The sequence below is a fragment of the Ranitomeya variabilis genome, chromosome 3, assembly GCF_051348905.1.
Source record: "Ranitomeya variabilis isolate aRanVar5 chromosome 3, aRanVar5.hap1, whole genome shotgun sequence".
Classification (NCBI taxonomy): domain Eukaryota; kingdom Metazoa; phylum Chordata; class Amphibia; order Anura; family Dendrobatidae; genus Ranitomeya; species Ranitomeya variabilis.
Genome location: NC_135234.1, coordinates 782,726,190 through 782,798,278, shown reverse-complemented (window position 1 = coordinate 782,798,278; position 72,089 = coordinate 782,726,190). Strand labels below are relative to the sequence as shown.

The following is a 72,089-nucleotide window of genomic DNA, read 5'->3' as shown; positions in this document are numbered from 1 at the left end:
CTGTGGCCATAGCTAAAGCTGGTGTATCTCCCCTGCTGTCACGCTGGTGGGCACCTCAACGCGCGTTTCGGCACTAAGGCTTCGTCAGGAGGCGTGGCTAACATGAGGGAAGTGAGTTCCCTATATAGTGCCGTCTATTAGAGTGTATATGGAACTGGTGTGTAATTAGGGCGTTAGTATGGCTATTGGCCATAGGGTCAGCATATTCAAAGCCATACATTTCCTTAGGATTTACTGGTTGCAAGGACCTTTTTAGGTCTCCACCAATAGGAGATCTCAAAAAGATCACATGATCAGGTCACATGTACCGGATAATAGTAGGTGAGTGCATGAAGGACCTTTGAAGGCTGAACCAATGGCCGTTCTGGATATGATCACATGTTGGCTATTTACAAAAAATAAATAAAATAAATTGTAGTATAGTAATGCACCAATCGGCGCGCCTCCTCGTGATACCCCGCTCTCAAAACGGCCGACCCCGATAACCAGCACCCCGCAGGATTGGAGAGAGGAAAAATATCATCTCCCCAATCCCTAGGGCAGCCGATCACCGGGCCGGACGCCGGATCGGGGCAGCACACGTGTTTGGCACGTCTTGGAGCAATAAAGTAATTAAAACAGCCCTAACAATGCAAAGAACAACATTAGATAGACCAATAACATCATAATAATGATTTACTGGTTGCAAGGACCTTTTGAGGTCTCCACCAATAGGAGATCTCAAAAAGATCACATGATCAGGTCACATGTACCGGATAATAGTAGGTAAGTGCATGAAGGACCTACTATAGGCGCTTCGTTCAGCACTATAGTAGCTTGGCAAAACCCTTGATGGACCTCACCAGGAAGAGGATACCCCACATAGTCGACTGGACTGACGGCTGTGAGGGGGCCTTCCAGGCGTCGAAAACAGCACTGTGCAACGCTCCTACAGTATGTTGAAAGCAGTCAACAGCAGTCGACCGTTCTTGGTGCAGACCGACACCAGCGAGTTTGGCCTTGGTGCTGTGCCCAGCCAGGTTGACTCGGGGGACCAAGAGCACCCCGTGTTGTACCTGAGCCGGAAGCTTCTGCCGAAGGAAATGGCCTATTCCACCATCGAGAAGGAGTGCCTGGCCAGTCTGGGCTCTGCACTGTTGCATCCCTACTTGTACGGTCGCACTTTCACTGTGGTGACCGACCACGACCCTCTGCGCTGGCTACAAGCCATGTGTGGAACCATCAGAAGGTTGCTACGCTGGAGCCTTGTCCTCCAGCAGTATGATTTTACAATCAAACACAAAACGGGCAGGGAGCATGGCAATGCAGATAGGTTGTCCCGCCAGGGTAAACCTGCTGAGGTGCACATGGAGGAGAACCAAGAGGTTCTGCCTCCGTAGTGCAGTCCAAAAGGGGAGGTGTCACGATAATGTAAAAATGTCTTAGGCTGCTGCCACACTAGCAGTATTTGGTCAGTATTTTACATCAGTATTTGTAAGCTTTATATCTTTAAGCTTTATCGTTTAGTCTGCAGTGTGATTCCTAGAAGTGTGTCCTAAAATTGTGTAGATAATAGTAGAATTATCTTTTAGTCTGCAGTGTGATTCCTAGAAGTGTGTCCTAAAATTGTGTAGATAATAGTAGAATTAAAACCTGAAAGATGTATACAGACTGTGCCCTGCTACCTGCCACCATCGCACTCTAACAAGCATCTCTATTTTTCCGACAGGTATGTTCATCCACCCAGCTCTCCTGCTGTCTGTCTATGAAGTGCACATAGTATATCACCCAGCTTTGTACACAGACTTTCCTCTGCTCCTAGCATTCTCATGGTATGTTCATCCACCCAGCTCTCCTGCTGTCTGTCTATGAAGTGCACATAGTATATCACCCAGCTTTGTACAGACTTTCCTCTGCTCCTAGCATTCTCATGGTATGTTCATCCACCCAGCTCTCCTGCTGTCTGTCTATGAAGTGCACATAGTATATCACCCAGCTTTGTACACACTTTCCTCTGCTCCTAGCATTCTCATGGTATGTTCATCCACCCAGCTCTCCTGCTGTCTGTCTATGAAGTGCACATAGTACATCACCCAGCTTTGCAAACAGACTTTCCTCTGCTCCTAACATTCTCATGGTATGTTCATCCACCCAGCTCTCCTGCTGTCTGTCTATGAAGTGCACATAGTACATCACCCAGCTTTGCAAACAGACTTTCCTCTGCTCCTAACATTCTCATGGTATGTTCATCCACCCAGCTCTCCTGCTGTCTGTCTATGAAGTGCACATAGTACATCACCCAGCTTTGCACACAGACTTTCCTCTGCTCCTAGCATTCTCATGGTATGCCTTTCAGCTAACCCCAGCTTACAGTGTTATTTATGACCTTGTTTACTCAGGCTTGATTGTATGCATCTGGTCCACCCTTAATTCTCTGACCAAGATGAGCAGAGACCACTCCTCTCTGCTCCACACCTGAACACACTTAGTTTTACATATATTGCATAGCTAAAGTCTGCATGACTTTAGTCTGCAGTGTGATTCCTAGAAGTGTGTCCTAAGTATGTAGATAACAGTAGAATTAAAACCTGAATTGAACCTGAAGGGAACTGAAGGTAACTGGATACAGTCACTGCAAACAATGTTTCAGTTTGTTTTCACTTTCATCCCTATAATCCTTCACTTTCTGCTAACTCCCCTAATCCCCACACCAAGTAAGGAACTGTTCATCTCCTCTTCAATCCTCCCCATCCATCTCACCTCCTCCTCAGAACTGTTCCTTAACATACAATCCTCTGCCTCCAAACACAGACAGCCCCCTCATGCCCTCTCCTGCTCCCAGCTGCTAATACTTTCTCTGCTCCTTCTCACTGCTGGTGATATCTCTCCAAATCCTGGTCCTCCTCACCATATTCCCACAGTCATTTCTACCTCCCATCCACGCTCCATCACAAACTTCCATAACCTCTCTAACCTTATACCCATTCGCCCAGCCCCCGCTTCAACAGTCCCACTAACAGGAGCTCTGTGGAACGCTCGCTCTGTCTGCAACAAGCTTTCCTACATCCATGATCTTTTTGTTACTACCAAACTTTCATTCCTCACCATCACCGAAACCTGGCTCACCCCTTCTGACACAGCCTCCCCTGCTGCACTCTCTTACGGTGGCTTCCACCTTTCTCACACACCCCGCCCCAGCAGCAAACATGGCGGAGGAGTTGGTTTTCTCCTGGCAGATAACTGCTCCTTCACCCCAATCCCACTGCCACCCTGTTACCCTCCCTTCCTTTGAGGTGCACTCTATGCGCATCTACTCCCCCTCCAACCTCCAACTGGCTGTCATTTACCACCCCCCAGGGCCAGCCACCACCTTCTTTGACCACTTCACCACCTGGCTACTTCATTTCTTTTCTGAGGACATCCCCACTATCATCATGGGCGACTTCAACATCCCCATTGACACTTCCCTCTCAGCTGCCACTAAACTTCTATCTCTCACTTCCTCCTTCGGCCTCACTCAATGGTCTTCTGTAGCCACTCACAAAGATGGTCACACACTGGACCTCATCTTCACCCGCCTCTGCTCCCTACCTAACCTCTCTAACTCACCTCTTCCTTTCTCTGACCACAACCTTCTCACATTCTCTTCCCTCTCCACTCCATGTCTACAATCCCCACCCCACAAACTTTCACACCCTCGCAGAAATCTTAAACATCTTGACCTACATTCATTCTCTGAATCCCTCCTCCCTCTCACAGACATAAGTTCCTTACACAATGCGGATGACGCTGCCACTCTATATAACATCACAATAGCTGTAGCTTTGGAATCTGCTGCCCCACTTACACATACCAAAGCTCGCAAAATCAACAGACAACCCTGGCACACCAGCCTGACCAAAGAACTGAGGCGAGCTTCCAGGGCTGCTGAGCACAGATGGAAAAGATCCCACTCCAACGAGCACTTCATCGCATTCAAACAGTCCCTCACTACTTTCAAGACCGCACTCGCCACAGCTAAACAAACCTACTTCTCATCTCTCATATCCTCCCTGTCTCACAACCCTAAACAGTTATTCAACACCTTCAATTCTCTCCTCCGTCCCCCAGCACCTCCTCCCTCCCCACTTATCTCAGCTGAAGACTTTGCCTCATTTTTCAAGCAGAAGATTGATAGCATCAGAGACAGTTTTGGTCAACAACCCCCAGAGCCCTTCCTCCCGACTTTCCAGCCCTCCACCTTCAAAACCAACTTCTCCACCATTACAGAAGATCAACTCTCCACTCTACTCTCAAAATCGCATCTCACCATCTGTGCACTTGACCCGCTCCCATCCCACTTCATCCCAAACCTCACCAGTCTTCATCCCAACCCTAACCCATCTCTTCAACCTATCACTAACAACTGTTTTACCCTCAAGCTTTAAACATGCCGCCATCACACCTATCCTCAAAAAGCCCTCTCTTGACCCATCCTCTGTATCTAGCTATCGTTATCGCCCTATATCACTTCTCCCTTATGCCTCCAAACTACTGGAACAACACGTCTACCTTGAATTGTCCTCCCATCTCTCTTCTTGCTCCCTCTTTGACCGCTTACAATCTGGCTTCCGGTCACACCATTCCACTGAAACTGCCTTAACTAAGGTCACCAATGACCTCTTAACCACCTAGAGCAAGCAACACTACTCTGTCCTCCTCGACCTGTCGGCTGCCTTTGACACAGTGGACCATTCCCTAGTATTACAGACCCTCTCATCCCTTGGCATCACAGACTTGGCCCTATCCTGGATCTCATCATACCTAACAGACCGGACATTCAGCGTCTCCCACTCACACACCACCTCCTCACCTCGCCCCCTATCTGTCGGAGTCCCACAAGGTTCAGTCCTTGGGCCCCTGCTCTTCTCCATTTACACCTTTGGCCTGGGACAGCTCATAGTATCTCATGGCTTTCAGTATCACCTCTATGCTGACGACACACAGATCTACATCTCTGGACCAGATATCACCACCTTACTAACCAGAATCCCTCAATGTCTGTCCACTATCTCATCCTTCTTCTCCGGTAGATTTCTGAAACTTAACATGAACAAAACAGAATTCATCATCTTTCCCCCATCTCATGCGAACCCCCCAACGAACCTATCCATTACAGTAAACGGCTGCCCACTCTCCCCAGTCCCACAAGCTCGCTGCCTCAGGGTAACCCTTGACGCTGATCTCTCCTTCAAACCACATATCCAAGCCCTTTCCACTTCCTGCCGACTTCAACTCAAAAATATTTCACAAATCCGTACATTCCTCAACCAAGAATCTGCAAAAACCCTAGTCCATGCCCTCATCATCTCTCGCCTCGACTACTGCAACCTCTTGCTCTGTGGCCTCCCCTCTAACACTCTTGCACCCCTCCAATCTATTCTAAACTCTGCTGCCCGACTAATCAACCTGTCCCCCCGCTATTGCCCGGCCTCTCCCCTCTGTCACTCCTTTCACTGGCTCCCCATTGCCCAGAGACTCCACTACAAAACCCTAACCATGACGTACAAGGCCATCCACAACCTGTCTCCTCCTTACATCTGTGACCTCATCTCTCGGTACTTTCCTGCACGCAACCTCCGATCCTCACAAGATCTCCTTCTCTACTCCCCTCTTATCTCCTCTTCCCACAATCGTATACAAGATTTCTCTCGCGTATCACCCCTACTCTGGAACCCTCTACCACAACACATCAGACTCTCGCTTACCATCGAAACCTTCAAAAAGAGCCTGAAGACCCACCTCTTCCGACAAGCCTACAACCTGCAGTAACCACCAATCGACCAAACTGCTGCACGACCAGCTCTATCCTCACCTGCTGTATCCTCACCCATCCCTTGTAGATTGTGAGCTCTCGCGGGCAGGGTCCTCTCTCCTCCTGTACCAGTTATGACTTGTTTAAGATTATTGTACTTGTTGTTATTATGTATACCCCTCCTCACATGTAAAGCGCCATGGAATAAATGGCGCTATAACAATAAATAATAATAATTTTATGTGCAGACAATTACTAAATAAACAGGGATTAAAGGAAGAGAAGAGTTACAGTACTTAAGTCATTTCATAGCAGACCATGCGGTGCGGGGGAAGGGGAACATATATCCCAATGCATCAGGCAGATTTGCAGAACCTCTCTCTCAGCTGACTCCCTGGGCCATAAGCTACAGCAAAATGAAGTCTCACTAGCTTATACTTGTGCCCAAAACCAAGGCACTTCCTCTGTGTTGACCTCACTGGGTGTCTGAATACTCCCCTTTTGTGAAGATATGAAAAAAACATCTCTACACATATCCCAGGGTATGCACCTCGTAGAAGACAAAGTTATCATTATGCTCAGCACCACATGGGGGTTTAAGTATAAACACGCAGTGGATTCATGACCGGCTTCAGTTCCTTGACTTTTGTCGGGTTTTAAACCAAGAGATTTCAGTGAGTTACAGATCTCTCGGTGGACATCCGGAATATGTAACTTTTAGGTCTCTATTAGTGATGAGTGAATATACTCGTTGCTTGAGTTTTCTCGAGCACGCTCGGGGGTCCTCTGAGCATTTTTAGCGCTCGGAGATGTAGTTTTTATTGCCGCAGCTGAATGATTTACATCTGTTAGCCAGGCTGAGTACATGTCGGGGTTGCCTGGTTGCTAGGGAATCCCCACATGTAATCAAGCTGGATAACAGATGTAAATCATTCAGCTGCTGCAATGAAACTAAATCTCTGAGCACTAAAAAAATACTCGGAAGACACCCGAGCGTGCTCTGGAAATTTCGAGTAACGAGTATATTCGCTCATCCCTGATCTCTATCCCTACTCGGTACCATTATACGTAACATTTCAAGAACAAAGGAGTCCCCATGCGGCTTGAAGCTGCTCTACCAGTTGTAGCTGCTATCAGGCGGGAGGGGGGACGAGGGGCTTAGAATTACACAGAGCCGACAGGCAGCGTGAAGAGGGGGTCAGAGAGCCCACAGGCAGTGTGAAGAGGGGGGGTCAGAGAGCCCACAGGCAGTGTGAAGAGGGGGGGTCAGAGAGCCCACAGGCAGTGTGAAGAGGGGGGGTCAGAGAGCCCACAGGCAGTGTGAAGAGGGGGGTCAGAGAGCCCACAGGCAGTGTGAAGAGGGGGTCAGAGAGCCCACAGGCAGTGTGAAGAGGGGGGGTCAGAGAGCCCACAGGCAGTGTGAAGAGGGGGGGTCAGAGAGCCCACAGGCAGTGTGAAGAGGGGGGGTCAGAGAGCCCACAGGCAGTGTGAAGAGGGGGGTCAGAGAGCCCACAGGCAGTGTGAAGAGGGGGTCAGAGAGCCCACAGGCAGTGTGAAGAGGGGGGGTCAGAGAGCCCACAGGCAGTGTGAAGAGGGGGGGGTCAGAGAGCCCACAGGCAGTGTGAAGAGGGGGGGTCAGAGAGCCCACAGGCAGTGTGAAGAGGGGGGTCAGAGAGCCCACAGGCAGTGTGAAGAGGGGGTCAGAGAGCCCACAGGCAGTGTGAAGAGGGGGGGTCAGAGAGCCCACAGGCAGTGTGAAGAGGGGGGGTCAGAGAGCCCACAGGCAGTGTGAAGAGGGGGGGTCAGAGAGCCCACAGGCAGTGTGAAGAGGGGGGTCAGAGAGCCCACAGGCAGTGTGAAGAGGGGGGGTCAGAGAGCCCACAGGCAGTGTGAAGAGGGGGGTCAGAGAGCCCACAGGCAGTGTGAAGAGGGGGTCAGAGAGCCCACAGGCAGTGTGAAGAGGGGGGGTCAGAGAGCCCACAGGCAGTGTGAAGAGGGGGGGGTCAGAGAGCCCACAGGCAGTGTGAAGAGGGGGTCAGAGAGCCCACAGGCAGTGTGAAGAGGGGGGGTCAGAGAGCCCACAGGCAGTGTGAAGAGGGGGGGTCAGAGAGCCCACAGGCAGTGTGAAGAGGGGGGGTCAGAGAGCCCACAGGCAGTGTGAAGAGGGGGGTCAGAGAGCCCACAGGCAGTGTGAAGAGGGGGTCAGAGAGCCCACAGGCAGTGTGAAGAGGGGGGGTCAGAGAGCCCACAGGCAGTGTGAAGAGGGGGGGGTCAGAGAGCCCACAGGCAGTGTGAAGAGGGGGGGTCAGAGAGCCCACAGGCAGTGTGAAGAGGGGGGTCAGAGAGCCCACAGGCAGTGTGAAGAGGGGGTCAGAGAGCCCACAGGCAGTGTGAAGAGGGGGGGTCAGAGAGCCCACAGGCAGTGTGAAGAGGGGGGGTCAGAGAGCCCACAGGCAGTGTGAAGAGGGGGGGTCAGAGAGCCCACAGGCAGTGTGAAGAGGGGGGTCAGAGAGCCCACAGGCAGTGTGAAGAGGGGGGGTCAGAGAGCCCACAGGCAGTGTGAAGAGGGGGGTCAGAGAGCCCACAGGAAGTGTGAGGAGGGGGGTCAGAGAGCCCACAGGTAGTGTGAAGAGGGGGTCAGAGAGCCCACAGGTAGTGTGAAGAGGGGGGTCAGAGAGCCCACAGGCAGCGTGAAGAGGGGGTCAGAGAGCCCACAGGCAGTGTGAAGAGGGGGGTCAGGGAGCCCACAGGCAGTGTGAAGAGGGGGGTCAGAGAGCCCACAGGCAGTGTGAAGAGGGGGGTCAGGGAGCCCACAGGCAGTGTGAAGAGGGGGGTCAGAGAGCCCACAGGCAGCGTGAAGAGGGGGTCAGAGAGCCCACAGGCAGTGTGAAGAGGGGGGTCAGGGAGCCCACAGGCAGTGTGAAGAGGGGGGTCAGAGAGCCCACAGGCAGCGTGAAGAGGGGGTCAGAGAGCCCACAGGCAATGTGAAGAGGGGGGGTCAGAGAGCCCACAGGCAGTGTGAAGAGGGGGGTCAGAGAGCCCACAGGCAGTGTGAGGAGGGGGGTCAGAGAGCCCACAGGCAGTGTGAAGAGGGGGGTCAGAGAGCCCACAGGCAGTGTGAGGAGGGGGGTCAGGGAGCCCACAGGCAGTGTGAAGAGGGGGGTCAGAGAGCCCACAGGTAGTGTGAAGAGGGGGGTCAGATAGCCCACAGGCAGTGTGAAGAGGGGGGGTCAGAGAGCCCACAGGCAGTGTGAAGAGGGGGTCAGAGAGCCCACAGGTAGTGTGAAGAGGGGGTCAGGGAGCCCACAGGTAGTGTGAGGAGGGGGGTCAGAGAGCCCACAGGCAGTGTGAGGAGGGGGGTCAGAGAGCCCACAGGTAGTGTGAAGAGGGGGGTCAGAGAGCCCACAGGTAGTGTGAAGAGGGGGGTCAGAGAGCCCACAGGTAGTGTGAGGAGGGGGGTCAGAGAGCCCACAGGCAGTGTGAGGAGGGGGGTCAGAGAGCCCACAGGCAGTGTGAAGAGGGGGTCAGAGAGCCCACAGGCAGTGTGAAGAGGGGGGGTCAGAGAGCCCACAGGCAGTGTGAAGAGGGGGTCAGAGAGCCCACAGGTAGTGTGAAGAGGGGGTCAGAGAGCCCACAGGTAGTGTGAGGAGGGGGGTCAGAGAGCCCACAGGTAGTGTGAGGAGGGGGGTCAGGGAGCCCACAGGCAGTGTGAGGAGGGGGGTCAGGGAGCCCACAGGCAGTGTGAAGAGGGGGTCAGAGAGCCCACAGGTAGTGTGAGGAGGGGGGTCAGAGAGCCCACAGGCAGTGTGAAGAGGGGGTCAGAGAGCCCACAGGCAGTGTGAAGAGGGGGGGTCAGAGAGCCCACAGGCAGTGTGAAGAGGGGGTCAGAGAGCCCACAGGTAGTGTGAAGAGGGGGTCAGAGAGCCCACAGGTAGTGTGAGGAGGGGGGTCAGAGAGCCCACAGGTAGTGTGAGGAGGGGGGTCAGGGAGCCCACAGGCAGTGTGAGGAGGGGGGTCAGAGAGCCCACAGGCAGTGTGAGGAGGGGGGTCAGGGAGCCCACAGGCAGTGTGAGGAGGGGGGTCAGAGAGCCCACAGGCAGTGTGAAGAGGGGGTCAGAGAGCCCACAGGTAGTGTGAGGAGGGGGGTCAGAGAGCCCACAGGCAGTGTGAAGAGGGGGGGTCAGAGAGCCCACAGGCAGTGTGAAGAGGGGGTCAGAGAGCCCACAGGTAGTGTGAAGAGGGGGTCAGAGAGCCCACAGGTAGTGTGAGGAGGGGGGTCAGAGAGCCCACAGGTAGTGTGAGGAGGGGGGTCAGGGAGCCCACAGGCAGTGTGAGGAGGGGGGTCAGAGAGCCCACAGGCAGTGTGAGGAGGGGGTCAGAGAGCCCACAGGCAGTGTGAAGAGGGGGTCAGAGAGCCCACAGGCAGTGTGAGGAGGGGGGTCAGAGAGCCCACAGGCAGTGTGAAGAGGGGGGGTCAGAGAGCCCACAGGCAGTGTGAGGAGGGGGGTCAGGGAGCCCACAGGCAGTGTGAGGAGGGGGGTCAGAGAGCCCACAGGTAGTGTGAGGAGGGGGTCAGGGAGCCCACAGGCAGTGTGAGGAGGGGGGTCAGAGAGCCCACAGGCAGTGTGAGGAGGGGGTCAGAGAGCCCACAGGCAGTGTGAAGAGGGGGTCAGAGAGCCCACAGGCAGTGTGAGGAGGGGGGTCAGAGAGCCCACAGGCAGTGTGAAGAGGGGGGGTCAGAGAGCCCACAGGCAGTGTGAGGAGGGGGGTCAGGGAGCCCACAGCCTGTGTGAGGAGGGGGGTCAGAGAGCCCACAGGTAGTGTGAAGAGGGGGGTCAGAGAGCCCACAGCCTGTGTGAGGAGGGGGGTCAGAGAGCCCACAGCCTGTGTGAGGAGGGGGGTCAGGGAGCCCACAGCCTGTGTGAGGAGGGGGGTCAGAGAGCCCACAGGTAGTGTGAGGAGGGGGGTCAGAGAGCCCACAGCCTGTGTGAGGAGGGGGGTCAGAGAGCCCACAGGTAGTGTGAGGAGGGGGGTCAGAGAGCCCACAGCCTGTGTGAGGAGGGGGGTCAGAGAGCCCACAGCCTGTGTGAGGAGGGGGGTCAGAGAGCCCACAGGCAGTGTGAAGAGGGGGTCATAGAGCCCACAGGCAGTGTGAGGAGGGGGGTCATAGAGCCCACAGGCAGTGTGAAGAGGGGGTCATAGAGCCCACAGGCAGTGTGAGGAGGGGGGTCATAGAGCCCACAGGCAGTGTGAAGAGGGGGGGTCAGGGAGCCCACAGGCAGTGTGAAGAGGGGGGGTCAGGGAGCCCACAGGCAGTGTGAAGAGGGGGGGTCAGAGAGCCCACAGCCTGTGTCTGCCATATCATATATGTGTCTGCCATAGGGCTTTGCTTTCGTAGCAGTGACTGCAGAGGGGGTGGAATGTGCCGAGTGTCTGTGCCATGGAGCCCGTACACCGGGGGTCTCGGCCGGGGGTCTCAGCCTGCGCTCCTTCTGTGTGTCGGTGATTATCCCGAGTGCTGCCCTCCGGGCTCTACACTCGCACTATGGCGGCAGTGTTATATAGCGGCGGTGACTCTGGGGCCTGTGCTGTCTGCAGGGTGATAGCAGCGGCCCGCAGGCATTAACCCCCCGGTGCCCGCTCTGACGCCCGTTTCTGCGCCGGGTTTATAGTTGCGGGTGTTGTTCGGAGTCTCCACATCCGGGCACTCGCTGCAGTGTATGTGGTGATTACTCTGAGGATTATTGTTTGTTGTTAAAACTATAAAAACAGAAAAGAAAAGAAAAGAAAAGAAACGAAACAGCCTCAGCCTCGATCACAGACGGACACCTGACATCCGGCCCCCAGTTTACTGACATCCGGCGGGATCTCTACATAGCGCAGCGGTTTGACCTTCCCAACATGGCGGCAGCCGACAGATAACCGGAAATGCGTCACAGCTGCCGGAAGTGCGGCGGAGACATCAGGGCGGCGACCGTAGAAATAACGGGACCGAGAAAAGCAGAAATGTCGAGGTGAGAAACAGACAGTGGGATTATTACCGGCCCCGTATACAGTGCAGAGGGCTCCGTGCTGAGCTTTATATACCGCCATGTGTACACTGTATATACACACACACACTGTGCCGTGTGTATATATATGTACTGTGTGTATATACTGTGCCGTGTGTATATATATGTACTGTGTGTATATACTGTGCCGTGTGTATATATACTGTGCCGTGTGTATATACTGTGTCCTGTGTGTGTATATACTGTGCCGTGTGTGTATATACTGTGCCGTGTGTGTGTGTGTGTATACTGTGCCGTGTGTGTATATACTGTGCCGTGTGTGTGTGTATATACTGTGCCGTGTGTGTGTGTATATACTGTGCCGTGTGTGTGTGTATATACTGTGCCGTGTGTGTGTGTATATACTGTGCCGTGTGTGTGTATATACTGTGTCCTGTGTGTGTATATACTGTGCCGTGTGTATATATACTGTGCCGTGTGTATATACTGTGTCCTGTGTGTGTATATACTGTGCCGTGTGTGTATATACTGTGCCGTGTGTGTGTGTGTATACTGTGCCGTGTGTGTATATACTGTGCCGTGTGTGTGTGTATATACTGTGCCGTGTGTGTGTGTATATACTGTGCCGTGTGTGTGTGTATATACTGTGCCGTGTGTGTGTGTATATACTGTGCCGTGTGTGTGTGTATATACTGTGCCGTGTGTGTGTATATACTGTGTCCTGTGTGTGTATATACTGTGCCGTGTGTATATATACTGTGCCGTGTGTATATACTGTGTCCTGTGTGTGTATATACTGTGCCGTGTGTGTATATACTGTGCCGTGTGTGTGTGTGTATACTGTGCCGTGTGTGTATATACTGTGCCGTGTGTGTGTGTATATACTGTGCCGTGTGTGTGTGTGTATATACTGTGCCGTGTGTGTGTATATACTGTGCCGTGTGTGTGTGTGTGTATACTGTGCCGTGTGTGTATATACTGTGCCGTGTGTGTGTGTATATACTGTGCCGTGTGTGTGTGTATATACTGTGCCGTGTGTGTGTGTATATACTGTGCCGTGTGTGTGTGTATATACTGTGCCGTGTGTGTGTATATACTGTGTCCTGTGTGTGTATATACTGTGCCGTGTGTGTGTATATACTGTGCCGTGTGTATATATACTGTGCCGTGTGTATATACTGTGTCCTGTGTGTGTATATACTGTGCCGTGTGTGTATATACTGTGCCGTGTGTGTGTGTGTATACTGTGCCGTGTGTGTATATACTGTGCCGTGTGTGTGTGTATATACTGTGCCGTGTGTGTGTGTGTATATACTGTGCCGTGTGTGTGTATATACTGTGCCGTGTGTGTGTATATACTGTGCCGTGTGTGTGTGTATATACTGTGCCGTGTGTGTGTGTATATACTGTGCCGTGTGTGTGTATATACTGTGCCGTGTGTGTGTATATATGTACTGTGTGTATATACTGTGCCGTGTGTGTGTATATACTGTGTCCTGTGTGTGTATATACTGTGCCGTGTGTGTGTATATACTGTGTCCTGTGTGTGTATATACTGTGCCGTGTGTGTATATACTGTGCCGTGTGTGTGTGTATATACTGTGCCGTGTGTGTGTATATACTGTGCCGTGTGTGTGTATATATGTACTGTGTGTATATACTGTGCCGTGTGTGTGTATATACTGTGTCCTGTGTGTGTATATACTGTGCCGTGTGTGTGTATATACTGTGCCGTGTGTGTGTGTATATACTGTGCCACGTGTGTGTGTGTATATACTGTGCCGCGTGTGTATATACTGTGCCGCGTGTGTATATACTGTGCCGTGTGTGTATATACTGTGCCGTGTGTGTATATACTGTGCCGCGTGTGTGTGTGTATACTGTGCCGTGTGTGTATATACTGTGCCGCGTGTGTGTATATACTGTGCCGTGTGTGTGTATATACTGTGTCCTGTGTGTGTATATACTGTGCCGTGTGTGTATATACTGTGCCGTGTGTGTGTATATACTGTGCCGCGTGTGTGTGTATATACTGTGCCGCGTGTGTGTGTGTGTATACTGTGCCGCGTGTGTGTGTATACTGTGCCGTGTGTGTATATACTGTGCCGTGTGTGTATATACTGTGCCGTGTGTGTGTATATATGTACTGTGTGTATATACTGTGCCATGTGTGTGTATATGTACTGTGTGTATATACTGTGCCGTGTGTGTGTATATACTGTGCCGTGTGTGTGTATATACTGTGCCGTGTGTGTATATACTGTGCCGTGTGTGTGTATATACTGTGCCGCGTGTGTATATACTGTGCCGTGTGTGTGTATATACTGTGCCGCGTGTGTGTGTATATACTGTGCCGCGTGTGTGTGTATACTGTGCCGTGTGTGTATATACTGTGCCGTGTGTGTGTATACTGTGCCGTGTGTGTGTATATATGTACTGTGTGTATATACTGTGCCATGTGTGTGTATATACTGTGCCGTGTGTGTATATATGTACTGTGTGTATATACTGTGCCGTGTGTATACACTGTGCCGTGTGTATATATATGTACTGTGTGTATATACTGTGCTGTGTATATACTGTGCCGTGTGTGTATATATGTACTGTGTGTATATACTGTGCCGTGTGTGTGTATATACTGTGCCGTGTGTGTGTATATATGTACTGTGTGTATATACTGTGCCGTGTGTGTGTATATACTGTGCCGTGTGTGTGTGTGTATATACTGTGCCGTGTGTGTATATACTGTGTCCTGTGTGTGTATATACTGCGCCGTGTGTGTGTATATACTGTGCCGTGTGTGTGTATATACTGTGCCGTGTGTGTGTATATACTGTGCCGTGTGTGTATATATGTACTGTGTGTATATACTGTGCCGTGTGTATACACTGTGCCGTGTGTATATATATATGTACTGTGTGTATATACTGTGCTGTGTATATACTGTGCCGTGTGTGTATATATGTACTGTGTGTATATACTGTGCCGTGTGTGTGTGTATATACTGTGCCGTGTGTGTGTATATATGTACTGTGTGTATATACTGTGCCGTGTGTGTGTATATACTGTGCCGTGTGTGTATATATGTACTGTGTGTATATACTGTGCCGTGTGTATACACTGTGCCGTGTGTATATATATATATATGTACTGTGTGTATATACTGTGCTGTGTATATACTGTGCCGTGTGTGTGTATATACTGTGCCGTGTGTGTATATATGTACTGTGTGTATATACTGTGCCGTGTGTATACACTGTGCCGTGTGTATATATATGTACTGTGTGTATATACTGTGCTGTGTATATACTGTGCCGTGTGTGTATATATGTACTGTGTGTATATACTGTGCCGTGTGTGTGTATATACTGTGCCGTGTGTGTATATACTGTGCCGTGTGTGTATATACCGTGCCGTGTGTGTATATACTGTGCCGTGTGTGTATATACTGTGCCGTGTGTGTGTATATACTGTGCCGTGTGTGTGTATATACTGTGCCGTGTGTGTGTGTGTATATACTGTGCCGTGTGTGTATATACTGTGCCGTGTGTGTGTATATACTGTGCCGTGTGTGTGTATATACTGTGCCGTGTGTGTATATACTGTGCCGTGTGTGTATATACTGTGCCGTGTGTGTGTATATACTGTGCCGTGTGTGTGTATATACCGGGCCGTGTGTGTATATACCGGGCCGTGTGTGTATATACTGTGCCGTGTGTGTATATATATGTACTGTGTGTATATACTGTGCCGTGTGTGTGTATATACTGTGCCGTGTGTGTGTGTGTATACTGTGCCGTGTGTGTGTATATACTGTGCCGTGTGTGTGTATATGTACTGTGTGTATATACTGTGCCGTGTGTGTGTATATACTGTGCCGTGTGTGTGTATATATGTACTGTGTGTATATACTGTGCCGTGTGTGTATATACTGTGCTGTGTATATACTGTGCCGTGTGTGTGTATATACTGTGTCGTGTGTGTGTGTGTATACTGTGCCGTGTGTGTGTATATACTGTGCCGTGTGTGTATATATGTACTGTGTGTATATACTGTGCCGTGTGTGTGTATACTGTGCCGTGTGTGTGTATATATGTACTGTGTGTATATACTGTGCCGTGTGTGTGTATATATGTACTGTGTGTATATACTGTGCCGTGTGTGTGTATATACTGTGCCGTGTGTGTGTGTGTGTATATACTGTGCCGTGTGTGTATATATGTACTGTGTGTATATACTGTGCCGTGTGTATACACTGTGCCGTGTGTATATATATGTACTGTGTGTATATACTGTGCTGTGTATATACTGTGCCGTGTGTGTATATACTGTGCCGTGTGTGTGTGTATATACTGTGCCGTGTGTGTATATATGTACTGTGTGTATATACTGTGCCGTGTGTGTGTATACCGTGCCGTGTGTGTGTATACCGTGCCGTGTGTGTGTATACCGTGCCGTGTGTGTATATACCGTGCCGTGTGTGTATATACTGTGCCGTGTGTATATACTGTGCCGTGTGTGTATATACTGTGTGTATATACTGTGTGTATATACTGTGCCGTGTGTGTGTGTATATACTGTGCCGTGTGTGTGTGTATATACTGTGCCGTGTGTGTGTATATACTGTGCCGTGTGTGTGTGTATATACTGTGCCGTGTGTGTATATACTGTGCCGTGTGTGTGTATATACTGTGCCGTGTGTGTGTATATACTGTGCCGTGTGTGTATATATATGTACTGTGTGTATATACTGTGCCGTGTGTGTATATATATTACTGTGTGTATATACTGTGCCGTGTGTGTATATATATGTTCTGAGTGTGTATACTGTGCCGTGTGTGTGTATACTGTGCCGTGTGTATACTGTGCCGTGTGTGTATATACTGTGCCGTGTGTGTATACTGTGCCGTGTGTGTATATACTGTGCCGTGTGTGTATATACCGTGCCGTGTGTGTATACTGTGCCGTGTGTGTGTATACTGTGCCGTGTGTGTATACCGTGCCGTGTGTGTATATACTGTGTGTATACTGTGCCGTGTGCGTGTATACTGTGCCGTGTGTGTGTATATACTGTGCCGTGTGTGTATGCTGTGTATATACTGTGCCGTGTGCGTGTATACTGTGCCGTGTGTGTATACCGTGCCGTGTATGTTACCGTCTGAAACATGGCTGGATGAGAGCCATGACTGGGCTGTTAACTTGCAGGGCTATAGCCTGTTCAGAAATGACCGTACAGATAAGCGAGGGGGAGGGGTGTGTCTGTATGTAAAATCGACCTTAACCCCTTAATGACCTTGCCGTTTTTTGCAATTCTGACCAGTGTCCCTTTATGAGGTAATAACTCCGGAACGCTTCAACGGATCCTAGCGATTCTGAGATTGTTTTTTCGTGACATATTGGGCTTCATGTTAGTGGTAAATTTAGGTCGATAATTTCTAAGTTTATTTGTGAAAAAAATGGAAATTTGGCAAAAATTTTGAAAATTTCGCAATTTTCACATTTTGAATTTTTATTCTGTTAAACCAGAGAGTTATGTGACACAAAATAGTTAATAAATAACGTTTCCCACATGTCTACTTTACATCAGCACAATTTTGGAAACAAATTTTTTTTTTTGCTAGGAAGTTATAAGGGTTAAAATTTGACCAGTGATTTCTCATTTTTACAACAAAATTTACAAAACCATTTTTTTTAGGGATCACCTCACATTTGAAGTCAGTTTGAGGGTTCTATATGGCTGAAAATACCCAAAAGTGACACCATTCTAAAAACTGCACCCCTCAAGGTGCTCAAAACCACATTCAAGAAGTTTATTAACCCTTCAGGTGTTTCACAGCAGCAGAAGCAACATGGAAGTAAAAAATGAACATTTAACTTTTTAGTCACAAAAAATGATCTTTTAGCAACAATTTTTTATTTTCCCAAGGGTAAAAGGAGAAACTGGACCATGGACGTTGTTGTCCAATTTGTCCTGAGTACGCTGATACCTCATATGTGGGGGTAAACCACTGTTTGGGCGCACGGCAGGGCTCGGAAGGGAAGGAGCGCCATTTGACTTTTTGAATGAAAAATTGGCTCCAATCTTTAGCGGACACCATGTCGCGTTTGGAGAGCCCCCGTGTGCCTAAACATTGGAGCTCCCCCACAAGTGACCACATTTTGGAAACTAGACCCCCCAAGGAACTTATCTAGAAGCATAGTGAGCACTTTAAACCCCCAGGTGCTTCACAAATTGATCCGTAAAAATGAAAAAGTACTTTTTTTTCACAAAAAAATTATTTTAGCCTCAATTTTTTCATTTTCACATGGGCAACAGGATAAAATGGATCCTAAATTTTGTTGGGCAATTTCTCCTGAGTACACCAATACCTCACATGTGGGGGTAAACCACTGTTTGGGCACATGGTAAGGCTCGGAAGGGAAGGAGCGCCATTTGACTTTTTTAATGGAAAATTATCTCCATCGTTAGCGGACACCATGTCGCGTTTGGAAAGCCCCTGTGTGCCTAAACATTGGAGCTCCTCCACAAGTGACCCCATTTTGGAAACTAGACCCCCCAAGGAACTCATCTAGAGGCATAGTGAGCACTTTAAACCCCCAGGTGCTTCACAAATTGATCCGCAAAAATGAAAAAGTGCTTTTTTTTCACACAAAATTTCTTTTAGCCTCAATTCTTTCATTTTCACATGGGCAACAGGATAAAATGGGTCCTAAAATTTGTTGGGCAATTTCTCCTGAGTATGCCGATACCTCATATGTGGGGGTAAACCACTGTTTGGGTGCACGGCAAGGCTCGGAAGGGGAGGCGTGCCATTTGACTTTTTGAATGGAAAATTAGCTCCAATCGTTAGCGGACACCATGTCGCGTTTGGAGAGCCCCTGTGTGCATAAACATTGGAGCTCCCCTACAAGTGACCCCATTTTGGAAACTAGACCCCCCAAGGAACTTATCTAGATGCATAGTGAGCTCTTATAACCCCCAGGTGCTTCACAGAAGTTTATAACGCAGAGCCGTGAAAATAAAAAAATATTTTTTCTTTCCTCAAAAATGATTTTTAGCCCAGAATTTTTTATTTTCCCAAGGGTAATAGGAGAAATTGGACCCCAAAAGTTGTTGTCCAGTTTGTCCTGAGTACGCTGATACCCCATATGTGGGGGTAAACCACTGTTTGGGCGCACGGCAGGGCTCGGAAGGGAAGGCACGCCATTTGGCTTTTTGAATGGAAAATTAGCTCCAATCATTAGCGGACACCATGTCGCGTTTGGAGAGCCCCTGTGTGCCTAAACATTGGAGCTCCCGCACAAGTGACCCCATTTTGGAAACTAGACCTCCCAAGGAACTAATCTAGATGTGTGGTGAGCACTTTGAACCCCCAAGTGCTTCACAGAAGTTTATAACGCAGAGCCATGAAAATAAAAAATAATTTTTCTTTTCTCAAAAATGATTTTTTAGCCCACAATTTTTTTATTTTCCCAAGGATAACAGGAGAAATTGGACCCCAAAAGTTGTTGTCCAGTTTCTCCTGAGTACGCTGATACCCCATATGTGGGGGTAAACCACTGTTTTGGCACACGTCGGGGTTCGGAAGGAAAGTAGTGACGTTTTGGAATGCAGACTTTGATGGAATGGTCTGCGGGCATCATGTTACGTTTGCAGAGCCCCTGATATGCCTAAACAGTAGAAACCCCCCACAAGTGACCCCATTTTGGAAACTAGACCCCCCAAGGAACTTATCTAGATGTGTGGTGAGCACGTTCAACCCCCAAGTGCTTCACAGAAGTTTACAACGCAGAGCCGTGAAAATAAAAAATCATTTTTCTTTCCTCAAAAAAGATGTTTTAGCAAGCAATTTTTTATTTTCATAAGGGTAACAGGAGAATTTGGACCCCAATATTTGTTGCCCAGTTTGTTGTGAGTACGCTGATACCCAATATGTGGGGGTAAACCACTGTTTGGGCACACGTCAGGGCTCGGAAGGGAAGTAGTGACATTTGAAATGCAGACTTTGATGGAATGGTCTGCGGGCGTCACATTGCATTTGCAGAGCCCCTGATGTGCCTAAACAGTAGAAACACCCCACAAGTGACCCCATTTTGGAAACTAGACCCCCGATGGAACTTATCTAGATGTGTGGTGAGCACTTTCAACCCCCAAGTGCTTCACAGAAGTTTATAACGCAGAGCCGTGAAAATAAAAAATAATTGTTCTTTCCTCAAAAATTATGTTTTAGCAAGTAATTTTTTATTTTTGCAAGGGTAACAGGAGAAATTGGACCCCAACAGTTGTTGCCCAGTTTGTCCTGAGTACGCTGGTACCCCAAATGTGGGAGTAAACCACTGTTTGGGCGCACGTCGGGGCTTGGAAGGGCGGGAGCACCATTTGACTTTTTGAACGCAAGATTGGCTGGAATCAATGGTGGCGCCATGTTGCGTTTGGAGACCCCTGATGTGCCTAAACAGTGGAAACCCCTCAATTCTAACTTCAACACTAACCCCAACACACCCCTAATCCTAATCCCAACTGTAGCCATAACCCTAATCACAACCCTAACCCCAACACACCCCTAACCACAACCCTAACCCCAACACACCCGTAACCCTAATTCCAACCCTAATCCTAACCCTAATCCCAACCGTAACCCTAATCCCAACCCTAACCACAACTGTAACCCCAAACACCCCTAACCCTATCCGTAACCCTAACCACAAGCCTAATCTTAACCCTATTTCCAACCCTAGCCCTAATTCCAACCCTAACTCTAATTCCATCCCTAACCCTAAGGCTATGTGCCCACGTTGCGGATTCGTGTGAGATTTTTCCGCACGATTTTTGAAAAATCTGCAGGTAAAAGGCACTGCGTTTTACCTGCGGATTTACAGCAGATTTCCAGTGTTTTTTTGTGCGGATTTCACCTGCGGATTCCTATTGAGGAACAGGTGTAAAACACTGCGGAATCCGCACAAAGAATTGACATGCTGCGGAAAATACAATGCAGCGTTTCTGCATGGAATTTTCCGCACCATGGGCACAGCGGATTTGGTTTTCCTTAGGTGTACATGGTACTGTAAGCCTGATGGAAAACTGCTTCGAATTCGCAGTGGCCAATCCGCTGCGGATCCGTGGCCAATCCGCTGCGGATCCGCGGCCTATCCGCGGCCAATCCGCTGCGGATCCGCGGCCGATCCGCGGCCGATCCGCTGCGGATCCGCTCTGTGTGCACATGCCATAGCCCTACCCCTAACCCTAACCCTACCCGTAACCCTAACCCTACCCCTAGTTCTAACCCTAATTCTAACCCTAACCCTAGTGGAAAAAGAAAAAAAAATATTTTCTTTATTTTATTATTGTCCCTACCTATGGGGGTGATAAAGGGGGGGGGTTTATTTATTATTTTTTTTATTTTGATCGCTGTGATAGAACCTACCACAGCGATCAAAATGTACCTGTAATGAATCTGCCGGCTTGCAGATTCGGCGGGCGCACTGAGCATGCGCCCGCCATTTTGGAAGATGGCGGCGCCCAGCGAGGAGACGGACTGACATCGGGAGCCTCGGTAAGTATAAGGGGGGGGGATCGGGGCACGGGGGGGGCGTCGGAGCACCGGGGGGTGACATAGGAGCAGGGGGGGAGCGGGCAGGAGGACGGGGGAGCGGAGCACAGGACGGAGGGGACCGGACCCCATAACGGAGCACTGGGGGGGCGATCGGTGGGGTGGGGGGGGGTCACTTAAGGTTTTCCAGCCATGGCCGATGGTATTGCAGCATCGGCCATGGCTGGATTGTAATATTTCACCAGTTTTTTAGGTGAAATATTACAAATCGCTCTGATTGGCAGTTTCACTTTCAACAGCCTATCAGAGCGATCGTAGCCACGGGGGGGTGAAGCCACCCCCCCTGGGCTGAAGTACCACTCCCCCTCTCCCTGCAGATCGGGTAAAATAGGAGTTAACCCCTTCACCCGATCTGCAGGGACGCGATCATTCCATGACGCCACATAGGCGTCATGGGTCGGGAAGGGGTTAAAACCCATCCTGCGTGATAATATAGGTGAATCTAATGAAAATGTAGAGTCCCTGTGGGTGGAGATAAGGGGAGGGGGAAAAAATAATAAATTACTGATAGGGGTTTGTTATAAATCTCCAAAAATAATGGAAGCAATGGAGAATATCCTCGTAAAGCAAATAGATGAAGCTGCGACTCAAGGAGAAGTCATTATTATGGGGGACTTCAACTACCCTGAAATAGATTGGGGAACAGAAACCTGCAGTTCCAGCAAAGGTAATCGGTTTTTGACAGCTATGAGAGACAATTACCTCTGACAACTGGTTCAGGACCCAACAAGAAGGGGGGCACTGCTAGACCTAATATTAACCAACAGGCCAGACCGCATAGCAAATATAAGGGTTGGGGGTCACTTGGGGAATAGTGATCACAAAATAATAAGTTTTCATGTCTCCTTTAATAAGATGGGTAGTAGGGGGGTGACAAGGACACTAAACTTCAGGAGGGCAAATTTCCAACGGATGAGAGAGGATCTTGGTGCAATTAACTGGGACGATATCCTGAGACACAAAAATACACAAAGAAAATGGGAGACATTTATTAGCATCCTGGATAGGACCTGTGCACAGTATATACCGTATGGGAATAAACATACTAGAAATAGGAGGAAACCAATATGGCTAAATAGAGCTGTAAGGGGCGCAATAAGGGACAAAAAGAAAGCATTTAGAGAATTAAAGGAAGTAGGTAGTGAGGAGGCATTAAATAAATACAGAAAATTACATCAATTCTGTAAAAAGCAAATCAAGGCAGCAACGATGGAGACAGAGAGACTCATTGCCAGAGAGAGTAAAAATAATCCCAAAATATTCTTTAACTATATAAATAGTAAGAAACTAAAAAATGACAGTGTTGGCCCCTTAAAAATAGTCTGGGTGAAATGGTGGATGAGGATGAGGGAAAAGCCAATCTGCTAAATGACTTTTTTTCATCAGTATTTACAAAAGAAAATCCCATGGCAGCCAATATGATCAGTGATAAAAATTCCCCATTAAGTGTCACCTGCTTAACCCAGCAGGAAGTACGGCGGCGTCTAAAAATCACAAACATTGACAAATCTCCGGGCCCGGATGGGATACACCCCCGAGTACTGCAGGAACTAAGTACAGTCATTGATAGACCATTATTTTTAATCTTTAAAGAGTCCATAATAACAGGGTCTGTACCACAGGACTGGCGTATAGCAAATGTGGTGCCAATATTCAAAAAGGGGACAAAAACTGAACTCGGAAATTATAGGCCAGTAAGCTTAACCTCTACTGTGGGTAAAATCCTGGAGGGCATTCTAAGGGATGCTATGCTGGAGTATCTGAGGAGGAATAACCTCATGACCCAGTATCAGCACGGGTTTACTAGGGACCGCTCATGTCAGACTAATTTGATCAGCTTCTATGAAGAGGTAAGTTCCGGACTGGACCAAGGGAACCCAGTGGACGTAGTGTATATGGACTTTTCCAAAGCTTTTGATACGGTGCCACACAAAAGGTTGTTACATAAAATGAGAATAATGGGTATAGGGGAAAATATGTGTAAGTGGGTTGAGAGCTGGCTCAGGGATAGGAAACAAAGGGTGGTTATTAATGGAGCACACTCGGACTGGGTCACGGTTAGTAGTGGGGTACCACAGGGGTCAGTATTGGGCCCTCTTCTTTTTAACATATTTATTAATGACCTTGTAGGGGGCATTCAGAGTAGAATTTCAATATTTGCAGATGACACTAAACTCTGCAGGGTAATCAATACAGAGGAGGACAATTTTATATTACAGGATGATTTATGTAAACTAGAAGCTTGGGCTGATAAATGGCAAATGAGCTTTAATGGGGATAAATGGGAGGTCATGCACTTGGGTAGAAGTAATAAGATGTATAACTATGTGCTTAATTCTAAAACTCTGGGCAAAACCGTCAATGAAAAAGACCTGGGTGTATGGGTGGATGACAAACTCATATTCAGTGGCCAGTGTCAGGCAGCTGCTACAAAGGCAAATAAAATAATGGGATGTATTAAAAGAGGCATAGATGCTCATGAGGAGAACATAATTTTACCTCTATACAAGTCACTAGTGCGACCACACTTAGAATACTGTGTACAATTCTGGTCTCCGGTGTATAAGAAAGACATAGCTGAACTGGAGCGGGTGCAGAGAAGAGCGACCAAGGTTATTAGAGGACTGGGGGGTCTGCAATACCAAGATAGGTTATTACACTTGGGGCTATTTAGTTTGGAAAAACGAAGACTAAGGGGTGATCTTATGTTAATGTATAAATATATGAGGGGACAGTACAAAGACCTTTCTGATGATCTTTTTATTCATAGACCTGAGACAGGGACAAGGGGGCATCCTCTACGTCTGGAGGAAAGAAGGTTTAAGCATAATAACAGACGCGGGTTCTTTACTGTAAGAGCAGTGAGACTATGGAACTCTCTGCCGTATGATGTTGTAATGAGTGACTCATTAATTAAATTTAAGAGGGGACTGGATACCTTTCTGGAAAAGTATAATGTTACAGGGTATATACACTAGATTCCTTGATAAGGCGTTGATCCAGGGAACTAGTCTGATTGCCGTATGTGGAGTCGGGAAGGAATTTTTTTCCCCATGGTGGAGTTACTCTTTGCCACATGGGTTTTTTTTGCCTTCCTCTGGATCATCATGTTAGGGCATGTTAGGTTAGGCTATGGGTTGGACTAGATGGACTTACAGTCTTCCTTCAACCTTAATAACTATGTAACTATGTGTGTGTATATACTGTGTGTATATACTGTGCCGTGTGTATATACTGTGCCGTGTGTGTATACCGTGCCGTGTGTGTATATACTGTGTGTATACTCTGTGCCGTGTGCGTGTATACTGTGCCGTGTGTGTATACTGTGCCGTGTGTGTATACTGTGCCGTGTGTGTATACCGTGCCGTGTGTGTATATACTGTGTGTATACTCTGTGCCGTGTGCGTGTATATACTGTGCCGTGTGCGTGTATATACTGTGCCGTGTGCGTGTATATACCGTGCCGTGTGTGTATATACTGTGTCGTGTGTGTGTGTGTGTATATCCCGATTCTAATGCATCGGGTATTCTAGAATATGCATGTCCCCGTAGTATATTGACAATGATGATTCCAGAATTTGCGGCAGACTGTGCCCGTTGCTGATTGGTCGAGGCAACCTTTATGACATCATCGTCGCCATGGCAACCATTATGACATCTACGTCGATACTGTGCCCGTCGCTGATTGGTCGAGGCCTGGCGGCCTCGACCAATCAGAGACGCGGGATTTCCAGGACAGACAGAAAAACAGACAGACAGACGGAAAAACCCTTAGACAATTTTATATATATATATATATATATATATATATATATATATATATATATATATATATATATATATATATATATATATATATATATATATAATATATATATATATATTTACACCATATATACTCGCGTATAAGCCAACCCCCCCTAATTTTGCCACAAAAATCTGGGAAAACTTATTGACTCGAGTATAAGTCTAGGGTGGAAAATGCAGGAGCTATTGGTAAATTTAAAAAATAAAAATAGATCCCAATAAAAGTAAAATTAATTGAGACATCAGTAGGTTGAGTGTTTTTGAATATCCATATTGAATCAGGAGCCTCATAAGATGCTACATACAGACATTTGCCCCACATGCTGTTGCTTCAATTAAAAAAATCACATACTCACCTCTCAGGCCCCCGGTACTTGCTATATTCACCTGTTCCCCGTTCCACCGTCGGCGCCTCTGTGTCTTCTCCGTCCTTTGCACTGACGTTCAGGCAGAGGGCAGCGCGCACTAATCGCGTCATCGCGCCCTCTGACCTGAGCGTCACTGCAGAGGACGCGGTAGACACAGAGGCGCCGACGGTGGAACGGGGAACAGGTGAATATCATGCACTGCGTCATACTCACCTGCTCCTGACGCGGTCCCTGCACCTCTGTTCCCCCGGCGGCGCCGCAGCTTCTTCCTGTAGTGAGTGGTCACATGGTACCGCTCATTACAGTAATGAATATGCAGCTCCAACCCTATGGGAGTGGAGTCGAGTCCATATTCATTACTGTAATGAGCGGTACCATGTGACCGCTCACTACAGGAAGAAGCTGCCGGCGCTGTGGAAAAGACGTGCAGGGACATCGCCAGGTGAGTATTATTACATATTCCCACTCCCCCCTCCCCTGCCGACCCCTGGGTATGACTCGAGTATAAGCCGAGAGGGTTACTTTCAGCCCAAAATAGTGGGCTGAAAATCTCGCCTTATACTCGTATGTATGTGTGTATGTGTATATATATATATATATATATATATATATATATATATATATATATATATATATATATATATATATATATATATATATATATATATATATATATATATATATATATATATATATATATATACACTGTGGTGTGCGTTTGTGCGTGTGTGCACAGGGCTGGATTGCTGAGGGACAGTACTGAGTTTACTATGCCCTGAAACTCCTCTTGTAAACAGGAGTCAGTGATGAATGGGAGGTGCAGTGGAGTTGGTTCCTTACTCACTGTTCCCTCAAGAGCACCTCCTACCTGTCCATGGGACCAGGTCCGGCTGTAGCTTCAGACAGGATGGGAGACTGCAGGCCCGGGGTGATGGGTTCAGGTGGGACAGGAGACCGCTGGCCCGGGCGACGGGTTCAGGCGGGACGGGAGACTGCTGAGACGGGAGAACGCCGGCCCGGGACGACGGATTTAAGGGTAAATGGAGACTGCTGGCCCGGGGCGACGGGATCAGGCGGGGGACGGGACAGCCTTTGTCTCCTTCCAGCCCGACGTGTCCCCAGTCGAACTATCCTAGCCGGTTGTCATGAACCGGGGGTGTTTGGTTGCCCAGTTCTTTCTTCAGGGATTTATTTATATCCCAGTTCCGGTTTGGAACTTGCATTCTCTGGCGCCCCCCTTACCCTCAGGTCAGTCAGGAAACTGCACCTAGGGTAATTAGTCGCCAGAAAGGCTGCCTTGCTATGTACTAGCTATTGGGTACACACTGCAGAGAGAGCGATATAATTATTCCCAGCCGCAACTGAGCAATACAATTATAAACCCCGTTCAGTCACTGCCAGTGTTATCCAACAAGCTCCGTACGATCTGCTGCCACCTGCTCCTATTCCTATGACTAATAGCGGGTCAGGAGCCAACCCAATCAGTAGTGAAGTTTACTTCAGAGGACGCTGGGGGTATGTTTTAGAGCAAGGAGGATGAGACTAGTAAATATTATAGCTTTTACTCCAAAAAGATTAGGCAGTGTTTACAAAAGTATATAAAAAGATATTACCAAAATGAGACAATCTGCATCACCGAGCGTCTCTTAGCTGGCTCCCGGGGCAAAACTAGTGCAAAATGAGGTCCCACTATTTTATACCCTCCTGGGTTATGAAATCCCGCTATTAGGCTATGTGCACACGTTGCAGATTTTGCTGCGGATCTGCAGCTGTGGGTCCGCAACAGTTTTCCATGACTTTACAGTACCATGTAAACCTATGGAAAACAGAAACCACTGTGCCCATGCTGTGGAAAAAAAACGCGCGGAAACGCTGCAGTTTACATTCTGCAGCATGTCAATTCTTTGTGCGGATTCCGCAGCGGTTTACACCTGCTCCTCTATAGGAATCTGCAGGTGTAAAACCGCATGTGGAATCCGCACAAAATCCGCAGGTAAAACGCAGTGCGTTTTACCTGCGGATTTCTCAAATCCGCTGCAGAAAAATCCGCAGACCTCAAGAATACGTGTGAACATAGCCTTAGCCATAACCCCTGGGGAGAAGCCTGTAGAAGGCTGACAAAATTATCATGTTTCTCAGCATGAAATGAACGTTCATTTAAGTCTAAACACAATTTGGCTATGTGCCTCGGTTAAGCAGTAATCCGTTTCTCGGATAACGCTGGTACGGGATATTAGGAAATGCACTGGTGTGTAGCTCTATTAAGGCCCATTCCAAAAATGTCAGCTTCACCCCTATATCACTACTTGGGATTGAGTTATTTCACCTAGAATAACCCTCATACACAACAGAACGCACATGGCTGGAAACAAAGAACTGGTTTTCTGCTAATTACCACATTCTTGAGGGTGGGGGGGAAGAGTGGTATAGAATTACACAGACAAAGCGAGAAGGGGAGCTTTCTAGGCAGTGAGAAGAGGTAGGGGGTCAAAAAGCCCACAGCCTGTGTCTGTACACAGACCTAATGGATGTAGCAGAGCTCAGTGTGCGTGATAATATGGAATGAAATACTTCCTGACAGCGGTCCTATGGACCCTCCTCCAGGCATAACGGCTTCCCTGAAGACCACCATCCTTCCCTTTTTCTGCGACTTGGCTGACATCTTCCTCATGGAGGGGATGGGTATGGCGTCTTTACCACTTACGGACCTCAAGCTCAAGACAGTTGCAGTATCCAGACGAGACCTAAAATGTGTCCTCATGCTGTGGGGAAACCTGGCCTGACGGCTCCCATTCAGCTCGGCTGTATCGGCCTCTTCTTGCTCCTGCTAAGGCTGTCTCATTCATCTTTACTCTACTCTCCACTTTCTCTTTGAACGTGTACCTGACTGAGTCCTGGACTCTGACTGACCGACCGACCTTTCTCACCGACTAACTTGGTTTAACCGCGCCCAAACTGTGGGCTAATCCCAACTCTATTAACTATCAAATCCCTACCTACTGTACGGTTCCCCTAGTGGACAGACCTCGCATTCTCAGGGACAGCCTTAGTCATAGCCTGTAGAAGAACCGGCCATAGAGATAAAATATAACATAACTGTATCACACATTAATGCATGCAACTACAAACAGAACAGCCCCGTTGCCACGGCGTCTTCATCATCCCAGTTACACGTGCTGTGTGTGTGCGCCCCCAGAGGAAGAAGAACTAAGGCTGCTTTCACACTAGCGTCGGCCCGACGTACCGACGCATACGGTGAAAAAAATGCCCGACGTTGGCAGCGGAAGCTGTCTTAAGACGCTTCCACTGCTTCATTGTAAGGTCCAGGGAGGAGGGGGCGGAGTTTCGGCCGGGGAGGAGGGGGCGGAGTTTCGGCCGCGCATGCGTGGTCGAAAATGGCGGTTCCGACGCACAAAAAATGTAACTTTTTTTGTGGTGGCGGTACGCCAAAACACGACGCAACCGTCGCACGACGGTTGCGACGTGCGGCAATACGTCGCAATGCGTCGGTAATGTTAGTCTATGGGGAAAAAACGCATCATGCAGACAACTTTGCAGGATGCGTTTTTTCTCCTAAACGACGCATTGCAACGTGCAGCCAAAAACGCTAGTGTGAAAGTAGCCTAATCGAAACGTGCGTTGGGGTAGAAGGCAGGTCTTGTGTGGTTTTTCCCATTGAGGTAAATATGTTTAAATAAGCCCCTTATTGTATCTATATGGCTGGTAAAGTTTACATGCACTTTACCTCGGTCTTTTAGAGGACTTTTTGTCCTGGATATACCACCCAGGATCCTAATAGTAGTGGTTTGAGGGACATTTCCTTAGGTATAATTGCTATCTGCTACATTATGTATGTCACTCGCTTTTTGGGGAGAACGTTTGACCTGTTTTAGATAGGAGGCATCATTACAACAAAATTGCATTTGTGATATAAGTAAAATATATATTCTAAACAATACATTCTGTTGCCTGTCCATTATCGTGGGAGGTTTTGGTGTTTAAAAGTCATACATTCATACCTATACATATTTCACTAAATCAACGAACTAGCCGGCCTGGACAATGTATAATCAGCATATGAGCAAACATCTCTAGTCATCCAGGATAACTGCACAGTATGTTACATCAAATTGTCAATATGACAGGCTTACACAAGCAAAAGTCTGTTTTCTTGACCAACCAGAAAGAAACACTTACATTCAAGTCAACAAATGGATAAGTCTATTCCTCCTGTCTTACTAAAAATGGACATCTGGTTAATTAAGATGTAATGCTGTGTCCTCACAGTCAATAAGGAGCTGGCCCCTGTGTGGTGCTGACAGCAGGGTAGTGGTATGCGATGGCAATGAAGAGCTGTAATCTCCGTCCTCTCGTTGCAGGTTGTGTGGTGGAGGAGAATGATCGGCTTCCTCCCGATATTCCAGGTAAGGATCTGAGCTGCACAGTGCTGTAGATGGCAGTACTTCAAAATAGTCTCTTCTACCATCCTGTTCCCGATGTTCCCCCATATTCTGCTTCATACCAGGCCATACTTCAGCGGATTCTGTGTCCTTAATGCTCTCTCTCTGTGTCCGGCCTGACGCCTTGCGCTGGCTCCGTGTGTCCGTGTCCGGCTTGATGCCTTTTGCTGGCTCCGTGTGTCCGTGTCCGGCCTGACGCCTTGCGCTGGCTCCGTGTGTACGGCCTGATGCCTCGCGCTGGCTCTCTGTGTCCATGTCCGGCCTGACTCTTCGCCCTGGCTCTGTGTGCCCGTGTCCGGCCTGACGCCTCGCGCTAGCTCCGTGTGTCCGTGTCTGGCCTGACGCCTCGCGCTGTCTTCGCATCTCCAGCCTGACTCCTCGCACTGGCTCCGCATCTCCGATCTGACTCCTTGCGCTGGCGCCATGTGTCCGTGTTCGGCCTGACGCCTCGCACTGGTGCCGCGTGTCTTTGTCCGGCCTGACTCTTCTCTTCTTCTCAATTCTCCAGTAAAAATGTCAAGTCCGCTGACTGAGAAGAGCCCGGTGTCGGCCCTCACCCTCAGCCTCCTCACCTCCCACAATGACCTCTTGTCTTCCAAGAGCAGGCAGATCTATGCCCACACTGACCTGCAGAGCGCAATGGGGTTAGTCAGTGCAGAGCTGGGCTGTGGTGCCCCATCGGACCGCACCAACCCAAAATGGTTAAAAGAAGGGCAGAATCAACTGCGTAAGGCGGCCGAGCATGAGAAAGAAGATCAGAACTGCAACCCAGATCCGGAGCGATTCAACAAAGACTGGACAAACTGCAACCAAGAGAAAGACGAGAAGCGCGATCACCTGGAGGAGCTGCACGTGTCTGCGCTCAACTGTGTCAACCGTGGCAGCATGAACCAGTCCCCTCCGCTGCTCATCCAGGATGGAGAGGATGAGGAGGATGATCTGACGCCCGCCCAGAGCGAGGTCACTGACCCCATCACTACTGAGACCTCGGAGCTCAGCTCTGAGGTTGTGCCGGACAGTGGGAAGGGCAGAGAGAATGGGCGCAGTGCCAGCCTACTCTTCGGAATGAGGAATACTGGTGGGAGTGATGAGGACTCCAGCTGGGCAACGCTGTCCCAAGGAAGCCCATCCTATGGCTCTCCTGATGACACAGGTATGATGGAAAGCAGGCATGGCACAAATGTGTGGGGCAGAGCGGATGCGGCTGTGGCGCAAGTGTGGCCTAGATCCAATTACTTTGCACTCCCGTACATCCCTGGTTGGGCTCAAAGCGTAGTGTCAAGGGTTCCTTCTCCGGTATCACACAATCAACAGAGCAAGAGAATAGTGAACAATTCCAAGACCTTTATTTATTTATTTATTTATTTATTCCGGTGTCCGTCAGGTCCCTTGCCGTTTACTTCCCGCTCTGACTGACTCCCGGCCGTAAGGCAGTACAGAGCACAGCGGTGACGTCACCGCTGTGATCTACTTTCACTTTACGGCAGCACTCAGTCAGAGCGGGAAGCAGACGGCAAGGGACCTGACGGACACCGGAATGTGAGTATGTACGTTTTTTTTTTTTTTTTTTACTTTTACGCTGGTAACCAGGGTAAACATCGGGTTACTAAGCGCGGCCCTGCGCTTAGTAACCCGATGTTTACCCTGGTTACCCGGGACCTTGGCATCGTTGGTCGCTGGAGAGCGGTCTGTGTGACAGCTCCCCAGCCACCACACAACGACTTACCAACGATCACGGCCAGGTCGTATCGCTGGTCGTGATCGTTGGAAAGTTGCAGAGTGTGACAGTACCCTTACACCATGATAATCAGTAAAATAGAAATATACACAAAAATGATACCCACATAGCATATCACACGTATCCTATTTTACAGATTGATAGTTGTCAAATAATATCCGTCAACTCCAGACTGCAACCGAAATGGTTTTATTAAACGTTCTATTTTAATAGTAACCTTGGTAACGGATTCCAGGTGTTCTACCCAGAAATCAGTACTGATCGGGTTAGTGGTCTGGAACTCTGTGCCCATTGTGGGTTCTAGAAGGAAAATAGACCCTCTTATGCAACCTTAACCACTACACTCCTAGCCACCCCGACATGTTTCACCTTGTGTCCTCGGGCTGAGGCCAGACTCATTCCATTGATGGTGCTAAAGGCAGAACATATTGGGCCGTTATGAGTGCACTTAAAGCTGTGTTGTACGATGGTTCCTTTTAAACGGTTCTATCATCACAGATCTATTCATTTGTAGCAATGCCCAATTTCTGATTGTGAAGATCTGAGGTTGTGGGTTGTAATAGTCACCTAGGCAGGATAACGATTCAATTATTTTTTATTTCTTACATCCATGGTTGTACAACAAATCCAAGTGGACAAAATACAATGTCCTCAGTCCACGAGATCCTTTCCCCTGGAGCCGATGGTCCCACTGCCCTTGTATCAGGTGATACGCACCGTCTCTCTCTCTGGCCGCCTGAATGAATGAATGATTGGCGGACCTCTCTCTGGCCACATGAATGATTGGCGGGCCTCTCTCTGGCCACATGAATGATTGGCGGGCCTCTCTCACTCTGGCCACCTGAATGAATGATTGGCGGGCCTCTCTCTGGCCACATGAATGATTGGCAGGCCTCTCTCTCTCTGGCCACCTGAATGAATGATTGGCGGGCCTCTCTCACTCTTTCTGAATGCCTGACTGAATGATTGGCGGGCCTCTCTCTCGCCACATGAATGATTGGCAGGCCTCTCTCTCTCTGGCCACCTGAATGAATGATTGGCGGGCCTCTCTCACTCTTTCTGAATGCCTGACTGAATGATTGGCAGGCCTCTCTCTGGCCACATGAATGATTGGCAGGCCTCTCTGTCTCTGGCCACCTGACTGAATTATTGGCGGGCCTCTCTCTCTCTCTCTCTGGCCGCCTGACTGCATGATTGGCGGGCCTCTCTCTCTCTCTGGCACCTGAATGATTGGCGGGCCTCTCTCACTCTCTGGCCACATGAATGATTGGCGGGCCTCTCTCTCTCTCTCTCTGGCCACTTGACTGATTGATTGGCAGACCTCTCTCTCTCTGGCCGCCTGACTGAATGATTGGCGGGCATCTCTCTCTCTCTCTGGCCGCCTGACTGAATGATTGGCGGGCCTCTCTCTCTCTGGCCGCCTGACTGAATGATTGGCGGGCCTCTCTCTCTCTGGCCGCCTGAATGAATGATTGGCAGACCTCTCTCTCTCTCTGGCTGCCTGAATGAATGATTGGCGGACCTTTCTCTCTGGCCGCCTGGCTGAGTGATTGGCGGGCATCTCTCTCTCTCTCTGGTCGCCTGACTGAATGATTGGCGGGCCTCTCTCACTCTCTGGCCTCTGGCCACCTGACTGATTGGCGGGCCTCTCTCTAGCCACATGAATGATTGGCGGGCCTCTCTCTCTCTCTCTCTGGCCACTTGACTGAATGATTGGCGGGCCTCTCTCTCTCTGGTAGCCTGACTGAATGATTGGCGGGCCTCTCTCTCTCTCTGGCCGCCTGACTGAATGATTGGCGGGCCTCTCTCTCTCTGGCCGCCTGAATGAATGATTGGCAGACCTCTCTCTCTCTCTCTCTGGCCGCCTGACTGAATGATTGGCGGGCCTCTCTCTCTCTGGCCGCCTGACTGAATGATTGGCGGGCCTCTCTCTCTCTGGCCGCCTGAATGAATGATTGGCAGACCTCTCTCTCTCTCTCTGGCCGTCTGAATGAATGATTGGCAGACCTCTCTCTCTCTGGCCGCCCGACTGAATGATTGGCGGACCTCTCTCTCTGGCCGCCTGGCTGAATGATTGGCGGGCATCTCTCTCTCTCTCTCTCTCTCTCTCTGGTCGCCTGACTGAATGATTGGCGGGCCTCTCTCACTCTCTGGCCTCTGGCCACCTGACTGATTGGCGGGCCTCTCTCTAGCCACATGAATGATTGGCGGGCCTCTCTCTCTCTCTCTGGCCGCCTAGCTGAATGATTGGCAGACCTATCTCTCTCTGGCACCTGAATGATTGGCGGGCCTCTCTCTCTCTCTCTGGCACCTGAATGATTGGCGGGCCTCTCTCTCTCTCTCTGGCACCTGACTGATTGGCGGGCCTCTCTCTCTCTCTCTGGCACCTGAATGATTGGAGGGCCTCTCTCTCTCTCTGGCACCTGAATGATTGGCGGGCCTCTCTCTCTCTCTGGCACCTGAATGATTGGCGGGCCTCTCTCTCTCTCTCTGGCACCTGACTGATTGGCGGGCCTCTCTCTCTGGCACCTGACTGATTGGCGGGCCTCTCTCTCTCTCTGGCACCTGACTGATTGGCGGGCCTCTCTTTCTCTCTGGCACCTGACTGATTGGCGGGCCTCTCTCTCTCTCTCTCTCTCTCTCTCTCTCTCTCTCTCTCGCACCTGACTGATTGGCGGGCCTCTCTCTCTCTCTGGCACCTGACTGATTGGCGGGCCTCTCTCTCTCTCTGGCACCTGACTGATTGGCGGGCCTCTCTCTCTCTCTGGCACCTGACTGATTGGCGGGCCTCTCTCTCTCTCTCTGGCACCTGACTGATTGGCGGGTCTCTCTCTCTCTCTGGCACCTGACTGATTGGCGGGCCTCTCTCTCTCTGGCACCTGAATGATTGGCGGGCCTCTCTCTCTCTCTGGCACCTGACTGATTGGCGGGCCTCTCTCTCTCTCTCTCTCTCTCTCTCTCTCTCTCTCTCTGGCACCTGACTGATTGGCAGGCCTCTCTCTCTCTCTCTCTCTCTCTCTCTGGCACCTGACTGATTGGCGGGCCTCTCTCTCTCTCTGGCACCTGACTGATTGGCGGGCCTCTCTCTCTCTCTCTCTCTCTCTCTCTCTCTCTGGCACCTGACTGATTGGCGGGCCTCTCTCTCTCTCTCTGGCACCTGACTGATTGGCGGGTCTCTCTCTCTGGCACCTGACTGATTGGCGGGCCTCTCTCTCTCTGGCACCTGAATGATTGGCGGGCCTCTCTCTCTCTCTCTCTCTCTCTGGCACCTGACTGATTGGCGGGCCTCTCTCGCTCTCTCTCTCTCTCTGGCACCTGACTGATTGGCGGGCCTCTCTCTCTCTCTCTCTCTCTCTCTCTGGCACCTGACTGATTGGCGGGCCTCTCTCTCTCTCTGGCACCTGACTGATTGGCGGGCCTCTCTCTCTCTCTCTGGCACCTGACTGATTGGCGGGTCTCTCTCTCTCTCTGGCACCTGACTGATTGGCGGGCCTCTCTCTCTCTCTCTCTCTGGCACCTGACTGATTGGCGGGCCTCTCTCTTTCTCTGGCTTGCTGAATGATTGGCGGCTTCCCTCTCTGGCCCACCAATCAGGCAGTGTTTCAGCAGAGTGGCATTAATCATTGGGATGATGACTGAAGATGGGGCAGACAGCACAGATTACAGTGCAGATTTAAATGGACTTTGGCATTATGTTGGATTTGGATATCCTGACGTCTGTCGCTGACGGCGGCCTATAGTCACAGCCCCTCCATCGGGCAGGTTTCTTATTGTGTGCAAATCATATTTGGAATCCGTTACCAAGGTTACGATTATTCATTTACATTAAGTGAAAGGAGTTTAGGGAAGTTACCAAATTGCAATTTGGATGTAGCCTCATTGAAGATGGGTGCAATGCGGAGGAGGGCGGGTGTAACGGGGAGGTGAGCGTTTTTGATGGGGAGGAGGGGCAGGTGCGATGCGGAGGAGGGCGGGTGCGATGCGGAGGAGGGCGGGTGCGATGGGGAGGAGGGGCAGGTGCGATGCGGAGGAGGGCGGGTGCGATGCGGAGGAGGGCGGGTGCGATGCGGAGGAGGGCGGGTGCGATGCGGAGGAGGGCGGGTGCGATGGGGAGCAGGGCAGGTGCGATGCGGAGGAGGGCGGGTGCGATGCGGAGGAGGGCGGGTGCGATGCGGAGGAGGGCGGGTGCGATGGGGAGCATGGCAGGTGCGATGCAGAGGAGGGCGGGTGCGATGCGGAGGAGGGCGTTTGTGACGGGGAGCAGGGCGGGTGTGATGGGGAGGAGGGCGGGTGCGATGCGGAGAAGGGCGGGTGTGACGGGGAGGAGGGGCGGGTTGTGACGGGAGGAGGGGCGGGTGTGACAGGGAGGAGGGGCGGGTGTGACAGGGAGGAGGGGCGGGTGTGACGGGGAGGAAGGGCGGGTGTGACTGCGACGTGGAGTTTGCTTGGGGAGCAGGGCGGGTGCGATGAGGAGGGTGTTTGTGACGGGGAGCAGGGCGGGTGTGACGGGGAGGAGGGGCGGGTGTGACGGGGAGGAGGGGCGGGTGTGACGGGGAGGAGGGGCGGGTGTGACGGGGAGGAGGGGCGGGTGCGACATGGAGTTCGCTTGGGGAGTAGGGCGTGTGCGATGGGGAGTTCGCTCGGGGAGTAGCGCGCGTGCGATGGGGAGTCGGATAGTAGGCAGCTTGCGGGAGGATCCATGTGACATACATGCTCGTTCTTTATAGATTGCTTCTGGCCACGTAACTCTCTGGATACTGACTCGGATTTGCCCTCGGGTTGGATGCGGGTGCAGGACACCTCAGGAACGTACTATTGGCATGTGCCCACTGGCACCACACAGTGGGAGCCGCCATCAGACCTGGGAAGTGGGGAGCCGAAGATGTACTCCCCTACTGAGCAGACCCCCACAGAGGAGGAGGTAACGCTCCACTTGCTCTGCACACGTTACTTACATTACATATCCTATGTTCACCTCGTGTGTGTGTATATATACAGCGGCCTTGTCTTGAATGGACATATGTACAATGGTCAGCATAAATGAGTACACCCCAGCAGATTTGTCAGAATACCTTTTTAGTTTCCTTTTAGAATCCACAATTTCTCCGGGCGACCCTACTACAAAATAGCCCGAGAAATGTCAGACATTGATTGCTAGCAAGATTTGTCATTTTTGCACCCAAAATAGTAATTTTTCTAACAAATTGGTTTAAGATGTTGGCAGAATAAGTACACCTAAATGAAAGCATTCATTATTTTCGCAAAGCTAAAATATAGACTACAGGTCAGTCTAATTCTTCATTACATCGGTGTCCAGCAGACGGGACTGTAAGAGGGCGATACTTAAAGAAAGCCCCTTCCCATTTCATACTATCAGCAATGGCACCACATGGTAGAGAAATGTCACAAGACTTGAGACAGAAAATCATTTCTGTACATAACCAGAAGATCAGCAGAGATATACTGAGCAGTCAGATACTGGAGCAAAGTGAGACAAAGATTGAAGAAGGAGCGGCAGCATCTCAGACGTCCAGGTGACCACTGAAGTCACCACCTAAAGAGGAGAAGAGGGAGGAAAATCCACATGTAAGTTCCCTGCAATTCTCTCAATAAGTAGCAAGCTGAAGTGGGGTCCACAATCTGGCGCACACTGGAGAGGAACGGCCGCATGGGGGGCGTCCACGGAGGAGATGCTGGGACTCAGTGATCAGACCAAAGTAAAGGTTTCTAGAACTGACGCCTTCAAAACTATGAGGAGGACATAAAAAACCTGCATGGAGCCTCCTGTGAGACCTGGTGTTGGCCATGTCCTTATGTCGGAGCACGTGAGTCGCCTGTGCCATGGAGGCACATGGGCCGCCGGTGTCGGGGACTACATGCTATTGATGGTCATGAAGTCACAGATGTGCTGCTCTACAGTGACATAGAAGATGCTGCCATCACTCCGGCCCTCGGCGGATGGCACTTTTCCCACCATGCCAATGAAACAAAACATCTGACGGTGTCTCAGTGGCCAAGAGTCTCCTGATAACCGGAAATCTATAGGGAGGTCTGGAGACAAGTTGTCACCACTCTACCTCCATCATCCAGGCTCTAGCGCTCGTTCTGGAGATGGAGAAAGATGAGCGCTGTAATATCTCATGGCCACCATGTTCCTTACCGGCCTAGAAGACTAGCTGCCTCCTTACACATCATGGAGGTCACACACAACCCTAGATCTGATGGGGGGTGTACTCATTTATGTTGTGCACTGTGTACACACGAGCCGTGTCCTGAGTGGGAGATTTCTATTCTGTTTCCTCCAGGAGATTTCCCAGGATGAGATGTCAGATTTCAGTAGTGACCGGGCAGAAGATGTCACCCTCCATATCAACACCCTGAATCTATGGTGAGACCCAAATCCGATCTCCCCGTGTGGTGTGTGGGTGAATCTCAGCTGCCGGCCATGGTGCTCATTGCAGGGGGGAAGAAAATTTCTCATGCTGGCAAGGGTGTGCAAATTTTCTGCAGTGGTGAGTTCAGGGGGAGGTGGGATTGTCTGCAGCGGTGAGTGCAGAGGAGGTGGGATTATCTGTCTGCAGCGGTGTCTGCTGTCTTGTAATTTTATGATGTTTTGTGTCTGCAGCTCTGTGCAGCCACCTGAAGACGAGAAGGGGCCCCTGCTGATGGGTGACTCGGGGCCACAGGTTTGTTGTTCGCAGGGTCTGCATGGTGCACTGTTGTGGGCGTGTGGCCCTCCTTTGAGGGTCTCGGTTTCTTTTTGCAGAGGTTTCCAGTTTGCTCCCTGGGTTGGGTTGAGATGACCGAGGAAGACTTGGCCCCGGGAAGAAGCAGCGCGGCCGTGAATAGCTGTATCCGACAACTGTCTCTTCACAACCAGAGCCTGACACAGGTACGTCTCCCCGCACAGTGGGGAAGGGGAGCAGCAAGGTCCTATGGCAGACGACGGGACCCCGCGCCTGACACCACTTCTGAGGGGCCCCGCTTATGGCAGTGTTGTTCTTCCCCCCCCCCCCCCCGACTGGGGCATCTTCTGGGGGTGCGTACCCCTCCTGACTGGGGCATCTTCAGGGGGTGCGTACCCCTCCTGACTGGGGCATCTTCTGGGGGTGCGTACCCCTCCCGACTTGGGCATCTTCTGGCGGTGCGTACCCCCCCTGACTGGGGCATCTTCTGGCGGTGCGTACCCCCCCTGATTGGGCCCAGTTTCTGGCGGTGCGTACCCCTTCTGACGGCCCGGCTTTTGGCGAGGTGCCCGTCCTTTACTCCATGTTGTGTCTTCCAGGGGAAGGACATGCTGCTGGTGCTGGATGATGACTCCCTGAAGCTCTTCGACTCCTCCGGACAGACACTGCTGCACTCCCAGCCCATTGTCAGCATCCGTGTGTGGGGCGTGGGGCGAGATGATGGCAGGTGAGGATCCGGTGTGTGGGGCACCCCTAGCTTCCCTTTATTCACCATCTTTTCTCTTTTTACTAACTTTTCTCCTTTCTCTATTTTATTATGCTGCTGGATATAGAGAGAGGTACAGTATGGCAATATGCGGTATAATGTAAGGGATGACGGGGAGGATGTGCAGTGTAATGTAGGGGATGGCGGGGAGGATGTGCGGTGTAATGTAGGAGATGATGGGGAGGATGTGCGGTGTAATGTAGGGGATGACGGGGAGGATGTGCAGTGTAATGTAGGGGATGGCGGGGAGGATGTGCGGTGTAATATAGGGGATGATGGGGAGGATGTGCGGTGTAATGTAGGGGATGACGGGGAGGATGTGCAGTGTAATGTAGGGGATGGCGGGGAGGATGTGCAGTGTAATGTAGGGGATGGCGCTGAGGATGTGCGGTGTAATGTAGGGGATGGCGCTGAGGATGTGCGGTGTAATGTAGGGGATGACGGGGAGGATGTGCGGTGTAATGTAGGGGATGGCGGGGAGGATGTGCAGTGTAATGTAGGGGATGGCGCTGAGGATGTGCGGTGTAATATAGGGGATGGCGGGGAGGATGTGCGGTGTAATGTAGGGGATGGCGGGGAGGATGTGCGGTGTAATGTAGGGGATGGCGCTGAGGATGTGCTGTGTAATATAGGGGATGGCGGGGAGGATGTGCGGTGTAATCTAGGGGATGACGGGGAGGATGTGCGGTGTAATGTAGGGGATGGCGGGGAGGATGTGCGGTGTAATGTAGGGGATGGCGCTGAGGATGTGCTGTGTAATATAGGGGATGGCGGGGAGGATGTGCGGTGTAATCTAGGGGATGACGGGGAGGATGTGCAGTGTAATGTAGGGGATGACGGGGAGGATGTGCGGTGTAATGTAGGGGATGACGGGGAGGATGTGCAGTGTAATGTAGGGGATGGCGGGGAGGATGTGCGGTGTAATATAGGGGATGATGGGGAGGATGTGCGGTGTAATGTAGGGGATGACGGGGAGGATGTGCAGTGTAATGTAGGGGATGGCGGGGAGGATGTGCAGTGTAATGTAGGGGATGGCGCTGAGGATGTGCGGTGTAATGTAGGGGATGGCGCTGAGGATGTGCGGTGTAATGTAGGGGATGACGGGGAGGATGTGCGGTGTAATGTAGGGGATGGCGGGGAGGATGTGCAGTGTAATGTAGGGGATGGCGCTGAGGATGTGCGGTGTAATATAGGGGATGGCGGGGAGGATGTGCGGTGTAATGTAGGGGATGGCGGGGAGGATGTGCGGTGTAATGTAGGGGATGACGGGGAGGATGTGCGGTGTAATGTAGGGGATGGCGGGGAGGATGTGCGGTGTAATGTAGGGGATGGCGCTGAGGATGTGCTGTGTAATATAGGGGATGGCGGGGAGGATGTGCGGTGTAATCTAGGGGATGACGGGGAGGATGTGCGGTGTAATGTAGGGGATGACGGGGAGGATGTGCGGTGTAATGTAGGGGATGACGGGGAGGATGTGCAGTGTAATGTAGGGGATGACGGGGAGGATGTGCGGTGTAATATAGGGGATGGCGGGGAGGATGTGCGGTGTAATGTAGGGGATGACGGGGAGGATGTGCAGTGTAATGTAGGGGATGACGGGGAGGATGTGCGGTGTAATATAGGGGATGGCGGGGAGGATGTGCGGTGTAATGTAGGAGATGACGGGGAGGATGTGCCGTGTAATGTAGGGGATGACGGGGAGGATGTGCGGTGTAATGTAGGGGATGACGGGGAGGATGTGCGGTGTAATGTAGGAGATGGCGGGGAGGATGTGCGGTGTAATGTAGGAGATGACGGGGAGGATGTGCGGTGTAATGTAGGGGATGACGGGGAGGATGTGCGGTGTAATGTAGGAGATGGCGCTGAGGATGTGCGGTGTAATGTAGGAGATGGCGGGGAGGATGTGCGGTGTAATGTAGGGGATGACGGGGAGGATGTGCCGTGTAATGTAGGGGATGACGGGGAGGATGTGCGGTGTAATGTAGGGGATGACGGGGAGGATGTGCGGTGTAATGTAGGGGATGGCGCTGAGGATGTGCGGTGTAATGTAGGGGATGACGGGGAGGATGTGCGGTGTAATGTAGGGGATGACGGGGAGGATGTGCGGTGTAATGTAAGGGATGACGGGGAGGATGTGCGGTGTAATGTAGGGGATGGCGGGGAGGATGTGCGGTGTAATGTAGGGGATGGCGGGGAGGATGTGCAGTGTAATCTAGGGGATGACGGGGAGGATGTGCAGTGTAATGTAGGGGATGACGGGGAGGATGTGCGGTGTAATGTAGGGGATGACGGGGAGGATGTGCGGTGTAATGTAGGGGATGGCGCTGAGGATGTGCGGTGTAATGTAGGGGATAATGGGGAGGATGTGCGATGTAATGTAGGGGATGACGGGGAGGATGTGCAGTGTAATGTAGGGGATGACGGGGAGGATGTGCGGTGTAATGTAGGGGATAATGGGGAGGATGTGCGATGTAATGTAGGGGATGACGGGGAGGATGTGCGGTGTTATGTAGGGGATGACGGGGAGGATGTGCGGTGTAATGTAGGGGATGACGGGGAGGATGTGCAGTGTAATGTAGGAGATGACGGGGAGGATGTGCGGTGTAATGTAGGAGATGACGGGGAGGATGTGCGGTGTAATGTAGGGGATGACGGGGAGGATGTGCGGTGTAATGTAGGGGATGACGGGGAGGATGTGCGGTGTAATGTAGGGGATGGCGCTGAGGATGTGCCGTGTAATGTAGGGGATGGCGCTGAGGATGTGCAGTGTAATGTAGGGGATGACGGGGAGGATGTGCGGTGTAATGTAGGGGATGACGGGGAGGATGTGCGGTGTAATGTAGGGGATGACGGGGAGGATGTGCGGTGTAATGTAGGGGATGACGGGGAGGATGTGCGGTGTAATGTAGGGGATGACGGGGAGGATGTGCGGTGTAATGTAGGGGATGACGGGGAGGATGTGCGGTGTAATGTAGGGGATGACGGGGAGGATGACGCGGTGTAATGGAGATGACGGGGAGGATGTGCGGTGTAATGTAGGGGATGACGGGGAGGATGTGCGGTGTAATGTAGGGGATGACGGGGAGGATGTGCGGTGTAATGTAGGAGATGACCGGGAGGATGTGCGGTGTAATGTAGGGGATGACGGGGAGGATGTGCGGTGTAATGTAGGGGATAATGGGGAGGATGTGCGGTGTAATGTAGGGGATAACGGGGAGGATGTGCAGTGTAATGTAGGGGATGACGGGGAGGATGTGCGGTGTAATGTAGGAGATGACGGGGAGGATGTGCGGTGTAATGTAGGGGATGACGGGGAGGATGTGCGGTGTAATGTAAGAGATGACGGGGAGGATGTGCGGTGTAATGTAGGGGATAATGGGGAGGATGTGCGGTGTAATGTAGGGGATAACGGGGAGGATGTGCAGTGTAATGTAGGGGATGACGGGGAGGATGTGCGGTGTAATGTAGGAGATGACGGGGAGGATGTGCGGTGTAATGTAGGGGATGACGGGGAGGATGTGCGGTGTAATGTAGGGGATGACGGGGAGGATGTGCGGTGTAATGTAGGAGATGACGGGGAGGATGTGCGGTGTAATGTAGGAGATGACGGGGAGGATGTGCGGTGTAATGTAGGGGATGACGGGGAGGATGTGCGGTGTCATGTAGGGGATGACGGGGAGGATGTGCGGTGTAATGTAGGAGATGACGGGGAGGATGTGCGGTGTAATGTAGGGGATAACGGGGAGGATGTGCGGTGTAATGTAGGGGATAACGGGGAGGATGTGCGGTGTAATGTAGGAGATGACGGGGAGGATGTGCGGTGTAATGTAGGGGATGACGGGGAGGATGTGCGGTGTAATGTAGGGGATGACGGGGAGGATGTGCGGTGTAATGTAGGGGATGACGGGGAGGATGTGCGGTGTAATGTAGGGGATAATGGGGAGGATGTGCGGTGTAATGTAGGGGATAACGGGGAGGATGTGCGGTGTAATGTAGGGGATGACGGGGAGGATGTGCGGTGTAATGTAGGGGATGACGGGGAGGATGTGTTGTGTAATGTAGGGGATGGCGCTGAGGATGTGTTGTGTAATGTAGGAGATGACGGGGAGGATGTGCGGTGTAATGTAGGGGATAATGGGGAGGATGTGCGGTGTAATGTAGGAGATGACGGGGAGGATGTGCCGTGTAATGTAGGGGATGACGGGGAGGATGTGCCGTGTAATGTAGGAGATGACGGGCAGGATGTGCGGTGTAATGTAGGGGATAATGGGGAGGATGTGCGGTGTAATGTAGGAGATGACGGGGAGGATGTGCCGTGTAATGTAGGGGATGACGGGGAGGATGTGCCGTGTAATGTAGGGGATGACGGGGAGGATGTGCGGTGTAATGTAGGAGATGACGGGGAGGATGTGCGGTGTAATGTAGGGGATGACGGGGAGGATGTGCGGTGTAATGTAGGAGATGACGGGGAGGATGTGCGGTGTAATGTAGGGGATGACGGGGAGGATGTGCCGTGTAATGTAGGGGATGACGGGGAGGATGTGCGGTGTAATGTAGGGGATGACGGGGAGGATGTGCGGTGTAATGTAGGAGATGACGGGGAGGATGTGCGGTGTAATGTAGGAGATGACGGGGAGGATGTGCGGTGTAATGTAGGAGATGACGGGGAGGATGTGCGGTGTAATGTAGGAGATGACGGGGAGGATGTGCAGTGTAATGTAGGGGATGACGGGGAGGATGTGCGGTGTAATGTAGGGGATGACGGGGAGGATGTGCAGTGTAATGTAGGGGATGACGGGGAGGATGTGCGGTGTAATGTAGGGGATGACGGGGAGGATGTACGGTGTAATGTAGGGGATGACTGGGAGGATGTGCGGTGTAATGTAGGGGATGACGGGGAGGATGTGCGGTGTAATGTAGGGGATGACGGGGAGGATGTGCGGTGTAATGTAGGGGATGACGGGGAGGATGTGCCGTGTAATGTAGGGGATGACGGGGAGGATGTGCGGTGTAATGTAGGGGATGACGGGGAGGATGTGCGGTGTAATGTAGGGGATGGCGGGGAGGATGTGCGGTGTAATGTAGGAGATGACGGGGAGGATGTGCGGTGTAATGTAGGAGATGACGGGGAGGATGTGCGGTGTAATGTAGGGGATGACGGGGAGGATGTGCGGTGTAATGTAGGAGATGACGGGGAGGATGTGCGGTGTAATGTAGGGGATGACGGGGAGGATGTGCCGTGTAATGTAGGGGATGACTAGGAGGATGTGCGGTGTAATGTAGGAGATGACGGGGAGGATGTGCGGTGTAATGTAGGAGATGACGGGGAGGATGTGCGGTGTAATGTAGGAGATGACGGGGAGGATGTGCGGTGTAATGTAGGAGATGACGGGGAGGATGTGCGGTGTAATGTAGGGGATGATGGGGAGGATGTGCGGTGTAATGTAGGGGATGACGGGGAGGATGTGCGGTGTAATGTAGGGGACGACGGGGAGGATGTGCGGTGTAATGTAGGGGATGACGGGGAGGATGTGCGGTGTTATGTAGGGGATGATGGGGAGGATGTGCGGTGTAATGTAGGGGATGACGGGGAGGATGTGCAGTGTAATGTAGGGGATGACGGGGAGGATGTGCGGTGTTATGTAGGTGATGACGCTGAGGATGTGCGGTGTAATGTAGGGGACGACGGGGAGGATGTGCGGTGTAATGTAGGGGATGACGGGGAGGATGTGCGGTGTTATGTAGGGGATGATGGGGAGGATGTGCGGTGTAATGTAGGGGATGACGGGGAGGATGTGCGGTGTAATGTAGGGGATGACGGGGAGGATGTGCGGTGTTATGTAGGTGATGACGCTGAGGATGTGTTGTGTTATGTAGGGGATGACGGGGAGGATGTGCGGTGTAATGTAGGGGATGACGGGGAGGATGTGCGGTGTAATGTAGGGGATGACTAGGAGGATGTGCGGTGTAATGTAGGGGATGATGGGGAGGATGTGCAGTGTAATGTAGGGGATGATGGGGAGGATGTGCAGTGTAATGTAGGGGATGGCCAGTATGAAATTGGGTCGGGAGAAGTGCTTTATTCCATGGGTCTCTCTGGTGGTAATTTGCTCTTACACCGTCTTTTTCCCGCTCGCTCTCAGGGACTTTGCCTACGTGGCTAGGGACAAGCTGACGCAGCTGCTGAAGTGTCACGTCTTCCGATGCGAGATGCCGGCCAAGGCTATAGCGACTGGTCTGCATGGTGTTTGCTCTCGGGTATGGTGGCTGAGGTTACAGAGGATCTTCTGATTCTGTATTACCAGGACCCTCCATAACTCTCATATTCCTACCTACAGATCATGGCTGAGAGGCGTAGCACTAGATCCATCATGGACGGCCTGTTTCTGGACCAGTCCCGCATGGTGGACGTTCCTTTTCAGGGTCAGGATTATATTGGAGGACCTTGGTGTTGGTTCTAATGTGGTCCAATCTGGGTCTGAATCCAGTTTTCTTCTGTTTTTGTTGCAGTCGAGTTTCCAGCCCCAAAGAACGAGCATGTTCAGGGCTTCCAGGTCTTCTACTTGGGGAGCGTCTCTGTCCGTAAACCCGTGGGTAAGTGCCTGGATGTGGATGACCGTGCCTGGCAATGTCCACCATTTTCCCATGCACATGTTGAGTTGTCAGTTAATACTGTGATATAGTGCAGGTGGTTTGCTGGCCGTGTGTGTCATTGTGGCCCTACCATGGTGGCTATCATGGCTCCGGATCTCCGCTAGTAGAGCTGGGTGATGGCAGAGTACATGGACGCTCCTCATCAGTGCTCTTCCCCACTCCTGCCATATTGTCCCGCTCTGATGGGTTGCAGCATGTTTCCTGGCCTTGTGGAGTGTGGGGAGGGAGAGCTTGACCTGTACGCTTGTCGGCCATGTATAGTGGATGCTGTTTTTGTTTTGTAGGAATGGATGTGATTAACACCACCCTGCAGACGGCTCTGAGCACCGACCGTGCGGCCTGGACGCCCGTCACTGTTAACGTGGCCTCAGCTACTGTGACGGTCCTACACCAGCAGGTAACGTGGGTGACGGGGCGCACCCTCCAGGTTTGTGGCTGTGACACCTCCGTGTATCTGTCCTGGGGGCGTTTGTGCCGCTGACAGATGTAGCAGCAATTTGGCTCCGCGTGCAGTGCTGACCATTACGACTGATAGGATATAGATATATAGAGGTATCATCTTCAATAAAACGAGATTATATCTGACATAACAAGTTACATCATAGAACAATCTCTAGTCTCGCTGCTCATTACTGCGGCCTGGCAAGGTTAACCCTTACCATAATGTATAAACCAAAACCACAAGACGCCCACGTCAGGCGCCGAATGTCACTTTATCATGAGAGAAACCTCCTCATCCCCCGGGACTAATGGGAGTCACAGGGAATCAGACCAAGGCTTCCATAGTTTATATTTTTCCAGACAGTGGATATTCTTATATACCACCCTCTCGTAGGAAGCTGCAAATTGTACCATGTGGTCTCAGTGAGAAGTCCACGGGGGTCTTCATCCATCTTGTGGCAATAGCCTTGCGAGCCTAAAACAGCGTCTCCCTGAGAATAATGCGAGGTGAGGCCAGGTCTCCTTATCAAGGGTTCTTAATAAACACCGCTTGGTATCGGGGGTTCTATGGTCTCGATGAGGATCGCTATGACCTCTATACAAAATTCCCCAATATGAGGGCATTACCACAGGTGTATAAAATCTGCCACCTCTTCCCTACACTGATGGTAATCTGCGGTGGTGGATCTACCCATCTTATGTAACCTGCTGGGAGTCAGGTAGCATTGATCAACTATATATATTTGGCCTAGCTTGTTATTAATTGCCGGTGAAATATGTGGGGAGGTCAAGCCTTCGCTCCAATCCTCCTCGGACGGGGAGGCTATTACTGATCTCAACAACAATGGCGATGAGGTGCATCTCCTGCTTAGTAACTGGGTGTGTAAAGAGAAGGTCAACCTCCTTGTGTCCTGGCTCCGTAGGATACCAATCAGGAGGTATAAGGATGTGGGAGAGTTTCCGATGTCTGGGAACTGGGTATTTAGTTGCAGATACCTATAGAAAGCCACATTGATCCAAGGAAACAAGAACACCCTGGATATTGACCTGTGCCAGCGTCTTCACTCCTAAGTGCCACCAAAACTGAGCATCTTGGGAGTGTAGCAATTCAGTAAGAGCATCGTTATGCCATTAGGGGGACTCGGGTTCTGTGTCCTCGAAGGAAAAGATCTTTTGGTGGCTCTCCACACCTGAACTGCAAGTCTGTGAATTGGTAAGAAGGATTGTGAGTGTTGCCCTGGTGCCTCCTAGACCCCCCTAGACTCTGAAGACTTAAACAGTGCAGGCTTCAGAATTGGACAAATGATTATCCTCTACCCAGTATTGAAGTTGGCCAGCTAGGTAATATACGAAGTAGTCCAGGCGTGCCGCTCCTGCCTCATCCTGGTCCTCTGAAGAGCGGTCAGTCTCCGTTTGTGTCGGATTGAGCCCCTTAGGAAGGAAGGATGCTACATGGGAGATGATCATGGCAAAGACCTTCTGTGGGACAATGGAGGTTGAATGTTCCAGAACATACAGGAATTTCTGGGGGACTATCATATTAAGGACCTTCCAGCTTCTGGCATAGGGAGGCCCCCACATTTCCATAAGAAGGAATATATTAAATTGCAGAGTTGCGTGTGATTTCTTGCTATGTTTATACCCAGATATTGAAAGTTGGATACTATTTGTAACCTGCAGAATGTGTCCCCTACTTTCCATCCCATAGTGCTTAGAGGTAACAACATGGATATCTAACAGTTTATTTGGAGTAAAATCCATCAATCAGACCCATGACCAAAGGCAGTGTAACTCTTGGATTGGCCATATACAGGGGTAAATTATTTGCATATAACCCCAAGTGGTCCTCACGGGAACCCACCTTAATCCTTTGATATCCTGCCGTCTAACTGATCCTGACAAATGGTGGCTCGGTAGCATTGGCAAACAAAAGACCCCTGTCTGCTTCCTCTCCCCAAGGGAATCCTCAAAGATATAAAACCATTAACCAACACCTTGGTCAATACAAGACGGTAATCCATCTTGTGAAGCCTGGTCCAAAGCCAAATTGTCGAAAGGCCTTCTCAAGGTTGACCCGCTTGACTGAAACAAATGCCTTAGCAGCATTCAGAGATTCCAAGGTCCAATCTTCCTGTCCTTTCCGACCCAACTGTGCAGTTACCTGCGCTCTCCTTATATTATCGGATGTAGAACGACCCAGAATAAATCCGCACAGATCTTGGTGAATAATTTACTTGGTCTATTTGCTATAATTTTGGTGAATATTTTATAACTGTAATGTAATAAGGATATGGGTCTTCATGATGCGCAATCTTCTGGAGGATTACCTGGTTTTAGCATTACCATGACGTAGAAAAGTTCGGCTATAAAGCCTTGATTCATTGAGAAAAAATGTACTTTAAGTAGCTGAGGGGCCAGTTGGTCTAACGATGTGAGACTTCCAGATGGAGTACACTTGGACCCTGAGACTTTCCTCGCTTCATACTTCTGGCCACTTCCTTTAGCTTTTCTTCAGTAATGTGAGTCTCTAGGCCTGCACCGCTCCCCTCCCCGAGGATTGTGAGATTTATACCGTCCAGATATTCCTCTAGAGTGTCCTGTGGATGATCAGCCCAACTGGAGTACAGGTTCTGGTAGAATTCAGAAAACCTACAGAATCTCAGGAGAACTGGACTCTCCCCTTCCCTCCCCCCAAGGATCACTAATCTGAAGGATTGGAGGAGAGGCATTATTACGATTCAGTTTACAGGCTAGCAGATGCCCAGTCTGATTGCCCAGCTCAAAAAAGGATTGTCTGGGAAAGAATAGATGTCTATCTATCTATCTATCTACCTAGCGAAATCAGTTCTCATGCTTCGCACTGACGAGGGCCAACAGCCCGAAACACCGTGTCGGCGAATTGAGATACTGATTTGGCTTTTATCCTAAGTCATATTGCACGACTCGTTAGAGGGTTGATTGTGACTTGTAGGATCGCTACTTCCAACAGGTGGCGCTATAGAGTTAAGTCCTCTTTTTTTCAGCAGAGGCAATTTGCATATCTTTTCTTTTATAAGTTGTGGCTTATTGTCTACTAATCTGAAGCCAGCCGTCTTTATTTTGCCACAAAAATACCCTCTGGCGACCAACATCGCGAGGCTAAGGCTGGTTTCACATTTGTGGTTGTGTCCGCAGTGTTTCTGACGCATACATCCGCTATCTTTAACATTGATCAGGAAAACACAGATGATCACCAGGCCATTATTAGGTAATAAGAAGACAAATATTTATTGAAAAACGTCATTTTAAAGCCATACTACCAAGGTGAAACAAAGAGACAAACCTCCCCCTCATCACAATCACCCATAATCCACGCACCGCTGCAGGTGACACAAAACTAGTATGCACAAATCTATCAAGATGGGTGGCTAACCATGGATAATAAATAAATAAATAAATAAATAATACTCGGGAGGACAAGTCAGATAAACAGTTAATCTGTATGGTTAACACATATCTCATAGTTGTGCTGAGAATCCAAGTCCTAGTATATGACTAACATATTATTCACCTGTGTTTTACTCCACCCACCCCTGCTACATCCTACCACAACGGGTAATATACCCTTCTATGAGACCATGCTCGAATGAAAATACTTCAGTATAATTACCTTAGAAGGACTGTGGTAGATATTGCCGCTATCACCCGCAGCAGCGTGTCCGCCCCGACGCGCGTTTCGGACTCCTTTCTCAAGGGGCCTTCTCCCCTCATAGAAGAGTGCGTGGATTATGGGTGATTGTGATGAGGGGGAGGTTTGTCTCTTTGTTTCACCTTGGTAGTATGGTTTTAAAATGACGATTTTCAATAAATATTTGTCTTCTTATTACCTAATAATGGCCTTGTGATCATCTGTTTTTTCCTGATCTATGTAGTAGTTGATGATAGGTTGTATAAGTCCGATTGATTTCATGGTATATAAAAAAACACATATAAATTGTATTATAGAATTCTTTATAAAAATAACTTGGCTTTATTTTCCATGATTGTTTGTCATATTTATCTATATACTATCTTTAACATTGTAGATGCAGGTGCATGCGTTCGCCTGCGTTTACTTATGCATGCGTTGTTTTGAGGTGTGCGGCAGGACGCGGCTAACGCACCATGTTGGAATTTTTGAGGAGGCAAATTTCTGTCAAATATGCGCAGGCATGCGGAAGAGTGCGTTAAAAGAACGGATTACTGTCTATGGGAACGCATGCGAACGCATGTCTTTGCGTACGCATGCGTTCAATGCGCTTGCGTACTTTGGACTGCGCATGTCCTGGAACTGATTGAGACACGCCCTCCTGGAAATATCAAGCGCATGCGCATAAAAAGCGCAAACGCATGTAAAAACGCATTCAAACTGCAATTTTTTTGCCGTTATGCGTAAGCTGATGCGTATAAAAAACGCTGCGTTATCATGCGTTTGTATGCGTTTTTGCATGCGGTTGCGGACAATACACTGCAGACACAACCGCAAATGTGAAACCAGCCTAATTCTTCCTCCTGAGAGGAGAATTTATTAACATAGGAGATGGTAGACCTCAAACATCCCCTCAAATAGGCCTTGAATGCCCCCCAGGTCACTGACACATCTTTCTGCCCAGTGTGGGTTTTCCAGAACACTTGAATTTGGTCAATTATTCTATAATTTTCCTCAATCGGGGACAACCAGAAGGGATGTATCCCATAGTTACTACACATTTCATCTCCAGTAATATTGGGAAATGATCTAATGATCTGAAATGCCCCTAGGTAAGATATTCCTGGTGTGACACCAACTGAATTGTCGCCACACTTCCAAACAGTCAATTCTAGATTTTTATTGGGAGAGTATGACAAGAGAACACTCTAAAATCACCATTTCTTCCCCTCCAGAAGTCCAGCCACCCCAACTCGCCCACAAAAGCCTGTAAACATGTAGGCCCCCGAGCACCATCTCGCATAGACTTTTATGTTTTTGAGGATCCATTAACAAGTTAAAGTTCCCTAAACAGAACATTGGAGCTGAGGGTTATGTGACTGTGCACATACAGTAGCAGCCTCTTTGAAGACTTCCAGATTAGCCGGAGGGGAATTGTATATAGCTAGGATGACAATGGGTGAACCTTTTAAGGTATGCATAAATGAAAACTTACCAACTTTCAGTGTCAGACAATGAAGATATTACCTCCCACTTAAGGGATTTGTGAACAAGCACTAAAACTCACCTAGAGTATGATGTGTGATATGAATGCACCCTGGGTTTGGGGTGAGGTGGGTCTCCTGAAGGCACACCACCTGGGGGTTATATTTATGGAGGGAAGAAAATACCTGAACCCTCTTCCTGGGTGTTCCCAAGTCCCCAACGTTCCATGATCAGAAATGTATCTTGGCTATAGTAAAACTACTGAAGGTAGTAAAGTGTGATGCGTCTCCTTTTGAAGGAGTTGGGGATTTCAGGCCAGCCATGCACACGGCCCAAGTACATTGTTAGACCATTTCATTATAGTAATAGAAAATAATTCAAAACAAAGTGTAAGCGGAGCAGTCGTTCAATGCAAGAGACATAGACAACATTAAACATGTCTGGATCAACTGGAGCCGTAGAACAAAGTAGTTAAACCTAAACTCACCTCACGAATTGGAGCCATCCGGTAACAAAGGTCCAGTGCTTGTGGCACACACATTAGAGGAGTCCATATGGTTGCTAGAAAAGATTGGGAGTAAAGTCCATCCTTCCTAGTTAGATTATATGAGTTGGGGAGGACTCGTATCCAAGAAATTCATGAGAAATACTTGAAAAAATCAAAGTAAAAAAAAGCGAAGATAACTTTCTTTGCCGGAATTTAGCTCTTCATCCTTCATCACTTGGTCAGCCAGTCAGCAGCCTCAATAGGTTTGGTAAAGATGTGGTCCCGGTGTCCTTCAATTACTCGTAGCCAATCTGAGTATGCCATAGAATATAGTATTTGGAGACCTCGCAGGCAATAATTTGATGTTGATGAATGTGGCTGTTTGCTTCTGTAACTCAGGGGAAAACTCTGGGACGATAGAATCTATGGAATTATCAAACCAGATCTCTCTTTTACGCCTGGCCAGGTGGAGTGCCGTGTCTCGCGTTTGGAAATTCAGGAGTCTGGCCAAATGTGGTCTGGGTTGTGCCCCCGGAGGAAGGGATTTCGTAGGCACCTTATGAGTATATTCTAGAACAAAGGCCAGGGAGAAGGTTGCTTCAAGAAATAATTTCTTGAGCCATTTCTCAACAAATTTGTCAGATCGCTGCCCCTCTGCTCTTTCAAGAAGTCTGGTGATGCAGAGTTTATTTTGATGGAGTAGATTCTCCAAGTCATCTGCCTTTTGGTTGCGTGCCCCTTCTCTCGGAGTATGATGGGAAAATTCTTTCAGTATCTCAGTAGCAGAATTTCTGTATGGACTCATTGTGTCGTGGGTGCAAAGCCCATGGAATTCATCACATGTAGAAGAAATGTAGAAAAAAAATCCAGTCCCCAGCAAGATGGCAAATCACGGGGATTTAGGAAGGATGACCAACTCAGAAGTGACCAAGACATAGGGTCGTCAATGACTATGTAGCCACACCACCTGTAATTGGAATTAGTTTATTCGAAACATATAGAGAAAAAGTGCTCCTGATGGATGAGCCCAAGTTTTGCAGTATTTGGTCACACAGTGAAAGGATAGATGGTCAGAGTGGGGGTGACAAGCAGGATATACCCACCTGAGTACTGTGTCGTCAGGTGGAGCAGGTTCCATCAGAATCTTCTGTAGACTGCTCTCTGCCGGATCAGTTACAGGGTTAATTCTTGACTGATGTGATATTTAACTAAAGACCCAACACAGTAATGGGATCTGTGTATATTCAGGGTCCACTTACGGTCATGGCCTTGATGGTGTCAGCCTAAACAGGTGACCTGGTGCACCACTTCCTGTAGGACACCCTCACTTTTTTAGCATTTTCTTTCAGACTGAGGAGACGCTGAGTGAGTGCCGCGTCAGGTTCCTCTCCTTCATGGGGGTTGGATGTGATGTTCACACATTTGCTTTCATCATGGCAGAAGCGCCAGGAATCTTCATCTGTCACATGTTCTGGTGTGAACCCAACGCTGCTCACCTGTCTGAAGCCGTTCAAGCTGCCTGCATGGTAAGAGGGTTATGTAGAGACAATCAGTCTTCTGTAATGTCTAGTTACTGCCTCCTATGCTCCGACATCAATGGCCACATGTAATGCACGTGGATCCTGAGCCCTCCACTCCTCTTCTGTAGTACCATCTATAGTCACCCACATCCCCAACTCGCACGTCCGCATTTATCCCACTGATACGGGTGTCCTTATCTCCTGAACTGCTAGTGACCTTGTAATGACCCAATGTTGTAATGATTGCTGACCCCAAAGTAATCATTATAGTATCACTGTCATTATCAGTTCTCATCTGTAACCAACCTCAGCCTGTCTCCTCACCCCTGCTTTCTTTCCTCGCCCCCTGCAAACTCATTCTTTCCTCGCCCCCTGCAAACTCATTCTTTCCTCGCCCCCAGCTCGCTCATTCTTTCCTCGCCCCCTGCTCGTTCGTTCTTTCCTCGCCCCCTGCTCGTTCGTTCTTTCCTCGCCCCCTGCTCGTTCGTTCTTTCCTCGCCCCCTGCTCGCTCGTTCTGTCCTCGCCCCCTGCTCGCTCGTTCTGTCCTCGCCCCCTGCTCGTTCGTTCTTTCCTCGCCCCCTGCTCGCTCGTTCTTTCCTCGCCCCCTGCTCGCTCGTTCTTTCCTCGCCCCCTGCTCGCTCGTTCTTTCCTCGCCCCCTGCTCGCTCGTTCTTTCCTCGCCCCCTGCTCGCTCGTTCTTTCCTCGCCCCCTGCTCGCTCGTTCTTTCCTCGCCCCCTGCTCGCTCGTTCTTTCCTCGCCCCCTGCTCGCTCGTTCTTTCCTCGCCCCCTGCTCGCTCGTTCTTTCCTCGCCCCCTGCTCGCTCGTTCTTTCCTCGCCCCCTGCTCGCTCGTTCTTTCCTCGCCCCCTGCTCGCTCGTTCTTTCCTCGCCCCCTGCTCGCTCGTTCTTTCCTCGCCCCCTGCTCGCTCGTTCTTTCCTCGCCCCCTGCTCGCTCGTTCTTTCCTCGCCCCCTGCTCGCTCGTTCTTTCCTCGCCCCCTGCTCGCTCGTTCTTTCCTCGCCCCCTGCTCGCTCGTTCTTTCCTCGCCCCCTGCTCGCTCGTTCTTTCCTCGCCCCCTGCTCGCTCGTTCTTTCCTCGCCCCCTGCTCGCTCGTTCTTTCCTCGCCCCCTGCTCGCTCGTTCTTTCCTCGCCCCCTGCTCGCTCGTTCTTTCCTCGCCCCCTGCTCGCTCGTTCTTTCCTCGCCCCCTGCTCGCTCGTTCTTTCCTCGCCCCCTGCTCGCTCGTTCTTTCCTCGCCCCCTGCTCGCTCGTTCCTTCCTCGCCCCCTGCTCGCTCGTTCTTTCCTCGCCCCCTGCTCGCTCGTTCTGTCCTCGCCCCCTGCTCGCTCGTTCTGTCCTCGCCCCCTGCTCGCTCGTTCTGTCCTCACCCCCTGCTCGCTCACTCTTTCCTCACCCCCTGCTCGCTCACTCTTTCCTCGCCCCCTGCTCGCTCGTTCTTTCCTCGCCCCCTGCTCGCTCGTTCTTTCCTCGCCCCCTGCTCGCTCGTTCTGTCCTCGCCCCCTGCTCGCTCGTTCTGTCCTCACCCCCTGCTCGCTCACTCTGTCCTCGCCCCCTACTCGCTCACTCTTTCCTCACCCCCTGCTCGCTCACTCTTTCCTCGCCCCCTGCTCCTGTTCTGTAACAATCTCTCTGTTTCCCTCAGCTGCGGTATCAGAAGTGCTTGGATGCGCGACCTCAGACCGTCTCCTGTCTCCCCACCCCTCCTGCTGATTCTGTTGCCCGCCGGGTCGGCTCTAGTGTCCGAAGAGGAGTGCAGTCCTTGTTCGGCTCCTTCAAAACCAAGCGTCCTGGGGGCCAAACACCTTGACTTTTCTGTGCAGTCTGCCTCTTGCCCTGTGCTGTTTGCCCGTCTCTGATTTATCCCACAGGCCCGGGTGCAGCATGTATATTTGTTAGTCTTGTTTCTCGCTTCAGTAAGGGCAGAAAGACACTCGAAATTGGGTTACCTCTGGATCCAGGGACCCTTTTATGAGGCCTTATAAAGAGCAATAAGGCACCGGAAAGCTGCCAGGGGAACACAGTCCTCCGGCGTCCACCGCTCCTCCGTGAGGTCGTTATTGTGCTTGTTTACGTAACGTGTCTGTGTGGTGTAACGTCTAACACATTAATATCAGTCGTGTGTAGCCTGACCATTCCTGGACGGACGCGACCTCTTAAGGACAGATCACATGTGCGTGACCTCGGTTTACGGTATCCGCCTTCCTTGGACCTCTAGACTGGGGTACAAGTACAGTCTATCTCCTGGTTCTCTGCTCAGATATGGAGGCTCGATGACAAGCCTCTTTACTCTTAGACCAGAATGACCAGAACAGTGATTCGGCAGCTTTCACTGTGGTTTAGAGGCTTCTATTCTACAAGATTTCAGCGATAGCCTAACATTGTCAATCAACAAAAAAACTGCACTCCCGAGGAGTCCTGGGGCTGACTCTGCATGATGACACCAATAATGCCGGTGATCGGTATGATCGGGGACGATTCCCCTAGGACGACGCAGGTCTGTGCTCTCATCTCGCTGCACTTGGTGGTAATGCTAGGTCTTGTCGCTGCTCTCTGTGATTACACTATACTGGATATAAGAAATCCTATTATTCATCTCATTGCGTGTTCTGTGCGGATGTCGCTGGCTACGGAGAAAGTGTGAATCATCAGGGAAGGACGGCGACATCCGCCCAGAATATTATTACTCTAGCATCCGGCCCATAGAAATGACTAAGGGCAGTAGACCGTATGTGTTGTGGGTGATGACACCCATAATGTTGTAGTTGTATTTATTGTACCTTTATAATTTAATATGTTTTGATATTGATTTTCTGACAAGTTCTGACCCCCTCCCTCTCCACCATCTGTGCGAGTTGTCAGACTATGAACAGGGAACATACATGAGCTGCTGAGTGTGCACACTACTCGTCCGCAGCTATCGTGTGGTATGACTGGTTAATATGATGAGCTTCTCCTGAACACACTGCTGTATGGAACTGGTTGTATGAATGGCGCCACGTCTGTGGAGCATGCACTTGTGCAGCAGAGCATGCACGTGTGCAGCAGAGCATGCACGTGTGCAGCAGAGCATGCACGTGTGCAGCAGCCGTGCCCTCTGTTGCAGTACTGTATAACACTAAACTCCTCCAGGACACTGTATCTGTTGTATCCAATCTACTGAAATAAAAGCCTAACCTGACAGATGCCACGCGTGCGAGTGTCATTTACAGCGATCACCTCATCACCAGCTCCGTCATTTACAGCGATCCACCTCATCACCAGATCCATCATTTACAGCGATCCACCTCATCACCAGATCCATCATTTACAGCGATCCACCTCATCACCAGCTCCGTCATTTACAGCGATCACCTCATCACCAGCTCCGTCATTTACAGCGATCCACCTCATCACCAGCTCCGTCATTTACAGCAATCCACCTCATCACCAGCTCCGTCATTTACAGCGATCACCTCATCAACAGCTCCGTCATTTACAGCGATCCACCTCATCACCAGCTCCGTCATTTACAGCGATCACCTCATCACCAGCTCCGTCATTTACAGCGATCCACCTCATCATCAGCTCCGTCATTTACAGCGATCCACCTCATCACCAGCTCCATCATTTACAGCGATCACCTCATCATCAGCTCCGTCATTTACTGCAATCCATTGAATCGACAGCTCCCGCCATTTCTAGCGATCCACCTCATCACAAACTCCATCATTTACAGCGCTCCACCCCAGCACCAGCTCCGTCATTTACAGCGATCCACCCCATCACCAGCTCCATCATTTAAAGCGATCCACCTCATCACCAGATCCATCATTTACAGCGATCCACCTCATCACCAGCTCCGTCATTTACAGTGATCACCTCATCACCAGCTCCGTCATTTACAGCGATCCACCTCATCACCAGCTCCGTCATTTACAGCAATACACCTCATCACCAGCTCCGTCATTTACAGCGATCACCTCATCACCAGCTCCGTCATTTACAGCGATCCACCTCATCACCAGCTCCGTCATTTACAGCGATCCACCTCATCACCAGCTCCGTCATTTACAGCGATCCACCTCATCCCCAGCTCCGTCATTTACAGCGATCCACCTCATCACCAGCTCCGTCATTTACAGCGATACACCTCATCACCAGCTCTGTCATTTACAGCAATCCATTGAATCGACAGCTCCCGCCATTTCTAGCGATCCACCTCATCACAAACTCCATCATTTACAGCGCTCCACCCCAGCACCAGCTCCTTCATTTACAGCGATCCACCCCATCACCAGCTCCGTCATTTACAGCAATCCATCTCATCACCAGCTCCGTCATTTACAGCGCTCCACCTCATCACCAGCTTCGTCATTTACAGCGATCCACCACATCACCAGCTCCATCATTTACTGCGATCCACCGCATCACCAGCTCCATCATTTACAGCGATCCACCTCGACAGCTCCCATCATTGACAGCTCCCATCATTTACAGCGATCCACCTCATCACCAGCTCCGTCATTTACAGCGATCTCCCTCGACAGCTCCCATCATTGACAGCTCCCATCATTTACAGCGATCCACCTCATCACCAGCTCCATCATTTACAGAGATCCACCTCGACCGCTCCCATCATTTACTGCGATCCACCTCATCACCAGCTCCGTCATTTACAACGATCCACCTCCTCACCAGCTCCGTCATTTACAGCGATCCACCCCATCACCAGCTCCATCATTTACGGCGATCCACCTCATCACCAGCTCCGTCATTTACAGCGATCCACCCCATCACCAGCTCCATCATTTACGGCGATCCACCTCATCACCAGCTCCGTCATTTTCTGCGATCCACCCCATCACCAGCTCCGTCATTTACTGCGATCCACCCCATCACCAGCTCCATCATTTACAGCGATCCACCTCATCACCAGCTCCGTCATTTACAGCGATCCACCTCATCACCAGGTCCGTCATTTACAGCGATCCACCTCATCCCCAGCTCCCTCATTTACAGCGATCCACCCCATCCCCAGCTCCGTCATTTACTGCGATCCACCCCATCCCCAGCTCCCTCATTTACAGCGATCCACCCCATCCCCAGCTCCGTCATTTACTGCGATCCACCCCATCACCAGCTCCGTCATTTACAGCGATCCACCTCATCACCAGCTCCATCATTTTCAGCGATCCACCTCATCACCAGCTCCGTCATTTACCTCGAACCACCCCATCACCAGCTCCGTCATTTACTGCGATCCACCCCATCACCAGCTCCGTCATTTACAGCGATCCACCTCATCTCCAGCTCCGTCATTTACAGCGATCCACCTCATCACCAGCTCCGTCATTTACAGCGATCCACCTCCTCACCAGCTCCGTCATTTACAGCGATCCACCCCATCCCCAGCTCCTTCATTTACTGCAATCCACCCCATCACCAGCTCCATCATTTACAGCGATCCATCTCATCACCAGCTCCGTCATTTACACCGATCCACCTCATCACCAGCTCCATCATTTACAGCGATCCACCTCATCCCCAGCTCCGTCATTTACAGCGATCCACCCCATCACCAGCTCCGTCATTTACCTCGATCCACCCCATCACCAGCTCCGTCATTTACCTCGATCCACCCCATCACCAGCTCCGTCATTTACTGCGATCCACACCATCACCAGCTCCATCATTTACCTCGATCCACCCCATCACCAGCTCCGTCATTTACCTCGATCCACCCCATCACCAGCTCCGTCATTTACAGCGATCCACCCCATCACCAGCTCCGTCATTTACCTCGATCCACCTCATCACCAGCTCCGTCATTTACAGCGATCCACCCCATCACCAGCTCCGTTATTTACCTCGATCCACCCCATCACCAGCTCCGTCATTTACAGCGATCCACCTCATCACCAGCTCCGTCATTTACAGCAATCCATTGAATCGACAGCTCCTGCCGTTTATAGCGATCCACCTCATCACAAGCTCCGTCATTTACAGCGATCCACCTCGACAGCTCCCATCATTGACAGCTCCCATCATTTACAGCGATCCACCTCATCACCAGATCCGTCATTTACAGCGATTCACCTCATCAACAGCTCCGTCATTTACAGTGATCCACCTCATCACCAGCTCCGTCATTTACAGCGATCCACCTCATCACCAGCTCCATCATTTAAAGCGATCCACCTCATCACCAGCTCAGTCATTTACAGCAATCCATTGAATCGACAGCTCCTGCTATTTATAGCGATCCACCTCATCACAAGCTCCGTCATTTACAGCGATCCACCTCATCACCAGGTCCGTCATTTACAGCGATCCACCTCATCACCAGCTCCGTCATTTACAGCGATCCACCTCATCACCAGCTCCGTCATTTACAGCGATCCACCTCATCACCAGCTCCATCATTTACAGCGATCCACCTCATCACCAGCTCGGTCATTTACAGCAATCCATTGAATCGACAGCTCCTGCTATTTATAGAGATCCACCTCATCACAAGCTCCGTCATTTACAGCGATCCACCCCAGCACCAGCTCCATCATTTACAGCGATCCACCTCATCACCAGCTCCGTCATTTACAGCGATCCACCTCATCACCAGCTCCGTCATTTACAGAGATCCACCTCGACAGCTCCCATCATTTACTGCGATCCACCTCATCACCAGCTCCGTCATTTACAGCGATCCACCTCCTCACCAGCTCCGTCATTTACAGCGATCCACCCCATCCCCAGCTCCTTCATTTACTGCGATCCACCCCATCACCAGCTCCATCATTTACAGCGATTCACCTCATCACCAGCTCCGTCATTTACACCGATCCACCTCATCACCAGCTCCATCATTTACAGCGATCCACCTCATCACCAGCTCCGTCATTTACAGCGATCCACCCCATCACCAGCTCCGTCATTTACCTCGATCCACCCCATCACCAGCTCCGTCATTTACCTCGATCCACCCCATCACCAGCTCCGTCATTTACAGCGATCCACCCCATCACCAGCTCCGTCATTTACCTCGATCCACCCCATCACCAGCTCCGTCATTTTTTGCGATCCACCCCATCACCAGCTCTGTCATTTACTGCGATCCACCCCATAACCAGCTCCGTCATTTACCTCGATCCACCCCATCACCAGCTCTGTCATTTACAGCGATCCACCCCATCACCAGCTCCGTCATTTACCTCGATCCACCCCATCACCAGCTCCGTCATTTTCTGCGATCCACCCCATCACCAGCTCCGTCATTTACTGCGATCCACCCGATCACCAGCTCCGTCATTTACAGCGATCCACCTCATCACCAGCTCCGTCATTTACAGCGATCCACCTCATCACCAGCTCCGTCATTTACAGCGATCCACCTTATCACCAGCTCCATCATTTACAGCGATCCACCTCATCACCAGCTCGGTCATTTACAGCAATCCATTGAATCGACAGCTCCTGCCATTTACAGCGATCCACCTCATCACCAGCTCCGTCATTTACAGCGATCCACCTCGACAGCTCCCATCATTGACAGCTCCCATAATTTACAGCGATCCACCTCATCACCAGGTCCGTCATTTACAGCGATCCACCTCATCACCAGCTCTGTCATTTACAGTGATCCACCTCATCACCAGCTCCGTCATTTACAGCGATCCACCTCATCACCAGCTCCATCATTTACAGCGATCCACCTCATCACCAGCTCGGTCATTTACAGCAATCCATTGAATCGACAGCTCCTGCTATTTATAGCGATCCACCTCATCACAAGCTCCGTCATTTACAGCGATCCACCCCAGCACCAGCTCCTTCATTTACAGCGATCCACCCCATCACCAGCTCCATCATTTACAGCGATCCACCTCATCACCAGCTCCGTCATTTACAGCGATCCATCTCATCACCAGCTCCGTCATTTACAGCGATCCACCTGATCACCAGCTCCGTCATTTACAGCGATCCACCTCATCACCAGCTCCGTCATTTACAGCGATCCACCTCATCACCAGCTCCGTCATTTACAGAGATCCACCTCGACAGCTCCCATCATTTACTGCGATCCACCTCATCACCAGCTCCGTCATTTACAGCGATCCACCTCCTCACCAGCTCCGTCATTTACAGCGATCCACCCCATCCCCAGCTCCTTCATTTACTGCGATCCACCCCATCACCAGCTCCATCATTTACAGCGATCCACCTCATCACCAGCTCCGTCATTTACACCGATCCACCTCATCACCAGCTCCGTCATTTACACCGATCCACCTCATCACCAGCTCCGTCATTTACAGCGATCCACCTCATCACCAGCTCGGTCATTTACAGCAATCCATTGAATCGACAGCTCCTGCCATTTACAGCGATCCACCTCATCACCAGCTCTGTCATTTACAGCGATCTACCTCATCACCAGCTCCGTCATTTACAGAGATCCACCTCGACAGCTCCCATCATTTACTGCGATCCACCTCATCACCTGCTCCGTCATTTACAGCGATCCACCTCCTCACCAGCTCCGTCATTTACAGCGATCCACCCCATTCCCAGCTCTCTCATTTACAGCGCTCCACCCCATCACCAGCTCCGTCATTTACTGCGATCCGCCTCATCACCAGCTCCGTCATTTACAGCGATCCACCTCGACAGCTCCCATCATTGACAGCTCCCATCATTTACAGCGATCCACCTCATCACCAGCTCCGTCATTTACAGCGATCCACCTCATCACCAGGTCCGTCATTTACAGCGATCCACCTCATCCCCAGCTCCCTCATTTACAGCGATCCACCCCATCCCCAGCTCCGTCATTTACTGCGATCCACCCCATCCCCAGCTTCCTCATTTACAGCGATCCACCCCATCACCAGCTCCGTCATTTACCTCGATCCACCCCATCACCAGCTCCGTCATTTACAGCGATCCACCTCATCACCAGCTCGGTCATTTACAGCGATCCACCTCATCACCAGCTCCGTCATTTACAGCGATCCACCTCATCACCAGCTCCGTCATTTACAGTGATCCACCTCATCACCAGGTCCGTCATTTACAGCGATCCACCTCATCACCAGCTCCGTCATTTACCTCGATCCACCCCATCACCAGCTCCGTCATTTACCTCGATCCACCTTATCACCAGCTCCATCATTTACAGCGATCCACCTCATCACCAGCTCGGTCATTTACAGCGATCCACCTCATCACCAGCTCCGTCATTTACAGCGATCCACCTCATCACCAGCTCCGTCATTTACAGTGATCCACCTCATCACCAGGTCCGTCATTTACAGCGATCCACCTCATCACCAGCTCCGTCATTTACAGCGATCCACCTCATCACCAGCTCCGTCATTTACAGCGATCCACCTCATCACCAGCTCGGTCATTTACAGCAATCCATTGAATCGACAGCTCCTGCTATTTATAGCGATCCACCTCATCACAAGCTCTGTCATTTACAGCGATCCACCCCAGCACCAGCTCCTTCATTTACAGCGATCCACCCCATCACCAGCTCCATCATTTACAGCGATCCACCTCATCACCAGCTCCGTCATTTACAGCGATCCATCTCATCACCAGCTCCGTCATTTACAGCGATCCACCTCATCACCAGCTCCGTCATTTACAGCGATCCACCTCATCACCAGCTCCGTCATTTACAGCGATCCACCTCATCACCAGCTCCGTCATTTACAGAGATCCACCTCGACAGCTCCCATCATTTACTGCGATCCACCTCATCACCAGCTCCGTCATTTACACCGATCCACCTCATCACCAGCTCCATCATTTACAGCGATCCACCTCATCACCAGCTCCGTCATTTACAGCGATCCACCCCATCACCAGCTCCATCATTTACCTCGATCCACCCCATCACCAGCTCCGTCATTTACCTCGATCCACCCCATCACCAGCTCCGTCATTTACCTCGATCCACCCCATCACCAGCTCCGTCATTTACAGCGATCCACCCCATCACCAGCTCCGTCATTTACCTCGATCCACCCCATCACCAGCTCCGTCATTTTTTGCGATCCACCCCATCACCAGCTCTGTCATTTACTGCGATCCACCCCATAACCAGCTCCGTCATTTACCTCGATCCACCCCATCACCAGCTCTGTCATTTACAGCGATCCACCCCATCACCAGCTCCGTCATTTACCTCGATCCACACCATCACCAGCTCCGTCATTTTCTGCGATCCACCCCATCACCAGCTCCGTCATTTACTGCGATCCACCCGATCACCAGCTCCGTCATTTACAGCGATCCACCTCATCACCAGCTCCGTCATTTACAGCGATCCACCTCATCACCAGCTCCGTCATTTACAGCGATCCACCTTATCACCAGCTCCATCATTTACAGCGATCCACCTCATCACCAGCTCGGTCATTTACAGCAATCCATTGAATCGACAGCTCCTGCCATTTACAGCGATCCACCTCATCACCAGCTCCGTCATTTACAGCGATCCACCTCGACAGCTCCCATCATTGACAGCTCCCATCATTTACAGCGATCCACCTCATCACCAGGTCCGTCATTTACAGCGATCCACCTCATCACCAGCTCCGTCATTTACAGCGATCCACCTCATCACCAGCTCCTGCTATTTATAGCGATCCACCTCATCACAAGCTCCGTCATTTACAGCGATCCACCCCAGCACCAGCTCCTTCATTTACAGCGATCCACCCCATCACCAGCTCCATCATTTACAGCGATCCACCTCATCACCAGCTCCGTCATTTACAGCGATCCATCTCATCACCAGCTCCGTCATTTACAGCGATCCACCTCATCACCAGCTCCGTCATTTACAGCGATCCACCTCATCACCAGCTCCGTCATTTACAGCGATCCACCTCATCACCAGCTCCGTCATTTACAGAGATCCACCTCGACAGCTCCCATCATTTACTGCGATCCACCTCATCACCAGCTCCGTCATTTACAGCGATCCACCTCCTCACCAGCTCCGTCATTTACAGCGATCCACCCCATCCCCAGCTCCTTCATTTACTGCGATCCACCCCATCACCAGCTCCATCATTTACAGCGATCCACCTCATCACCAGCTCCATCATTTACACCGATCCACCTCATCACCAGCTCCATCATTTACAGCGATCCACCTCATCACCAGCTCCGTCATTTACAGCGATCCACCTCATCACCAGCTCGGTCATTTACAGCAATCCATTGAATCGACAGCTCCTGCCATTTACAGCGATCCACCTCATTACCAGCTCTGTCATTTACAGCGATCTACCTCATCACCAGCTCCGTCATTTACAGAGATCCACCTCGACAGCTCCCATCATTTACTGCGATCCACCTCATCACCTGCTCCGTCATTTACAGCGATCCACCTCCTCACCAGCTCCGTCATTTACAGCGATCCACCCCATTCCCAGCTCCCTCATTTACAGCGCTCCACCCCATCACCAGCTCCGTCATTTACTGCAATCCGCCTCATCACCAGCTCCGTCATTTACAGCGATCCACCTCGACAGCTCCCATCATTGACAGCTCCCATCATTTACAGCGATCCACCTCATCACAAGTTCCGTCATTTACAGCGATCCACCCCATCACCAGCTCCGTAATTTACCTCGATCCACCCCATCACCAGCTCCGTCATTTTCTGCGATCCACCCCATCACCAGCTCCGTCATTTACTGCGATCCACCCCATCACCAGCTCCGTCATTTACAGCGATCCACCTCATCACCAGCTCCATCATTTTCAGCGATACACCTCATCACCAGCTCCGTCATTTACCTCGAACCACCCCATCACCAGCTCCGTCATTTACCTCGATCCACCCCATCACCAGCTCTGTCATTTTCTGCGATCCACCCCATCACCAGCTCCGTCATTTACTGCGATCCACCCGATCACCAGCTCCGTCATTTACAGCGATCCACCTCATCACCAGCTCGGTCATTTACAGCAATCCATTGAATCGACAGCTCCTGCCATTTATAGCGATCCACCTCATCACAAGCTCCGTCATTTACAGCGATCCACCTCATCACCAGCTCCGTCATTTACAGCGATCCACCTCGACAGCTCCCATCATTGACAGCTCCCATCATTTACAGCGATCCACCTCATCACCAGCTCCGTCATTTACAGTGATCCACCTCATCACCAGCTCCATCATTTACAGCGATCCACCTCATCACCAGCTCCATCATTTACAGCGATCCACCTCATCACCAGCTCCATCATTTACAGCGATCCACCTCATCACCAGCTCCTTCATTTACAGCGATCCACCTCATCACCAGCTCCGTCATTTACAGCGATCCACCTCATCACGAGCTCGGTCATTTACAGCAATCCATTGAATCGACAGCTCCATCATTTACAGCGATCCACCTCATCACCAGCTCCGTCATTTACAGCGATCCACCTCATCACCAGCTCCGTCATTTACAGCGATCCACCTCATCACCAGCTCCATCATTTACAGCGATCCACCTCATCACCAGCTCGGTCATTTACAGCAATCCATTGAATCGACAGCTCCTGCCATTTATAGCGATCCACCTCATCACAAGCTCCGTCATTTACAGCGATCCACCTCATCACCAGCTCCGTCATTTACAGCGATCCACCTCGACAGCTCCCATCATTGACAGCTCCCATCATTTACAGCGATCCACCTCATCACCAGGTCCGTCATTTACAGCGATCCACCTCATCACCAGCTCCGTCATTTACAGTGATCCACCTCATCACCAGCTCCGTCATTTACAGCGATCCACCTCATCACCAGCTCCATCATTTACAGCGATCCACCTCATCACCAGCTCGGTCATTTACAGCAATCCATTGAATCGACAGCTCCTGCCATTTATAGCGATCCACCTCATCACCAGCTCCGTCATTTACAGCAATCCACCCCAGCACCAGCTCCTTCATTTACAGCGATCCACCCCATCACCAGCTCCATCATTTACAGCGATCCATCTCATCACCAGCTCCGTCATTTACAGCGATCCACCTCATCACCAGCTCCGTCATTTACAGCGATCTACCTCATCACCAGCTCTGTCATTTACAGAGATCCACCTCGACAGCTCCCATCATTTACTGCGATCCACCTCATCACCAGCTCCGTCATTTACAGCGATCCACCTCGACAGCTCCCATCATTGACAGCTCCCATCATTTACAGCGATCCACCTCATCACAAGTTCCGTCATTTACAGCGATCCACCCCATCACCAGCTCCATCATTTACAGCGATCCACCTCATCACCAGCTCCGTCATTTACACCGATCCACCTCATCACCAGCTCCATCATTTACAGCGATCCACCCCATCACCAGCTCCGTCATTTACTGCGATCCACCTCATCACCAGCTCCGTCATTTACAGCGATCCACCCCATCACCAGCTCCATCATTTACTGCGATCCACCTCATCACCAGCTCTGTCATTTACAGCGATCCACCCCAGCACCAGCTCCGTCATTTACAGCGAACTACCTCATCACCAGCTCCGTCATTTACAGCGATCCACCCCATCACCAGCTCCATCGTTTACAGCGATCCACCGCATCACCAGCTCCGTCATTTAAGGCGATCCACCGCATCACCAGCTCCGTCATTTACAGCGATACACCTCATGACCAGCTCCGTTATTTACAGCGATCCACCCCATCACCAGCTCCGTCTTTTACAGCGATCCACCCCATCACCAGCTCCGTCATTTACTGCGATCCACCTCATCACCAGCTCAGTCATTTACAGCGATCCACCGCATCACCAGCTCCGTCATTTACTGCGATCCACACCATCACCAGCTCCATCATTTACCTCGATCCACCCCATCACCAGCTCCGTCATTTACAGCGATCCACCCCATCACCAGCTCCGTCATTTACCTCGATCCACCTCATCACCAGCTCCGTCATTTACAGCGATCCACCCCATCACCAGCTCCGTTATTTACCTCGATCCACCCCATCACCAGCTCCGTCATTTACCTCGATCCACCCCATCACCATCTCCGTCATTTACTGCGATCCACCCGATCACCAGCTCCGTCATTTACAGCGATCCACCTCATCACCAGCTCCGTCATTTACAGCAATCCATTGAATCGACAGCTCCTGCCGTTTATAGCGATCCACCTCATCACAAGCTCCGTCATTTACAGCGATCCACCTCATCACCAGCTCCGTCATTTACAGCGATCCACCTCGACAGCTCCCATCATTGACAGCTCCCATCATTTACAGCGATCCACCTCATCACCAGATCCGTCATTTACAGCGATTCACCTCATCAACAGCTCCGTCATTTACAGTGATCCCCCTCATCACCAGCTCCGTCATTTACAGCGATCCACCTCATCACCAGCTCCATCATTTAAAGCGATCCACCTCATCACCAGCTCAGTCATTTACAGCAATCCATTGAATCGACAGCTCCTGCTATTTATAGCGATCCACCTCATCACAAGCTCCGTCATTTACAGCGATCCACCTCATCACCAGCTCCGTCATTTACAGCGATCCACCTTATCACCAGCTCCATCATTTACAGCGATCCACCTCATCACCAGCTCGGTCATTTACAGCAATCCATTGAATCGACAGCTCCTGCCGTTTATAGCGATCCACCTCATCACAAGCTCCGTCATTTACAGCGATCCACCTCATCACCAGCTCCGTCATTTACAGCGATCCACCTCATCACCAGCTCCGTCATTTACAGCGATCCACCTCATCACCAGGTCCGTCATTTACAGCGATCCACCTCATCACCAGCTCCGTCATTTACAGCGATCCACCTCATCACCAGCTCCGTCATTTACAGCGATCCACCTCATCACCAGCTCCATCATTTACAGCGATCCACCTCATCACCAGCTCGGTCATTTACAGCAATCCATTGAATCGACAGCTCCTGCTATTTATAGCGATCCACCTCATCACCAGCTCCGTCATTTACAGCGATCCATCTCATCACCAGCTCCGTCATTTACAGCGATCCACCTCATCACCAGCTCCGTAATTTACAGCGATCCACCTCATCACCAGCTCCGTCATTTACAGAGATCCACCTCGACAGCTCCCATCATTTACTGCGATCCAACTCATCACCAGCTCCGTCATTTACAGCGATCCACCTCCTCACCAGCTCCGTCATTTACAGCGATCCACCCTATCCCCAGCTCCTTCATTTACTGCGATCCACCCCATCACCAGCTCCATCATTTACAGCGATCCACCTCATCACCAGCTCCATCATTTACAGCGATCCACCTCATCACCAGCTCCGTCATTTACAGCGATCCACCCCATCACCAGCTCCGTCATTTACCTCGATCCACCCCATCACCAGCTCCGTCATTTACCTCGATCTACCCCATCACCAGCTCCGTCATTTACCTCGATCCACCCCATCACCAGCTCCGTCATTTACAGCGATCCACCCCATCACCAGCTCCGTCATTTACCTCGATCCACCCCATCACCAGCTCCGTCATTTTTTGCGATCCACCCCATCACCAGCTCCGTCATTTACAGCGATCCACCCCATCCCCAGCTCCTTCATTTACTGCGATCCACCCCATCACCAGCTCCATCATTTACAGCGATTCACCTCATCACCAGCTCTGTCATTTACAGCGATCCACCCCATCACCAGCTCCGTCATTTACCTCGATCCACCCCATCACCAGCTCCGTCATTTTCTGCGATCCACCCCATCACCAGCTCCGTCATTTACTGCGATCCACCCGATCACCAGCTCCGTCATTTACAGCGATCCACCTCATCACCAGCTCCGTCATTTACAGCGATCCACCTCATCACCAGCTCCGTCATTTACAGCGATCCACCTTATCACCAGCTCCATCATTTACAGCGATCCACCTCATCACCAGCTCGGTCATTTACAGCAATCCATTGAATCGACAGCTCCTGCCATTTACAGCGATCCACCTCATCACCAGCTCCGTCATTTACAGCGATCCACCTCGACAGCTCCCATCATTGACAGCTCCCATCATTTACAGCGATCCACCTCATCACCAGGTCCGTCATTTACAGCGATCCACCTCATCACCAGCTCTGTCATTTACAGTGATCCACCTCATCACCAGCTCCGTCATTTACAGCGATCCACCTCATCACCAGCTCCTGCTATTTATAGCGATCCACCTCATCACAAGCTCCGTCATTTACAGCGATCCACCCCAGCACCAGCTCCTTCATTTACAGCGATCCACCCCATCACCAGCTCCATCATTTACAGCGATCCACCTCATCACCAGCTCCGTCATTTACAGCGATCCATCTCATCACCAGCTCCGTCATTTACAGCGATCCACCTCATCACCAGCTCCGTCATTTACAGCGATCCACCTCATCACCAGCTCCGTCATTTACAGCGATCCACCTCATCACCAGCTCCGTCATTTACAGAGATCCACCTCGACAGCTCCCATCATTTACTGCGATCCACCCCATCACCAGCTCCATCATTTACAGCGATCCACCTCATCACCAGCTCCGTCATTTACACCGATCCACCTCATCACCAGCTCCATCATTTACAGCGATCCACCTCATCACCAGCTCCGTCATTTACAGCGATCCACCTCATCACCAGCTCGGTCATTTACAGCAATCCATTGAATCGACAGCTCCTGCCATTTACAGCGATCCACCTCATCACCAGCTCTGTCATTTACAGCGATCTACCTCATCACCAGCTCCGTCATTTACAGAGATCCACCTCGACAGCTCCCATCATTTACTGCGATCCACCTCATCACCTGCTCCGTCATTTACAGCGATCCACCTCCTCACCAGCTCCGTCATTTACAGCGATCCACCCCATTCCCAGCTCCCTCATTTACAGCGCTCCACCCCATCACCAGCTCCGTCATTTACTGCGATCCGCCTCATCACCAGCTCCGTCATTTACAGCGATCCACCTCGACAGCTCCCATCATTGACAGCTCCCATCATTTACAGCGATCCACCTCATCACAAGTTCCGTCATTTACAGCGATCCACCCCATCACCAGCTCCGTAATTTACCTCGATCCACCCCATCACCAGCTCCGTCATTTTCTGCGATCCACCCCATCACCAGCTCCGTCATTTACTGCGATCCACCCCATCACCAGCTCCGTCATTTACAGCGATCCACCTCATCACCAGCTCCATCATTTTCAGCGATACACCTCATCACCAGCTCCGTCATTTACCTCGAACCACCCCATCACCAGCTCCGTCATTTACCTCGATCCACCCCATCACCAGCTCTGTCATTTTCTGCGATCCACCCCATCACCAGCTCCGTCATTTACTGCGATCCACCCGATCACCAGCTCCGTCATTTACAGCGATCCACCTCATCACCAGCTCGGTCATTTACAGCAATCCATTGAATCGACAGCTCCTGCCATTTATAGCGATCCACCTCATCACAAGCTCCGTCATTTACAGCGATCCACCTCATCACCAGCTCCGTCATTTACAGCGATCCACCTCGACAGCTCCCATCATTGACAGCTCCCATCATTTACAGCGATCCACCTCATCACCAGGTCCGTCATTTACAGCGATCCACCTCATCACCAGCTCCGTCATTTACAGTGATCCACCTCATCACCAGCTCCGTCATTTACAGCGATCCACCTCATCACCAGCTCCATCATTTACAGCGATCCACCTCATCACCAGCTCCATCATTTACAGCGATCCACCTCATCACCAGCTCCTTCATTTACAGCGATCCACCTCATCACCAGCTCCGTCATTTACAGCGATCCACCTCATCACCAGCTCGGTCATTTACAGCAATCCATTGAATCGACAGCTCCATCATTTACAGCGATCCACCTCATCACCAGCTCCGTCATTTACAGCGATCCACCTCATCACCAGCTCCGTCATTTACAGCGATCCACCTCATCACCAGCTCCATCATTTACAGCGATCCACCTCATCACCAGCTCGGTCATTTACAGCAATCCATTGAATCGACAGCTCCTGCCATTTATAGCGATCCACCTCATCACAAGCTCCGTCATTTACAGCGATCCACCTCATCACCAGCTCCGTCATTTACAGCGATCCACCTCGACAGCTCCCATCATTGACAGCTCCCATCATTTACAGCGATCCACCTCATCACCAGGTCCGTCATTTACAGCGATCCACCTCATCACCAGCTCCGTCATTTACAGTGATCCACCTCATCACCAGCTCCGTCATTTACAGTGATCCACCTCATCACCAGCTCCGTCATTTACAGCGATCCACCCCATCACCAGCTCCGTCATTTTCTGCGATCCACCCCATCACCAGCTCCGTCATTTACTGCGATCCACCCGATCACCAGCTCCGTCATTTACAGCGATCCACCTCATCACCAGCTCCGTCATTTACAGCGATCCACTTCATCACCAGCTCCGTCATTTACAGCGATCCACCTTATCACCAGCTCCATCATTTACAGCGATCCACCTCATCACCAGCTCCTTCATTTACAGCGATCCACCCCATCACCAGCTCCATCATTTACAGCGATCCACCTCATCACCAGCT

General features: G+C 50.7%; 1 protein-coding gene across 1 annotated transcript; it reads left to right on the top strand.

The window, feature by feature from the left end:
• The first annotated feature begins 11,587 nt into the window (after positions 1-11,587).
• APBB1 (amyloid beta precursor protein binding family B member 1) lies at positions 11,588-56,673 on the top strand. Its single transcript, XM_077298982.1, has 14 exons — positions 11,588-11,787; positions 29,950-29,994; positions 30,539-31,183; positions 36,496-36,689; positions 38,074-38,156; positions 38,394-38,454; positions 38,535-38,660; positions 39,054-39,181; positions 45,364-45,478; positions 45,559-45,643; positions 45,731-45,814; positions 46,159-46,271; positions 53,304-53,480; positions 55,133-56,673. The coding sequence occupies exons 3-14, from the start codon at positions 30,544-30,546 to the stop codon at positions 55,295-55,297; spliced, it is 1,971 nt and encodes a 656-aa protein (XP_077155097.1). The 5' UTR covers positions 11,588-11,787; positions 29,950-29,994; positions 30,539-30,543; the 3' UTR covers positions 55,298-56,673.
• Positions 56,674-72,089: the final 15,416 nt, after the last annotated feature.

Excerpts from the sequence above, each read along its gene's own strand:
- APBB1 (XM_077298982.1), top strand. The coding sequence starts at position 30,544 with ATGTCAAGTCCGCTGACTGAGAAGAGCCCGGTGTCGGCCCTCACCCTC. Across the intron at positions 45,644-45,730 it reads GGTGGACGTTCCTTTTCAGG|TCGAGTTTCCAGCCCCAAAG; the intron begins GTCAGGATTATA and ends TTTTTGTTGCAG. Across the intron at positions 53,481-55,132 it reads CCGTTCAAGCTGCCTGCATG|CTGCGGTATCAGAAGTGCTT; the intron begins GTAAGAGGGTTA and ends TGTTTCCCTCAG.